Source organism: Apium graveolens, chromosome 6 (genome assembly GCF_009905375.1).
Source record: "Apium graveolens cultivar Ventura chromosome 6, ASM990537v1, whole genome shotgun sequence".
NCBI classification, from domain to species: domain Eukaryota; kingdom Viridiplantae; phylum Streptophyta; class Magnoliopsida; order Apiales; family Apiaceae; genus Apium; species Apium graveolens.
The window spans coordinates 272531626-272603714 of NC_133652.1; the positions used below are offsets into that span (position 1 = coordinate 272531626).

Consider the following 72089-nt stretch of genomic DNA (forward strand, 5'->3'; position numbering starts at 1 on the left):
ACTTACTTTTTGCGTATTTTGGATTTCAGATTAATAGTAGAGTTAACTTTATGATTTTCATTTTACATATATATACCAGTTTACCTACATATAATTTCGTTAAATTGTAAAAAAAAAAAATTGACTCCAGCCCCTGTAGATTTATAATTCTGGGTCCGCCCCTGATGGGTCTTCAATTGTAATAGAGTGACATTTGATGGATTGTCTAAATGAAAATATGACATTTCAATTAAAAGAAAAAAAGAAAAGTAGAATTTGAATCGATTAAAATTGAAAAAGGTACAAAAAATCTTAAAACCTAATAAAGGTGGATCGAATCTTACATGAAATGCAGACATCGCAAAACTAATTATTATAATATTGGATCAACTTTTTTCCGTCTATCACTATTAAAATATGAAATGGAGTGTTGCATTTTATCTAGTGAGTGATTCAATAGAAACCAAAAAAATTTCGATGATCCGTTTGATATATTAAAGTGAAATAAGTGATCTTTTTTATAATTATTACCAAAATTTTGGTTGTCATGTTAGATTAAATAAGAAGTAGAAGAAACTTTTGTTACTTTCAACAAGTTGTTCATAAACCTCATTTATGAAAGATAAAAATATTAAAATATCTAGAACCACAAGCAAATGTATCGGGAAGCTTAGAAAAAAAATATAACAAGCTTAGCAAAAGTGCATGGGGAAGAATGTGCACGTATCCCACTGGATGGCTTCAGTTTGATCCGTTGTGCTTCTCACTTATGTTCCTTCAACAAAGCCAAGCTTTCGCTTTGAGAAGGGTTGTATTTCCCTCGAACGCTTTCAAGATCTGTAATCAGTAGCATCTTGTAACTTGGTGACACTAATGGACAATGGATTATCTGATGGATGTAGGAAAAGAGGATTCTGCATATCCGAAAACGAGAACTTGAAGGCCATTGATTAAAAGTAGATCGGGTTACGAGCACTGCTCTTTTAAAATACAATAAGATTGAAAAAGAGTTGAGCTTCAGAACAAAATTGAGACAAACTATTATAAATCTTTGACACTCACTCTATCAAATCAATTTTTTTACAAAAATTCTCACAAGCGGCTTTAATACTATGATACTTTTAGGGTTTTGACAGCTAAGTAAGTCGAGAGCACTGAAATGATAGAGGATAAAACTGATTCATAAATCTCATCAAAAAACAATCTGAAAGTTGTCCCTTGCAAGTTTGTCCACCAAACTATATAGTACCATAACATAAAAGATTTTATCTCACTAAGATAAAATTATCCTGCTACATAAATGACTCACTACATGACATGTATCATACATAACAATGTTATGTGATTTATTGAAATAAAACACAAACTTGGGAGAGTAGACACATGGTCTCATTAAACTTCAGTATATATCACATATAATCTACTAAGAATAATTACTCATTTTATAATTGCATGAAGTTATCTATTTATATTTCAATCCCTTTATATGAAGTTAGTTACAAAGTATTTATAGGGGAGATCTAATGTACCTCTTCTATTTAGTGCTGTATTTTGGGCCTGATGGGCCTTTCCGTTATCGTTTCTAAAAGTCTAATCCTAATCTTTGACGGGCCTTCATCCTCAATCTTTAGTTGGCCTTCATCTCTTTTATAGCTGGATCCAACACCACACTATGCTTGCTATGCCCTTTCTTCATGCTATTTCAATGTCTGATATCTAGCTAGGTGGTGTGTTCACCAAATGTGCAAGTCATCTTCCACTTGATTCAAATTAATAACGTTTACATTATCATTTCTTATTGACAATCCAAATTCTCCACGTCAAATGAACAAATTAGATTTTTAATTTTAAAGATAGAAATTTAACTTTACGAAAATTACTTCAAACTCATAATTTGAAATATAAATTATGAGTTGAAGAAGATGAAAATCCAAGCGAAACCATTTTCCGATCTGTTAGGGGCTTGGTCCAAGCCTGAAATAGTGTCCTCCGGTCTGACATAAAGATATGGGCTAGCTCTAATGGAAGTGGTTTTTGTATGGGCTAGGCCCAATTGACGTGGGTTATGACTTATGAGTTATGGTTACGGTAATCGATACTAATCGGTTTAGCAACCGATTTGGGATTTATCGGCAAATCGGGGATTAATCGGATAGATTAATCAAAACAAAAATCGGATATATTTAAACTTTTTAATAATACTTAATATATTTATCTTATTTATTATGAAATATATAATTTAAAATAATTTATAAATATTAATCGGATTTCAAAAATTAAATCGATCAAATATTTATTAAGAATTAATTGAAGATTTTTTAAAAATCGGGGATTTTTAGAAGACCAGTCTATTATCAAATACAAAATCTTTTGTTTATCCGAAAAAAAAAAGTCTTCTTATTTTGTTAAGATAATCAGAGCGTGTCTAATCTTTGCCACGAGTCCGATTGTATTATGTATACTATTATACTCCCTCAATTTTTTTAATATATTTTTTGTGCACAAATTCCCGTTTCAATTGACCACATAGTTAAAATAATAATTTTTAAAATTTTCTTTTTCTGAATTAAAATTTTAATTATATATTTTTATTCACAAAAAAAAAATTAATAATTATTATTTTAACTACGTGATCAAAGGAATTATAAGTGTGTGCACAAAAGTTAAACGTCGTATAAAAAAAACAGAGGGAGTACTGTACTAGTCTGACTAATGTAGCCTACAATCTATCTAAATTTTACGTTCGTATAAGGTCCTATTCAACAGCTTTGTTGCAGTACTTCTTAACGTAAGTAATATTTATATACAAAGTAAAATTTTAGATGCAAAAATATATAAGATCCATATTTACCACCGTCCATTTTTTCACTATAATGGAAGTTGGTCTGCGCCAAGTTAAGCAGGCTGATAAAGTTTTCGCGGATTGGTGAAAATTCTAGTCTGATTAATTAAGCGCCGATAAATAACATGAACTTTTAAATTCAAAAAAAATAGTGTTAAGACTGTTCATAAAAAAATACAGCAAATTAGTGATCACATTTATCTATTTTCGCGATGCTATGATATGATACATTACAAAAATCATTCTCATAAATATTAATTACGATCAAGTATGTGACATTAAAAATTTGAATTTTTATACATGAAGTATGGATTTAGTTATTGTGGGACAACGAGCCAGAGCTATAATTTCACATTAATTTAGCATGTTCGTTTTGGATATCACTTATTAAGTTTTGCCAGACAGGTCTGACTTCACCTTAATAATAATGTTGTCTCTTTCCATATTGAATCCACACAGATTTATTTTTGAATAATTTCAAATAGGGTTGAGTTATCTTATTATGTATTAATGATCTGCCCAGAAATGATTTGGGACAAATCTTTACTTATTAGTGCACCCACAACGTTATGGGTCATTTTCTTATCTTTTTGACCCCACCCACATTCCCCCTAAGCAAAAGTGGGATAGAAAACAAAGTGGTCAAAGTAGCTGCATCATGCGACCCACTTCCCAGTTTTCAATATATTTGTTTAATATCTTGTACATACTCTTGATAGTAAGCTTCAACTGTGTAAAATTTTGACAACATAAATTAACGTTATTTATTCTATTTATTAATAAAATGATTTTACTTTGAATTTTTAAAACAAATTTAAATCTATAATAATCAAAATGAAGTGATTAAAATTCTACAAATATTACTAAATAAAAAATCACGTAATTAAAATGCACCATATTATTTAAAACATTAAATAAAAAACATCACATGAGAAAACATTGAATTTAAGCATTACAATATAAAATAAATTAACGATTGTTATGAAACTGGAAAATATGCTCAACCAAGTCATTTTGTAGCTGACGGTGTATCCGTTTATCACGCATCTGCATACTGTTTTGAATATATGTTTCATACGGGATAAAAGGTTCTTCACCTAAATTTGGTTCCGGTAAACCATTTTTTGCATCATCATAAGTTGGTAGTGGACCAAATTGAGTGGCATATGTGTCTCTCTCGTCTTCAACAATCATATTATGCATTATGATGCACGCTCTCACGATTCTCCCAATATCTGCTCTATCCCAAAAACGTGTCGGACCACGTACAATTGCGAAGCGGGACTGTAACACACCAAACGCTCGTTCAACGTCTTTTCGTTGGCTTTCTTGATATTTTGAAAATAATTTCCTTTTCTCACTTTGTGGACATTGTATTGTTTTAACGAATGTTGACCATTCAGGATATATTCCATCTGTTAAGTAATATCCCATATTATAATTGTTTCCATTGATTGTGAAATTTACCTCTGGAGCACGACCTTGTAGTAAATCATCAAATACTGGTGACTGATCTAAAACATTGATGTCATTATTTGATCCAGCAACTCCAACAAATGCATGCCATATCCATAGATCAGATGAAGCAACTGCTTCCAATATAATTGTTGCAACTCCTTTGTGACCACTCATGAACATTCTCTTCCATGCTTTTGGACAATTTTTCCATTGCCAGTGCATGCAATCAATACTTCCCATCATACCAGGAAAACCACGAGCCTCACCCATCTGTAATAGGCGTTGCACGTCATTTGAGTTCGGCTTTCGTAAGTATTCACCCTCAAATATTGTAATTATATTGGAGACAAATTTTTTCAAGCATTCAACCGTTGTACTCTCTCCAATACGAACATAGTCATCAACAACGTCAGCAGATACACCGTATGACAACATACGCATTGCCGCAGTGCATTTTTGTAAGGATGCTAAACCTTTTCTTCCCACTGCATCAATTCTTTGTTGTAAGTATGGATCAAAATTTGAAACAACATCCACAATACGAAGAAAGACATGTCTTCCCATACGGAATCTTCATCGGAATATATTTTCTGGATATACAGGATTAGGTGAAAAATAATCATTCTCCAGAAGTTGATGTCCTGCTTCACGATCTCTGTAAATACACTTTCAAGGCGTAGATGTTGAACTCTGTCCATATATTTTATGAAAGAGCTCGACTCGACGATTGTCTTCAGTGTGATTACAAAACTCTTCAATGAATTCTTCCATGAATTCTTTAGTGAAGCTTTCTGGTGTAGGTGTTTGATTCATTTTGATGTGAATTGAAAGAATTGATACATCTTGTTTATATAGAAAGTAAAAAATGAATATATTCCAACGGATAGCTTACAAACAAATAAAAACAAATACTAGTTTCCAACGGCTAGCTTACAAACAAATACAAACAAATACTAGCTTCCAACGGCTAGTTTACAAACAAATACGAACAAACAAGAAAAGACAAATTCTAGTTTCTTGCCATGATTTTCTCAAGCAACTTTGCATGAGCCTTCCGCTGAGTGTCATTCATTTTAGTAGTATCTGCCATAATGACCTGTAAATCCATCTCAGATTGCTTCGCCTCAAGCTCCCTTTGCCGAATTTCATTTAATCTATCCATTATGTCCATTTTTCTTTCGTGATTAAGTCGTAAAGATTCCCATTCATCAACTTCTGCAGCTGTGGCATTCCCTTTTCCTTTCCTTTTAGTTGCAGCTTTTGTACCTTTAGGACGAACCGGTTCAAATTCATCAGATGTTGGTGTATCGTTATTTCCTTCTGATGAATAAGCTCCAGAACTACTTAATTTAGTTCTTTTAGAAGTTGCACTAGTTGGAGGAGCTCTCCACTTGGGATGTCGACGAATCTCACGCCAATGAAGCTCAAAGTTAGACTTCTTCTTGTAATTAGTTAAATGCTCTTGATGAGCTTTCTCAATTATTTTGTCCAAGTTTGAACCGCTCCCGATTTTTCGTTGAGCCTCGTCATAACACGTACCAAATTTTTGAGCACCTTCATTTATTATTTGCCACCTTTTTTTCATTGCCACAACTCCTCTTTTAATGACACCGGGATTATCTTCTTCACAATATTGATGAATTCAATCCCAAAATGCTTCGGTTTTTTGATCCGTACCGATTAGTGGATCAATTGACACATTCAACCATGCACTTATTAAGAGTTTATCTTCAACCCACTTCCACTGAACGGTAATTTCTCGTAAATCTTCAATTTCTTCGCAATCATCATTTAGATCAATAATATTTTCGTGACCAAAAGTCGGTACTTGCGCTTCCGGAGAATTTTGGATATTGATTGGTGTTTGTTGGGTTTCAAATTGTGGATTTGAAAATGGAGAAAATGGAAATTGATATGGAGAATTTTGAGGATATGAAAATGGAAATTGAGAGTTTTGAGAATTTGAAAATTGATATTGAAAATTTGGATTTTGAGAATTAGTAAAATTTTGTGGATTTGGAAAATAGGGACTTGGATATGGATATGGAAATTGAGGGTTTGGACTTTGAGAATTTGAATTTTGATGATTTGAAGATGGGAGATTATTTGGATTCATATTTTTTTTGGTAGAATTTTTTTGTTGAATAAAAAGTGTGAATAAGAAGAAGAGAGAGTGAGTATTTATATAGAAAAAATCTAACCGTTAAATATTTACGTTGAAATGTAACGTATAAAAAATAAAAGCAAGCTGATACAATACCGTTGTTTTGTCCAGTTTTGTCCAGTTTTTACATTTAAGCAATAAAAAAATCAAAATGGGACGGGACCTCCATAGAGGGACTGCCCACTTTGGCTGTATTCACTCCAACGACAGGGGGTCACTTTTTTCTGTTTGGAGACCACTTCACGCGGCCCAATGCACAAATTGGGTCCGCGTTGTGGATGCTCTTAAGACCACGCAACGACATAAGACTTTCTTGCACGACCAGTATATCGCTGTATTGTTATTGAAAGGAATTATATCCTATATATAATTGGAGTAAGGGGGTTTTGATGGTACGGTTTAGTCATCACAGGATGAAATTGCACGTGCATGTGCTAAAGTGTAGGTATAATAGTTTATTGTTTTATATTAATAACCTTTATTAATAAGCGAAACCCCTTTTTAAATGGTACTATTATTTTTAGTTTCACCAATTTTTGGTACCACCAACTTTTGGTTTCACTTATTTATTCATGTATATCTTATAATTCTACTTTTGTATGTCTTTTAATTTTATTAAACTTTTGATTACACCATTTATTCGTGTTATACTTCTACATGTGTTATAACTTCTACATGTATTATGATTCTATTAAATTTGGTTTTATTTTTGTTATCTTATATTTCTACATGTCGTATGATTATATTAAGTTTAGTTTTATTTTTGTTTCTTTATACTTCTACCTATTAAGTTTGGTTTTATTTTTGTTTCACCCTTTTGGCTTTAACTTTTGTGTTCTTTATTCCCTTATGTATTGCTAATTCAATATATTATACGTGTTTGGTTTCATCAACTTTTGATTTATCCTTTTTGAATTTCATTATAACTCTAAATGTATAATTTTTATTTCTTTTTTTACTTCTATATGACTTATAATATTATATGTATTATTTAACCCATTTTTTAGTTACAATTCTTATATTCATTTCAACTTAGTAATCATATTTTCCATATGACTCAATAGTATATTTTAATGAAATAATAAAAAAATTGAAATCGTATAATAATTATAATCTTTTTATTGTAATCATATCACAAATATCGTACTCAATAGTTAGTGTTGGATTTTCTGAGCAAAAATTAAAAAATTTTGACATGACAATTATATTATTACATTTTTTAATAATTATTTAAAAAAATTAACTAAGCTCGTGCTTCGCACGGGTTATCAACTAGTATAATTATATGCTATTAAAAGCAATTTAATGGTTTCGCATGATATGTGTGCGAAAAATGTGAAATTGACAATCTTTTGTGTTCTGTACACACATGTTCATGAACACAATTTTAAGTTAATTTTTTTTTTGCTAAGCGCAATTACAAGTTAGTTGGAGCTCCTACTAAAATTGTTTATGTTGTTAATATACATATATGATATATTTATATTATGTTACGATTCACTAAGATTTTATTCTTCGCATATTTCTAGGTTAAGAAGAAAAATAGGATTGACTAAAATTGGTTTTTTAACATTATCATGAAATAGACAGGCCGTAATGTATAAAAAAAGCTCTCCCTCTCGGTTGAGGAGGAGGATCTTCTGTTAAGTTTAATAGCTTTATTTTTTAATCTATATAAAGAAAATCTCGCGTGACTAATGTGACTCCTCCAAAATTCTCTATTAGGTGTGTCTATTTTCTCCTTGCTTCATATAATTTCATAATTCACAGACACAAACTGAATGGTCTTCGAGAAGTTGAAGGGTTCTAATATTAATTACTTTAGTTCAATTATGGATCTATAAAGACTAAAGGGCTTGGATCAATATTTGGATGTGTTATTTATACAACGCGTGTATAATATCGTGCTCCAGTGTGTATATATGTGTCCTATTGTGATGCATCTGTTATGCTATCTGATTTTGATCTTTTACATATTGATTCATTTTTCCTTTTTCAGACATATTTTATAAGGGCATTATGCAGGATCTTGCAGTTCTCAAGAGATGGGCAGATGTGATTTTCAAGCTATTATGATAATTACTATATGTTTTTCTTTGATCTTCTTTGTCCACATATAGATGATCTGAAATTTCATTTTTTGTTTTCGCAATATTGAATTTCAGACCTAATTTTGGAATATTTTTATATTGAATCCATTTTCCAACCCAATGTAGGTATGTAGTAGAAACATGAGTGAATGCCTCCAAAAAAATTTCTATATTTTGAAGTTCCAAAAATTTAATTTGTAAAATTATGAAATCTTGTGTATATTAGACATCCCTTATTAGTTAGCACTAATTTTTTTTAGCCTATATACCTGAATGCATTTTATTTTTTCACATAAATTTTTCCCAAAATTCACAATGTGTTTTTTACAGATTTTTTGGTAATATATTGCTGCAAAAAAAGATGGACACAAGCCATTTATCTGATAGTTTATAAGCTCGAATATGGAACAAAACCATTTTAAACCATTAATTTTATTGATTACCAGCCTTTGGTCTGAAATGTGCATAATAGACTCATTTTCTAATGTTGAATTGTGATTAAATAAACAACATTTCTGATAGGTAAAAGTACGAAAGCTCAATACCAAAATACAAGTAATTATGATGACAATTACTTATTAGATCTCGAGACACAATATATTTTGCAGAAGAATCCGCCTTATTGCTTAAATAAGCTAAAATTGGTTTCATAATCAGCTCTTTTAAATTTTATAGGAATACGTTGTGATTGCTACATTCTCAAAAAAGGTTGTGATTAATTTTCAAGGAGCACTGATACCTTAATAATTTGAGCACTTTTTTAGATGTCGATGGACACGATATGATAAAATTAAAATCACACTATTTTATTTTTATCATATTTTATTGAGCATTTTAAGTTCTCAATTGCTTGAGATTCTTTTATTTTACCAGTAATTTGTATTTGTTTAGTTATATGAGTGAATGCTTTATATATTTTTTAATTTTTGTTTATTATCGAACTTTCAAGCTTTTGTTTTGAAATGTGATTAGTTCTGGTGCAGAACTTATGACTCGTCACTCGTGGCACCTTTAGAAAACTATTGGCTGATTGCGAAAGTGAGTGCATGGTTCTGGTAAATGTGATCCATTGTTGTCTTGATTTTATCTGACAAGTAAGTAGTATTATCTATTTTCGTGGAAGGTTAAATAATATGAAATTTGTTATATGGGATCTTTTTGTTAATAAGTGATTGTGAAGTAGTATAATTTGATCTATGTGATTACGGAATTAACAGTGTGATATCCTGAAATGTGGAATATTGGCATTGCCTAAAATTATTATCGCCATTGTTCATATATCGGAAGATATAAAAATAAGCTGAAATGAGGTTCACAATTAACTCTTCTAAAATTTTTAGGGACACGTGATTGTTGCATTCTCAAAAAAGGTTGTGATTAGTTAATTTTCATTTATAAATGAAAGGTATAAGTTAGGGGTGATAAAACTTCCGATCGATACAGTCAAGAATAACATTGAACTTGAGAAATTAGTATTAGTTTTTCCTGCCAGCTCTAATTTAAAAATCTGGTTGATTTTGATAGGTAATCACTTATAATTTCCAAGTCATTTTGTGAAAACCTTAAGTGAAAGTATTAAGTAGAGTTTGGCTGATATGCAATGAATATGTATGGTTTTGTTTTAGTGTTTGTTTTAGCTTTGTGTCATTATAGTTTAATTTAAGATTTTGAGTTGATCAATAGACTTGACAACGTATATGATGGTATCCAAAAGTCGTATTGTGTAGGATCACCCGTACCTTAATAATTTGTGCATTTTTTTAGACGTTGATGGTTAGGTATATAGTGGCGCTACAATCAAATGATTATCAGCAAAATAGCTTTCTATATGTTTTTTTGGTTTCTATATGATGTAGGCAGAATAACCATCTTGGTTTTTTTATAGATCTTTGTGGACGTGTTGTCCTATACTCTAATGTTTTCATCCCGTATGTGCTAAGTTAGATAATGTTAACTTTGTAGTAAATTGGTTGGATTATTATCAGACTCTACTAATTACAATCTACAACTATATTTATAATTTTGAAGTAACTTTAATGATCATTCAGGGATATATTGCTGCATTCTTTTTGTTTGTGTACAATGGGATGGCCACATCACTGATCAAGGCCCTAAAGATTGACATGCTCCTGCGAGAATGAGTGTGAGGGGGCAATTGCATGGTTCTGAACATTGGAGAGTAGATTAAAGAAAACTAGGCAAGAGGTATAGGAGGTATAGGATGCTAAAGATAATATGAATATTGAGACATTGAATGCATCTAAATTTTAAGAAGTTAATGATTGATTATATTTAATATCTATATCCATTTTCAGTATGCTAGAAATAGGAACATTGCAAGGCTCCATTGATTTGAGTTGGTGTTGCTTAACAACAAATATTTTAATATGCTAAAAAGAGTAAATTGCAAAATGTTCAAGTAAATATTTTACTATAAATGTGATATTATGCTACTTAATATCTTAGTAAATACAAAATATTTTGACAAAATTGATTTTCAGGTGCCTTATAATATACCTTAAAATATTTTTTAACAGCCGCGCGAAACGCGGTTATTTCACCTAGTTTTTTATAATTAGTAATGTCATGCATTAACCGGATAGAATAAGCCCGATTTTTTATGATTAGTAACAAAGTAATGGCATGAACTGTTGAAAATGAATCCGGATTTGACCCGTTTTATGTAACTTGATTTTTATACCTGTTTTGGATTCTTTGATAAGTTTATCATGAGCAAATCAAAAGATTTGGTCCAAATTTGCATCAATAAATTCATCTCTAATTCTAATAATTTGGTCTAAATTTTGATCCAAATGTGTTTCTTTTAAGTTTTCATAATGATAAATATTTTATTTTTATATTATATAAGATATTATCTTAATATATTATTATAATTATTTAATTATACTATTTTAAAAATATTGTTAATAATGAATAATAGTAATTTTTTTAATAAAAGCATTAATATTAAATTTTACATTTAAAAAAGAAAACTACAAGTATTGATTAAACATTAATACATAATTAAATACTAATTCTCAGAATTAGTATATTCCTGCCACAAATGTTCATTTAGTACATCTCGAAGCGCAATGTGAGCGTCCTTTTTTTCTATTTTTTTGTAACGGCCAAGAAATTGTTGAAAAAGAGTATCCTCGTCAATTTGAGCACTCTCAACTTCTGGATTTTGCACTTCAAACTGGTGTTGAATTGGTGCACTTAAATCACGTTCATCGTCAATTATCATATTGTGTAAAATATTGCATGCAATCATTATATCTTTTATTACACTTTTACTCTAAAATCGGCTCGGTCCTGCATAGAGATGTTCAAAAATTTCAAAACCCGAAATCTGATCCGATCAGATCCAGAAAAAAGTCAAAAAACCCAAAAAACCCAAAAAACCCAAAAAGCCCAAAAAGCTCGATTCCGGAAAAAGCCCGGCCCGGTTCGACCCGACCCGCGGGCTTAAATGAGCCTCCTTTTTTCTCGAAAATCTGGCTCGACCCGAAACCCGAAAAGCCCTGATTTAAAAAATCCTGGATCTAAGAAAACTCGGATAAAAGTCCGGTTCGGCCCGGATAAAAGTCCGGTTCGGCCCGGATAAAATCCCGGGCATTTTGAAAAGCCTGATTAAAAAATCAAATTTTTATATAAAATTTGAAAATATACAATATTTTTTAGGATTTTTAAAATATTATATTATAATATTAGAATCAATTAAGGTATATATGATTATTTATATATTATATTAAAATAATTATTTATTTCGATGTTTAAACTATTCTATCTGATATATCAAGATATTATTATCTCCGATATTTAAACTACTCATAATCGAGTTATAAAATATTAAAATATTTTTTTAATATATAAATAAAGCCCGGATAAAACCCGGTTTGGCCCGATCCGGCCCGGCCCGACCCGCGGGCCTAAAACGGGCCTTATATTTTTTAGGAAGCCCGACCCGGCCCGATCCGTTTTCAAAAAAACCGGGTTTTTAAAACTCGGATAAAGCCCGACCCGACAGGGTTTTTGTGCATGCAACAATTACAAAAAGAGATTTGAGTACTTTAAATGCACGTTCAACGTCTTTTCAACATGCTTCTTGTTTCATTGCAAATAATTTTTTTCTTTAGAACATGTGAATCATGAATAGTTTACACCAAGGTTGAACATTTTGGATATATACCGTCAGTTAGGTAATATTTGGTGTCATACTCTTTTTCTTGAATGACATATGTAGCGGAGGAGCAACTGCTTTGGCAAGATTGGCAAAAAGATATGATCAATCTAACACATTCATATCATTATTTGATCGTGGCAGGCCGAAATATGTCATTCTTTAAGATTGCGAGAAATTCGCCAATCTTGATTCAACACCAATTGTCCACCTTCCAATTTTAACCGAGAAAAATATTGGTGCGAACTTGTCTGCATTTGACATTAACTCAATTGATGAAGAAACCAGGACAACATCAACTTGTCACCCAATTGGAATGAAAAAAGAAAAATAATAACGCCACTATGATGAAAAAATTGCTAAAATTATTCAACAAAATAATCAACTCGTGGAACTAATAAGAATCAAGATTACAAAAAAAATATCATTTGCTGAATACAAAGAGGATAATAAGATTTTATTAAAAGATTTAATTTCTATATCCGATCCAAACTTACATGAATTTGTTCGGGATGAGCATATTAGAATTATGCCGAAAAGATCAGAGTAGCAATGTTCATCATCCCAAAGTCCAGGATCTGAAGATGAAGGTGAAGGATCTCAAAACAACCTAAATGGTTGCACGTAATATTTTGACTATCTCGGAGGAAATCAATATAATTTGTTGGACAAGTTCACATTTCATTTTCATAATTTATTTTCAAATTAAGTTTCATGTGTTGTAATCCTTATTTAATGTTTGAATGTATTTATAATTTGAATTTAAAAAATGCAAGCATTTTTATTTAATTATGTTTTAATTTTTTTTATTTAAATTATAAATAAATGATTAATAATATCCTAATATTAGTTAATTATATTTATAAATATTGGAAATCAAAATTTCATCTAATAACCTAAAGTAAATAAATTAAAAAACTATTATTTTAATGTCAATCCAAATTTAGACCGAGATTTTGGACACTGTTAAATAAATTTGAATCGAAATCGGTCCAAATTTAAATTTTTAGGTCACTCTTGTAGTTAGCTCTAAAATCTACTGGCAGGATGTTGATGTTGACTATCTCATGCTATACCCAATATTTATGTTTTAAATCATACAAATATATCTTGTCAATATAATTCTTTCTGCTCTGCATCTGCTATGCTCCTCCTAGTCTCTTCATAAAACCTTGATGGTAGATTTTTATTTTAAATTACAAACATACAAAATTAACTAAATTATCAAATTGCATCATCTTATACCAAATTAAGCCATGTTTACTGCTTTACGTCAATTATATTACTTTTGTGAAATTATGATATTAGCCCTTACAATTAAACCACCTTTAAATCAACTATATATAGAACTGTGGCGGGCAATCTTAAGGAAATGTGGCATTATTTTATGCCAATTATTCCTTCAATTTTATTCTTTTTGAGCTGTACTTTTGTCCTATCAACATTTCTTCAAGTTCCAACAAAAATACTATACTTCTACACAATCATAACTAGAAAGAATGGAATCCTTTGAATCCATTTTAGAATCAGAATGGAGTGCTTTAAATGCCATGTACTCCACTGAAGAATCCGGTTTCATGGCGCAATTACTGAATTACTACTGTTCTATTCCAAATGACTTGCATTCTGGATCAAACCTCACACTTTCCTCTAACAAAATTAATGTTGATCATGTTTTACTAGGTTCCAGTTTTTTACAGCCAACTTCAAACCATGTCAGCTACTATGCAGGCGATTTTGATCGCATTTTGGCAACAAACGATGCTTTCAGTGTTCTGCAATGTGGGAGCTAAAGAAGAAAACAAATCATTTGGTCAGCTCTTGTCTAATTCTGATATGCACAAAAATATGGTTATGGAACTTGAACAAGAAGATCAGGTGCTGGAACCTCAATTACGCGAGGAAGATGTAAATAGAAATCCAGTGTAAAATTCTAAGAAGAGATGTAAAAACTCGGTAGATGTAAGTGTAGATAGTAGAATGTTGGCCTTTTTATTTTTTACCTTCATAATTTCCTTCTGTAGTTTTCTTACATGGCCTTTCTAATATGTAGGTTCAGAGGAGATAAGCTGAGTCCATATTTATGTACTGATATTGATTACATTCTGCAGAAGCGACGAGAGAGAATAAATGAGAGATTAAGGACGTTGCAGAACCTTGTGCCTAACGGAACTAAGGTTGATATTAGTACAATGCTTGAAGATGATGTTGAGTATGTGAAGTTCTTGCAACTCCAAATCAAAGTAAGTTGATAAAAATTAAAAAAAAAAACAAACTAAAGCAGTTTAGTTTTACTGGAAGAAAACAGAAGATATCTTCGGATATGATCATCGAACTCATCATACTGTATCTATTTGTGTTTGCAGCTCTTGAGCTCTGATGACAAGTGGATCTACGCACCCATTGCCTACAATGGAACTGATGTCAGGACTTGATACAGACATAATGCTTGAGCACATCTTGTAAAGTACAATTAGTTATCAAGAATGATCTTGGATTTCGTAAAGCTTTGTTATCAGGCAAAAGACGAGCGAATGTATTTCATCTTGTCATTGGTGAGGCTGTTATTGTTATTATGGATGTGTATGTGACTCTGACAATAGCATAAACCTGATATAGCACCTGAACTCTGTAAGTTCTGTTCCAAAACCAGCATAGAATGTAAGATCTGTTTCCTTGCATGTTTTTGTTTTAGCTAAAGGAAATTAATCTCAGACAATATACGAAACTCTGTTAGGTTAGGTGCCAAGAATGCAGCAAAATAAGAGGATTTAGCAAACTAAAATAAAACCCAGTCAACAAGTTGATAGTAGTTCAAAACCCAGTCAGGCTGGCCAAAATAAAAGGTCATCTTGGGTTGCTTCTGTTCAGTTCTATATCATATACTGGATTCATACACCTATAAAGGATTTCCCAAAATCATGAAAGAAACAAATGATAACAGATGATGTACTTCATGATTTTGCTTATAAATTATTATTATTAAGAAGTGCCATATGCTGATACAATCGCGAGCTCACAGCAAGAAACTCAGCCTAAACTAGAATCAACAAGGAAAAGAGAAGTACAACTGTGGTAAGAGTACAACCAGAAGTGTACAAGAATATTACATCTGAAACCATCCAATAGTTTTTTAATCTACCTTTACTTGGCTCGGTTCCTACTAATTCTACACAGATTTTGGGACAATTCCTTCTTTGCATCTTTCTTTTTTATTGTCCAAAATATACTGAAAAAGGTGACAGTTTATATTCCTATCTGAATATAAATAGCTTGTGTACTCCTTGCTTCAAACAAAGTTCTGATGAATAAAATGATCAGACTTCCACTTGGTCTACGATTTCCTTCAAGCTCGGTCATCGCTGACATGATTTGGAATTTCACTTTGGCTGTCTAGCGGCATGTATTGTGCCATTATGGCTCTGATCTCCGAGTCCATGTATGACTGGGAACACATTCCAATGAGTGATTTAAGTATAAATTAAAATAAGATTTAAAGTTATTTTTTGAGTTTCAAAGCAGGTATTAAAGCTTTAAATATGTCTCTTCACTTTATAGTAGTACAAATAACTTATCAATATTAACAGTAAAAAGACCAAACATACCCTCAATCTATATTTGTAAACCATATATGCTCCACCAGCGGCCATAGCCAAACCTATCAGAATGACCCAAACAGCAGTCCATGCAGATTTTCCTTCAGTTGCAGTCGTACCTGCAGATCAATGGAATAAAATCCGAAAGGAACCTTGCCTCAGATAAACCCCAAGAAATTGCATTCCAAATAAGGGTTTATGAAGAAGATGAATGTTACATTAGCTGACTAATAACTTACTTATGCAGGTATCATGCTCCCTCATGTAAAGATTATCCCCAGAACATGTGCACTCATAGCTGCCCCACGTATTCTTGCAGCTGCATTCAGGGCACTGACACGCTTTCTTGTCTTTGCATTCGTCAACATCTGGATGGTGAGCAGATTAAGACTTAGAAGATTCCAAAGAAGATACATTAGAGAGCCTATGTTGTATCAAGTCGCTACTTGACAATCATAAAGCTAATGTTCACAACCCTAATCCCCTCTAAAGATGGCTTACTACAAGAAATTGAAAAAGTGATACATGCCTCACAGCCATCAGATTATGAAAAATCACGGGGTAATATGGAATTTGCAAAAGAGATACTTCTCATTTACTTGAAATATCTTGTAGTTCACAAAATCTATTCATCTTTATGCTAATGGGAATTCAATGGATTTTGTTTCAAGAAATCCAGCGCAAGTACAAAGATTAAATGGGCCAATGGCTCTTGCTTACGTAACACAAGGCCTTTCTCTAAAATCAATGACAAATCAAAAAATGTTCCTCTGCAGCGCGAAAGCCAAGTTATGCTTCTCTTACCTACACAACTTTTAACACCATCGCCTTTAAATCCTGGAGGACACACACATTTGCCATTCTCTTTATCCTGTTCCCATTAGAACCATATTATGACATTAAGTTTAATTTCAAAATGAGGATTATAAAATACAGTCAAATTTTTGTCACCAACCGAACAAGCAGAGAAGGCATGGCCATCCCGGGTTTCATGCCAACAACCTCCATTATTAACCTTACAGCGACCAGGTCCACTTGCTGCAAATGGAGATATGAGATGTACCAGAGTTCCACAACATTTAAGAATCATATTCTAGTTACGATTTTATCCTTAAAACAAGATAAAAAACTAAGAACTGAAAAAACAAGAAAGTACATAAATTGCCTATTCCATCTGTTCAGCGGATATAAAGATGGAACAAAGAACTAAGATTATTTGATAAGCACATATAAAATTTTGAGAATGAATTGAACATATGCTTCAAGACTTCAGCAGATGGATAATAATCAATCAATATATCCCAATCTAGGATCTTTGAGTTAACATCAGCTTTGGGTTAACCAAGTTAATTGGCTTTAGTGGACTGTAAACAAGTTTTCCGAAGAATTCCTTGTCTGTTCTTCTCATTGGAATTTAGTTTTTAATTGGTATATGTAATGTTTTTCTTAAGAGGAAGCAAATTAAAAAAAAATATTCTCTGATTGTTGTTATTTGAATATCTCTACTGCTATATGACAGCGTCCTAAGTTGAGAATTATATGCAAGAACATAACTGATTTACAGGTTTTTGAACAGCAAAGATATGACACTGTTAGTATTGGAACTCCGTCATTTTGGGCACTTATTTTGAACTTCATTATAAACAATAGTGATAGTAAACTCATACATATTCAACCAGATACAGAATAATTAGTTCTTTGATAGATTGGAAGTGAAAAAGAGAAAATCTAGCTACATTATGTCAAGTATTTATGCAATGACAAGGAGACCAAAATAGGAAAATCAAGCACCATAGGGCATGATCAGTATAGATATATTTTACATATCACACTGCCTTTGGACTAAATTTAAACTACAGATAATAGAATACATACAGCTTCTAATATTATCTCCAAAAATTACCTTTAATTCATTTCCTTAAGCCATAAGCAATTGAGAACAATAGTAGGAATACAAAAAAAAAGTTCTTCTTTACTAGTTCAGATGGATGTATCACCAAAAACACAAATCAAACTCCCTATGAAGGACGACGGTGTTGTTGTTGCATATGTGAAAAGTTATTTGGGATGGCAGTGCCAGACACTGAAATTCTCGCAGTTGCACAATAGCCTAGCTGAGCAAAATTATATTTATAAACCTAAAATTTTATTATATATTTTTCAACTTTAACTATTAGTTTCTTATAAACTTATCTTAGAGCATGTCCAATGGTGTGCTATATCTTGTGCTATAGCTATAATATAGAACAAAAAGTAAAAAATCTCAATCCAATGGTGTGCTAAAATAGCACAATGAAAAAAGAGGAGAAATGGATGAAGTAGGAAATTAAAAGTGTGGGGTACTTGGAAGGTAGTTAAATTTGTAATCAAAAGTGTAGTATATTTTGGAAGTTATTTAAATTTGAACAAGATTTAGAACAAACCATTGGAAACATGGTGCTATTTTAGCACCAAAAAGTACACCATTGGCTTTGCTCTTAGTAATCAACATTGAATTATAGACACACTGCTTACATTTGACAAGTAACTAACTTTTTGTGCATTATGGTCACCAAAAAATAATGTAACTACTTCCTTGCAGATTGTTTTCAAAAAAGTGAGTACCTTACCTTCACAAGAGCTATAACCGTCACCCTTAAACTGCACGCCGTCAACTACAGGGCACTCACATACCCTCCCACGAAATGTATCCTGGGTCCATGAATATATTAGATAATAAAAACAGCAACAACACTTCCACAATTAGAAATAGGTACCTTGCAGGCAGTGATGTTGCTGGATTTATCTTCCCAGCAGCCTCCATTTTTGTCCATGCACTCATTTGTCTCAACATCTGAGTAAAGAGTTACCCACTCAAAATCATTTAAAGGTCATATATCCACAGAATGTTTCATGCTAAAAAATAGTTCCAAACCAAAAAATAAAAAAATTGCACCCACCACCACTCAAACATACAGCTGGTTCAGTTGTTTCCTCAAAACCAGAACATAAGGCCTTTAGAACAGCCCCTTTAGCCAACTTTCCTGCAAGAACACAGTAATATCAGAGAGAATAATTGCTGAAATGATTGAAAGGATATAGAGAATCACACAACTGACCTCTGTACTGCCGATTATTGACAACAAGGGTTGGCAATATGGTTACATCACCTCTTGTCCCTTTCCCAACCTACATGGTATATAATTGTCTATTAGTTATACTTTTAAATTTAGATTTAGTTCCAAATTATTAATATCAAAGAATTCATTCAATACAACATATAAATCAAACACATACTTGAGCATCTTGCTCTTCTTTCAAAACAGGGTTGTCCGAATCAGCATTAGGATCCCCCATACACTTCTCGATCTTTTTGGAATCAAGCCCTGTGAAAGAAGAATATTAATACGCCATCAAAAGATACTGGCGCCCTTACCATAAAGCATAAAATGCATCACCTAATGATTTGATAACACTGTCAGCACATTCCTTGTTGTACTTTTTCTCCTTCATAGGACATCTAATTTGGAAATCCGTAACGTAGTCCCACCAGACCCAAGGTTTTTGGCTCTCATTCGCCACTTTGAACACACATAACTGTCTTAAATTTTCAATAACCACATCTTTTCCATCATAACCTGAACTGAAATCCTGTTCCGGATCAGGAGCACAATATCTACCGTGATTAATGCACTGGGATTTGCACTGCTTGCTTATTGTGAATGCCATAGGACAATACCATGTTATGTAATGAGGAGTGAACTGAGTATAACCGCCTTTTTCAAGCAGTTGGGCCGCACCCTTGAAATCTTTTACAAAGTCCATCAGCATATCGCATTTAATACCACATTCGTCATTACTGTTCGTCCAAAGCTCATATTCCACACGATCATCTGGGTGAGGAACAGATTCTCTCCAATCAAGATTCACATTGACCATATCCCCATTACTAATTGCTTTCTTCAATTTTTCACCAAATGATTTGTCAAGTAGTGCAGAAGGTATTGTAATGTTCTGAATATATTTTGCAGCTTTAACATCCTCTTCAGGTGTGTCCATGGTTATTAATGGTTCCTCAATGTCATCCGCTACAAGAACAGCAGAAGCACCGGCATTTTGGACATTCCACACTTTCAGGGCAAAAAAGCAATCTGCAAACATATGAATACCATCATAACTTCTAATACTACAAAATATATTCTTGTAGTTTATACCAAACATAATATGTAATTGACAAATTTTTCCCTATTTGTCATTAAAGATCTTTATTGACACTTTTGGTTCTGAACCTGTCTCAGAATATTTTGCATTATCCACTGTATGTACATGTTTGTCTCTGCTTCCTAAGGATGGGAAATAAATGTGCAGTACTCACTTTTACAAGTTCGTTTTCTAATAACTAAAACAACAAACCATCCAATCAGTCAAGACTCCAATTTCAGGCTTACAAAGAATTACATAATACAGAACCTGACATGCTAGTTTCGTTTAAATTTCTCACTTTTAAAAACTTAGATATGTGTTCCAAAATATAGATGTTGCATATATATATATATATATATATATATATATATATAACTCGATGCAAAATCTAAATGGTTACAGGAAAAATCACAGATAGTTTATACCAAAACACAACATAATTATTGAAGACAATAAAGCTTATGGTAAAAACATATCTTAATACAAGCAAATATAACAATTCAACCATAAGCTAAAACAAGATCTAAAAGTAGAAAACTCAGACACTATAACAATGTCGCAAAATTACCACACAACCTGAAAATTGAGCTAAACTTACTAAAAAAACAAAAAGCATATTGTCTGAAATGGACCAAGTGACGATATATTAAAAGGACTACCTTCTAAGATGGACAAACTAACTAGTAATCAGAAAGAGTACCTCATAAGAGGGAGAAACTAGACCAGTAATGAACAAGGGTGCCTCCTAAAAATGGACAAACTAACCGGTAATTAAAAAAAAGGTACCTCCTAAGAGATACAAACTAACCAGTAATCAACAAGGGTGCCCCCTAAGATGGAAAAACTAACCAGTAATCAGAAAGGGTACCCTCTAAAATCAACAAACACCTTAAAACTCAAACCAAACAAGATAATAACAAAGCTGCCAACTTTAATTTCTTCCAACAACAAACCACAAAACTAAACTCATACACGATCCTAACCAACAAAATTAACAAATTTTTAATCAAGATAGAAAAAAGGGTACCTTTTAAATCCGCAAACACCTTAAAACTCAAACCAAACTAACCAAACAAGACAATTTACAAAGCTACTAACTTCAATTACTTCAAAAACACCAAACTAACCTCACAAACAATCCAAACCATCTAAATTAACAAAACTTTTAATCAAGATTACAAAAGGGTACCTTTTAAAACCGACAAACACCTTAAAACTCAAACCAAACTAACCAAACAATATAATTTACAAAGCTCCTAACTTTAATTACTTCAAAAACAAAAACCACCAAACCAACCTCACAAACAATCCAAACCATCTAAATTAACAAACTTTAATCAAGAATCCTCAAAACTCAAAACAAACTAACCAAACAAGAAAATTAACAAAGCTACCAACTTCAATTACTTCAAACCTCACAAACAATCCAAACCATTTAAATTAACAAACTTTAATCAAGAATCGAAAAAGGGTATTCGAAAAATCTACCTCCACGATCAACCAACACAAAAGTAGGCAAAGACCCAGGCTTGGACTTGAAGGAAATCCCAAAATCATCAAAACTCTTACACCCTTTCTTATTATCTTTAGGATAAACAACAGTACCAGCCATACTTCCACCATATTGAGGTATCCCAAAGTTCCCAATTGCACTATCATGAGTCCCCTTTAAATTATCTGGAGATGTAACTCTAAAGCTGTTTTTCTCCACTACAAACTTACCCATCACTAATTCACATAAACTAACGACCATAAACCCAAAAAACACTAATTTTTTCAGACCCATCTCAGCAAAATAGATACAAAGATGGGATTTTTATGAAAAATCTTGGGGTAGTTGATTTGGGTTTGTTGTGTGAAATCAAGAAACAAGAATCTTATGAGTGATGGGGTTGAAAGTGACTGTGAATCTGAGATTTATTTACCAAACCATTAAAAATAGAGCAATCAATTTGTTGGGTATTACGATAAGCTAAGTATTAACCCTCGTTTTATATAAAGTAGAGATTTATGTGTAGATAGATTTAACTTTTAAGTACATTTAATACTAGTAGTTGCAGACATAGGACTATTGGAGTAGTTGACTTGCTTTGCATTGTTCTCTCAGGTAAGTATTTTTTTTTTATAAATATGATTTTGTTATAAAATATTGGCTATAGTAACAATAAAAGAGTTAGTAAAATAATTACTATGTTTTATCGGTGAGAGATGAAGAGGAGAAAGAGCACAGAAGACAGGTACATTTTGCTTCTTACTAAATGTGGCTATATATAGCTAAAGAAGGGGACAAGTACATTAAATGAATTGCAAGTTTTCTCCTCTTACATGTAGCTTTACTATTTATGTCCCAACTTCACATAGGCCTGTCAATGGATCGGGTTTGGACCGGATCGACCTAAATCCATATCCATGTCTATTTATTTTTTCGGAATCGGATCGGATCGGCTTCGGAATTTTTATAGGTCGATCCATATCCGGATCCGTTCGGATGACGGATTTCGGATCGAATATCCGCTCCATTTATGTATATTTATTTTTTTAACTTAAATTATTACAATATGTATCTAAAATTGACAATTCCGAAAAATATTAAAATACAAATAGAATACAACGAAGTCCAAAGATAAATTACGAACTCAAATTCGTTTTTCGAAACAAACATACTATTGGGTTGTACAATATTTTAATTTTATCAATGAAAAAATTGATGTTGCAAAATGAAAGTATTACATGAATTGAGATTTGGGTTATACGGCTCTAAAAGGTAAAAGAACCAGGGTTATAAATATGGACCGAACTATAGAGACTAAACCAAACGAAATATAAATATGGGACTTGACTCTAGGATAATACGTTTAATATTAAAATTATTAAAAAATATTTTTAGTACATTATATATATATATATATAAACCGGATCGGGTTATTAACGGATCGGATCGGCTTAAATCCATATCCGCTCCATTTATAATCGGATTTTTCTTATCGGATCGGATCTCGGATCTGATTTTTAATAGGTCGATCCATATCCACTAAAATGACCTCGGATCGGATCGGGTCGGATCGGATTTTCGCTCCATTGACAGGTCACAAATGTTGAATTTGGTAATGATTTCGTGAATAAATTAATAAGGTTGTCACATGATCCAATTTGTTGTACATCAATTTCACCATTCTTTTGAAACTCATGAGTATAGAAGAATTTTGGTGAAATGTGTTTCGTCATGTCTCCTTTAACATATCCTTCCTTGAGTTGATCAATGCATGAAGTGTTGTCCTCAAACATGACAATAGGACTTTTTGTGATGTCTGGTAATCTACATGATTCTTGAATATTCTTGATGATAAATCGCAACCAAACACATTCTCTACTAGTTTCATGAATTGCAATAAGTTCAGAGTGATTTGTTGAGGTCGCAACTGTAGTTTGCTTCGTAGATTTCCATGAAATGGTTGTGCCGCAATATGTAAACACATATCTAGTTTGTGATTTACCAAAATGAAGAATTGACAAATATCCAACGTCTGCATATCCAATCAATTGAGAAGTCGAGTTTTTCGGGAAGAATAATCCAAAGTCTGTTGTTCCACGAAGATAACGGAATATATATTTGATCCCATTCCAATGTTTGTCCATCGGAGCAGCGCTAAATCTAGCCAATAAATTCACAACAAATGCAATATATGGCCTTGTATTATTTGCACGATACATAAGTGCACCAATTACACCTAGATAAAGGATTTCAGGACCAAGAACATCTTCATCATCTTCTCGTGGTAGAAATGGATCTTTATCAGGCTCTAAAGATCTAACCACCATTGGAGTAGTCAATGGATGAGATTTATCCATGTAAAATCTGTTCAAAAAATTTTCTATATATGTAGATTGGTGGAGGAAAATTCCTGATGATAAGTGCTCGACTTGTATACCAAGGCAATATTTTGTCCTTCCAAGATCTTTCATTTCAAACTCTATCTTTAGATATTTGACAGCTTCATCAACCTTTGTAGTTGTTCCTACAAGGTTTAAATGTTAGGTCACACAACACTATAGAAGGAGGTTGAATATAGTGTTTATACAATCAAATCGATTTAGAACACAAGTATGTAACAGTAATCAAGTATATTCAATATAATAAACTTTGTTATAATAGAACAATTGTTCTCTCTCGGTGATGAACAATATCACTAAGAGCTGCTAGGTTACAATGTATAATCTTTCTAATGAATGATAACACATATAGTGTAAATCCTAAGCTGTGTTTATATAGTACACAGTTACAATATATCTTCTAATTGATATGGAATATAATTCTATCTCCTAAAATATATCAATCAGATATTATCTTCTACAAATCTTCTAGTCTTCTAACTCTTCACGCATATCTTCTATCGTTTTAGTCATGATTCTTTCCTGTAAACCAGCTGTTTTCCTTATCTGAAGTATCTGCACTTAAGACCTGATATAAATCCTGACGACCTTAAGTTCTGATATAAGTTTTTACTTCAGTAAGTTCTGATTTCCAGTAAGTCCTGATATTAAGTTCTGAAAACTAAACACAACAGATTAGACATGACATCAGAAATATATCTAACAATCTCCCCCAACTTGTAAATTATGAAAAATATACAAGTTAATAGATTTGATGATGTCAAAAACATTTAAGTACAAATGCAATGAGAGTTTAATTAGACAACTAACTATAACTTACATTCCTTGTAGCTTTTACTCAATTTACTGAGTCAATCTGAATCCAAAGTGATTCTTGACAAAGTTTGATATCAGCTTTTCTTCTGCATTTCTCAGGACTTGAGCTAGTGTAGCTTTGACTTGCTTCAATTATTCACCCTGACTTCCAATCTGGTAGATTGCAGTCCTAAGTGCTGAGATATGATTTCTTTCCAAACCATCACCAAGTCTGATTACTCTTGGATGGGATGAGTCTTCATTATAGCACATACATTTCTCTTTCAGAATGACTTCAAGTTTAGCAGAATCCTTCTTCATTGGAATTTCACTTCCATCATCTTCAACTATATTTGGAATGAATTCTGTAACCCTTGATCCAGAAATTCTTGCTTTATCCCTTATGGTCTTCATGATGAAATTTGACCATCTCCTAGTAATCTCAGACTTTATCTCCAAAAGATAATGAAAGAATTGAAGTTCTTTTAGAAATTTGTTCAGCACATCTGATTCTGACATTCTGTATGTTCTTCCATCTTCAAGAAACATAATTAGTTTTTCTTTGACATTACTTTTATCGTGAGCATCCAGTACCACTTGAATAGATATAACCTTATCAAGGTGTTTCTGTGTAACTTCTTCAAGAGGTTTATCAGTTAGTAAGAATGGATCTCTTGTAAGTACTTCAACTCCTGTCTTGATCTTGGCTTCTTCAGAACCTAATCCAGCTCTATCTCTTGCTTCTCTGGATTTCAATCCAACAGTCATGAGATCAGATAGCAGCTGGCTTTTCTTAGGATCTAATGGATTAACATTCTTCCATAGGAGTTTTCTCTTATCAGTAACTGTCAATTTGTTCAAATCAACTTGAGCTTTGTCAGAGGTTGATGTCTTGATGACTTGATCAGAATTCGTTGTTTCTTCTGTAGCTTGCTGTTCTTCATTCTGAACAACTTGAGTTGTGTCAGAGGTTGTTTTAGATTCTTCAGTTATCTTCCTTCTCTTCAGAGTTTGAACAGTTTCATCTACTACATCAGCATCATCAAATACTTGAACCAGTTTGCATACATGTTTTATCAGGATTTGAGGAATCTTCATCTCCTGTGTCTTTGTTGGTTCATCAATCTTTCCTTTCCCTTTATCATTGAGATCAATTTCAACTTGTGATCTTGTCTTGGGCTTTGAAGCCTCAGAGCTTTCCTTGATCACAATGCCTTTTACCTTAGGCCTTGGAGGTTTCTTAGCATTAGAAGCTTTAGACTTGAGATTTATCTTCTCAGCTGCAAATCTAGCTTCTTCCTCCTTTAAAGTCTCTAAATCCATTCCAGGATTATGCTTGAGAAATAGTCTTCTAGTAATTTCTTCATTAAGTGTCTGAATCTTGGGATCTTTATAATAGACTGTAGTGTCCCTTCCCTTGAGCTTCGGAGTTTGCAAAAACTTCTGAGAGTCTTGACTATCACCTTGAATGAGAAGATCAGAACTTGATATCGGATTTTAATTATCAGAACTTGCTATCAGAGCTTGAGCATCTACAGCTTCAGAACTTGTCTTCTTCTGTGTAGAAGTAGAAGAATTGCTAACATCAGTAATTAGTTTCCTTGAAGAAACTTTGTTGCTTTGCCCTTGACCTTGACCCTTTCCCTTGCTAGGGTTTCCCTGGTCATCATCTTCGTCATCCTTCTTCTTCAGTACTTGACTAGTTGAGCATTTGGACTTCACTACCTTCTCCCCCTTTTTGGCATCATCTGGTAGGAGTAAAGATAATACTTGGGAACCCAGCTTTTCCACCATCATCATAAACACCAGACCGCCAAAACTCCAGAATCTGCTTGCCTGAGAAAACCTGGGGTTGGGTCAGTGCATAGCCTATTTCACTTCGAGCAACTTGGACAAAATGAAGTTCTGAAGGAGCCTCGTCCTTCGAAAGAATAGCCATATAGTTATTAGGAACAAACTTGGCCCCATCATAGATTAGATCTTTGGGTGCCATTTCTGTAAAGAAATAAGTGAGAAAATGGGTGTTCACAAGGTGTTTGTTAAAATGCCTGTAAGAAAGTTCGTCAGAGAATATTAGAGAGTGAGAGAGAGAATAAGAGAGATTAGAAAGTAAAAATAGTAGGTAAAAGATTGTAAAATCTTTTAACTCTCTTATTTATACACTCCACGTGACAACGGTCAATTTTGTGAAGCAAAACAGTCTTTTTACACCTGGCAGCATGGAAATAGTCAAAAAGTAATGTGTGGGCACGGTAAACGTGCAGTAATTATTGCACACATGTTGTTACCAAAATAAACACGCAACCCATAAACCAAATAATTATCACTGTTTTTATCTCAATTAATTATTTCCTGATAAAATATAACCGTTACAGTAAATACTCAAAAATAAGCCAAGCAATAAAATAATGCCACGTAAGCATCAGAGTTTCCATCAGGATTTGCATCAGATTTTGACTATTATCAAAATTTAACGGTCATCAGAACATGGCTTCTGTACTCAAAAAGTGAATGTCTGTTTCTGTGATTCTTCACATAAATACTGACTGGTTACTTCAGAGTTTAATCATCAGAACTTTCATCAGAACTTGTTCTCAGAATTTATGCAAATAATACTTAACTGTTTGTCAAAAACAACTTAATCATCACAGTAATTTTCATCATTTATATGGAGTGAGAGTGTGTACATTTGCAAATGAATAGATAATGATTAAAGTCTGATAAGCTTCAGTATATCTTAGAAATAAGGCATAACTAAGAAAAGTGCTTAAAAACTATTTTTAATTTTGAAGTCTACTATAGAATAAATGTATGCAAGAGTCCACCTCAACTATTTGTGCTCATTTTATGCATCTTTTGACATTCTTTTTACAGTGGCTTCTCAGTGTAAATGAGTCACAACTGCTATCGGAATTTATGCTATTATCAGAGTATTTCTCCAGTAATCAGAGAATGTGAAAAGTCACCAAGAAAAAATTATTTGCTTTTCTAATGCATATAACTTAATACCAGCAATGCACTTGGGTCTTCCCTTTCACATATTTAGTCTAGATCTCAAAGGAGTACCTGACTTCAATTTTTCTTTTCCTTTATTTTCTTCAGATAAGTGAGGCTTATCAAGCATTTAGTTCATACTTAAGATTTACTGACATCAGAATTTGACAGATAAAAAGCAATAATCTAGTATTTAACATGGGATACACAGTTTGTTAAAGACTACTAAGTCATCATCTAACAAATAATCCTCATTTGATTGAATAGTCACGCATTCAAAACACTATTAGAGTATTTAGAATCAGGTATTTAGAATCACATCAGATAACAATCAGTATTTAATATATTATATTTTAAGCACAGATCACATGGAGATAAGACAATCTGTAAACACTGATCATAAAGTCTGATGCATGAGAACAAAAACTAAGCAGATTTTGAGAAAGAACCTGAAACCATTCCAAGTTCATTTACCAGTCTTGTAAAAGTAGATTCACATAGTGGTTTTGTGAAGATATCTGCTAGTTGTTGATCTGTTGGAACAAAATGCAATTCCACTGTACCTTTCATCACATGTTCCCTTATGAAATGGTACCTAATGCTGATGTACTTTGTCATTGAGTGTTGAACTGGATTACCTGTCATAGCAATAACACTTTGGTTATCACAGTAAATGGGTATTTTAGAATATTCTAACCCATAGTCCAGTAGCTGATTCTTCATCCAAAGAATCTGTGCACAATAGCTTCCTGCAACAATATATTCTGCTACTGCAGTTGATGTGGAAATTGATTTTTGTTTCTTGCTAAACCAGGAAACCAATCTGCCTCCAAGAAATTGGCAGCTTCCACTAGTGCTTTTCCTGTCTATTTTGCACCCTGCAAAATTTGCATCTGAGTAACCAATTAGCTTAAAATATGATTCTCTAGGATACCACAATCCTAGATCAGCTGTACCCTTGAGGTACTTGAATATTCTTTTCACAGCTATTAGATGAGGTTCTCTTGGATCAGCCTGAAATCTTGCACAAAGACAGGTAGCATACATGATATCAGGTCTACTTGCAGTTAAATAAAGTAAAGAGCCAATCATACCTCTGTAGTTAGTAATATTTACTGATGCTCCAATATCTTCATCTAACTTGGTTGTAGTGGCCATGAGAGTGAATGCAGTTGAACAGTCTTGCATTCCAAATTTCTTCAATAAATTTCTGGTGTACTTGGATTGATTTATGAAAGTACCTTCTTCATTTTGCTTGACTTGAAGTCCCAGAAAATAGCTAAGTTTTCCCATCATACTCATTTGATATCTTGACTACATTAGTTTTGCAAACCTTTCACAGAGTTTGGTATTTGTAGAACCAAAGATGATATCATCAACATATATATGTACCAAAAGTAAGTCCTTTCCATGGTTGAGATAGAACAGAGTTTTATCAATTGTGCCTCTGGTAAATCCACTTTCCAGAAGGAATTGAGCTAAAGTCTCATACCATGCTCTTGGAGCTTGCTTAAGGCCATAAAGTGCTTTGTCAAGCCAATATACATGATTTGGAAATTTTGGATCTACAAATCCTGGAGGTTGTTCAACATATACCTCTTCTTCCAATTCTCCATTGAGAAAAACACTTTTCACATCCATTTGAAAGACTTTAAACTTTTTGTCAGCAGCATAAGCCAAAAAGAGCAACATAAGCCAAAAAGATTCTTATTGCTTCCAATCTAGCAACTGGAGCAAATGTTTTATCATAGTCAATACCCTCTTGTTGAGAGTAACCTTTAGCAACCAGCCTTGCTTTGTTTCTTGTAATTATGCCATCACTGTCAGTTTTGTTTCTGAATACCCATTTTGTGCCAATAATGGATCTGTTTTTTGGTCTTGGCACTAGTGTCCAGACTTTATTTCTTTCAAATTCATTTAACTCTTCCCGCATTGCTTGCACCCAATCAACATCTTGAAGAGCTTCTTCCACTTTCTTTGGCTCAGTCTGAGATAGAAAGGAATGATATAGACATTCATTTGATGTTGTTGTTCTAGTTTTGACACCTGCTTCAGGATCTCCAATTAATAAGTCAGGTGTGTGTGATTTAGTCCATTTCCTTGCAGATGGAAGTTGCTCTCTAGAACTGGATTCTCCCCCATGATCCATGTTGTCTCCATCAGCATTTTCTGATGCTTCCCTGAAGTTATGCTCTCTGAAATTTCAGAATTTGAGTTGGATCCTTCAGGAATTGAAGAATCAGAGTTTCCAGAATTATCAGAATTTGGCTCATCAGAACTTGAAGAATCAGTGACAGGTTCTGATGCTTCTTGAGAGTCTTGAGTTGTGGTAGGATCATTATCTTGCTCCACCTGAACAGGTGCATTTTCCCTTGGAGTAGTTACTGTTAGGCAAAAAGCAAGCGCTAAATATTCACACAAGTATACGCGTTCGCAAGTAGTATAAGATATAAATCATATTCGTTCCCACAGAGACTGGTTTATGTTAAGTTCAATTTATGCACCTATGCAACAATGTATGGTTATTATTCAATGCTCAGACAAATAATAAATTGGATTTTGATTAAACTAAGAGATTATACTAAATAACATTAACTAAGAGAATTGAGGTTGAATTACTTATATGAGACAAACATGGGATTCTAACTTCATTACTACTTCATTCAAAGTCATTGTTCTTAACCTTAGCATGTGATGGTGATGACATTAATCAAATAACACGAAACTAGTAAACGCCAACTTTCGTTGTACGAATACCCTACTACCAAGCATCCACAAAAGAGATAAAAGTTGAATAGACACCAATTATGCTTAGTCCTTATATGTCTATAAGAATTGAAAACATAACGGTTTATGCGCAAGTTATCTATCGTGATTACATAGGGCAAGTAAGATGGTTAAAATTACCTACGAATCATGCATAATAAATACATGAACCTATGCTAGCATGGCAAGTTCTAAACCTCTATATTCACTGTCGCTTCAATAGAGATTAACACGTTATCTTATATGTTAGCTATGCACATAAATTGAATAAGCACAACCAATATCAGGATATCAATCAATCACCACACACTAAGGTATTAAACAATTAACTAAAGAATTCCATAGTAAATCCGCTAAAATTCCACGATAACGATTAGTTCATAATCGAACTCATCATCACAATGGGTGTAAGAACCCAAATTTTTGACATCGGTAAAAGACCTTTATAAATGGTAATATAATAACTTGAATTTTTGAGACCTTGTAAAACGTTTAATGAATAGTAACCCTGACGGACGGGGAAAAACTTTTGAGCCCACACTATGTAGTGCACGAGAAAATGAGTTTCAGAGTTGATATTACAATTATACGTACCAAATGAGTGTATGTAAACGCTATTAGTTTTCGAAGAAAACGAACTTTGAAAAATGACCGTATTTATGACTTATCGAGGATTACGGGAATCACAATATAATTATGAGATTAAAACCCTACGAATTTATATTCATATATAATAATTAAAAATATAAGGAATAAATACGAAATGAATTACGTCGCGAACCATTTTACGAACAAGTATTACGAAAACGTTTAAGCGACCGAGCGAACACGTAAATGATTAAATAAACATAACGCACTAACTAAACCATGGTAAGAGAGTAACCATGGTTATTTTATCAAATAGTAAGCTAACCTTAGGATTATCAAGCAAGCTATCCAAATAATGTGCTAAGGAAGCTAACATAAGTAGTTTCTAGGAAGCTAACAAAGATATGTCCATGGATTTGGAGACAAGGAATAAACCTAAGGCTATCCTATGAAGAATAAAGATCAACTTGCAAAGATATCAAGTCACCTTCCAAGAAGCAACTCAGAAATCATCCAAGAGAAGCAACCAAGTGCTATAAATACCCCCCATCTCACAAAGCTCCCATTCGGCAATTTGTAGAAAAAAGGGGAAATAGGAATTCAAAACTCCAAGCTCTAGTTCTTGTAAAATCACACAATTATTTCCCAAGCCTTCTAGCAACTAAACTAAGGTAAGAAAAATCTTTCATCTCTTTTTATCAAGGTTTGATGGGTGAAATAAATTCAAGAAACTCACTAGTGAATAGTATGAATAGTAACCTCTCCTTGGTTTCTTAATTTCAATGGTGGTTCTAGGCTCCAAAAATCATACCAAGCACTTCTAAGCCTCCACCATACTCAATAACACATCTCAAACTTTCAATAAAGGTGAAAATCTTTGGCCCAACTTTATTTAAGATTCATTTTTAAGATCCATTTAGTATGTGGTAGAAAACTTAGTTTAAGAAGTGGTATTGTTGAGATCTTGAAGTTTAAAGTTGAGTAGATTTAAGGTTGATTGTTGTTGCCTCAAGAGCATGATGTTCTTGAGAGTAGTTTGTATGATGATGATGAAATGATGATTGTTGATGGTTGTGTTAAGAGTTAGGGCGTAAACGAAACCCCGATCGTAAGCGTAACTCCGTTAAAACCAACGAATCGTAACTTTAAGTTTCTGCAGAAAGTCCCAGAGTTTTAAACTGTATTTTATTGAAAAATAACCCTCTATTATGATATTAAATGTTATAAGGATTGTTTAGGCGCTTGAATTGCTTGATTCCGATTTACGGATCAAAAGTTATGGTCGTTTTAGTAAAAGTGATTTACGCGACAAAAACTGCTACAAATCACGAACTTTGAAAATATAAAGGATTGACTTAAAGGTGCTCATAAATCATGAAATTTCTACAGAGAGTAAAATATTGAGTTTCCTAACTTCCATAAAAATTTCAAGTAAAAATAATTATTTCTCAATTTTATAAAAATATCGGAGTCGAGACCGCACGAGTAGAAACCGTAAGAATCCATAAGTGGAGCCGACAACGATAAAGAGAATGAACCTAAGATACTTAGAAAAATGAAGCGATCATGATGTGAATAAGGACTTAAATGAATAATAAGGGTAGTATAAGTAAAGAGGGTGCATAATAAATAGCGCATGAGTGCGAGTCGCCGTAAATTAGAACGGGACCTAACGAGATGAATTGTGTTTGTGGTCAAAGATGTCCGAGCGAAACCTAGAGCATCCTCCACCTCGAGATACCTAGGCAAGTTTTCAAACCCTACCTTTTAAGAAATGTTGTGTTGTGAATATTTTACAAAACCGTGATATATGCATGAGATTGCTTTAAACTGTTTTACGAAGTTTTGAGATGTATTACATTACTCAATTATTGTTAATTTCTAGTATATGTTCATACCAAGTTCAAAATATTATATTTAGACCGCGAGCCGGTCGATGTAAGCTTATAAAAACCCGGAAGTATCCCGGAGGAGTTTATAATTGAGAATGTTGACGCCAGCGAGTAGTGTGGCGTGTATATATTTAGACCGAGGATCAGTCAGTAAAAGTTGATGAAAACCCGGAGGTATTCCGGAGGTGTTTTAATTAAGAATATTAACGCTACAGTAGAGCGTGTTGTATAAGTCGTAAGACCAAGAGTCGGTCAGTTTTATTTTATAAAGATAAAACTCCGGAATCATTTCGGAGATATTATAGGATGGATATAAGTCCATATTAGTACGTTTTAAAAGGGACTCATCGTCCACTTACGAAACATTAAAACACCTCGAACTTTTAAAACGATTTCCCAACGAGCATATTCCCTCAACTATATTTTATTGATTCAGATATTAAATATTATATACGTATTCCTTTATTATAGGAATAGTATACTTCAATTTTTATTTATTTCAAACCCGATTAATCATTATAGATTATTAATTATTTAAACACAAACTAGTTGAGGAATATTATTTAAATAAATCTTTTAGAGAATAATTCGTTCGAGGTATGATTAATATTAATTATCATTTAATTATTTATAGACTACTATTTAATTAATGATTATTTATTTAAGGATTGTTATTGATTTAAAGATCATATATCCTGATATACTTTTTGATTCAGAAATATCATTCGAATAATTTCAGATCGTCGGTGAATATTATCCCGACTTATTGTTATATTGAATATAGTTTCGAGAAGAAACTTTTCCCCTTATTAATTATCCGTTGACAACGGTCAATTTACATCCCTAGTACTTCCTCCGAAATTCTCGGAAGTACGTATATACATATATATACACTTATATTTTAAAAAGATAAACTATCTCTATCAACAAGCAAAACGCTTGGGGAACTTCGATGTGGTTCAAGTTCCCGAGATTGATAGAATTCTGTTGAAGGACAATGGAGGGGTAGACTCTGGTACTACGTGTGCTGGATGGGCTACCAAAGGTACCGCAGGCGAAGGTACTCTGTGTACTCAGAAACTTGTGAAGTATGTGTATACTTGAAAATGGGACACGTAGCCCGAATGCGGCCAGGGTGATACCCGAGAGATGACGGTATTCATCCTTTTACTAGTAAAGAAGGTTACTTCCGTAGTACGACTGATCATCATATGCGGTGGCTCCTGTGAGATGTCCAAACTCTTCCAATTGGAATTAATATGCAATACCGTAACCCAAGCCTAGGTGCTAGGATTACTATTAAGGTATTCGCAGGTTATAAAAACCCCCTTAAAGAATTGTTTTCGTAAGAAGGTGTGGGACACCAAGGAAAACTATTTTTCAATAAAACATATATATAATATATGATGTTATTATACGAACATGTTCATACTGTACATTATTTATGCTGAGCATTATAGCTCACACTTGCTTTCTTTTAAATGACACAACACAACAGATAACCAGTATGCCGGTGTGGGACTTAGTCGCTTGCAGTCATGGGGAGGATCCTTGGCAGCTTTGTCTCAGGTGTGCTAGAGTATCAGCTAGGTATAAGATATCAGTCGTAATTATTGTAACTTCATGTAGAGGTTATAAATAATTGTTTGAGATCCTGTAAAGTACATTGGAGTGTAATAAAAGAAGATTACATTTTGTACGTCGTTTCTAAGGCTATAACTTGTGTGTGTGAGTATGAGATTGAGGTCTATTGGATTATTGAATCAATACCAGGTTACACATGAGTGAAGGATGGCGTGACGACCCAGATTCCTGACCCCGAATTTGGGGGCGTTACAGAAATGGTATCAGAGCATTAAGTTATAGTACTCAGAAATGAGAGTGTTAGGAGTCTGTCTAGACGCGAGATTTCGTAAGAGCTCATATAGAGTTCATCATTGGACTACCGGATATAGCCTCAATATGTAGGTTATGATAAGTGTATATTTGAGGAATTAAGGTATGACTAACGAGACCATTGGAGATTATCAGAACGATGAGGAGAAAAATTAGAATCATATTTGATTTGGCAAAAATATGGATGTAGAACTTGGAGCTGAGTCTCCATAGCATTTGGGGTAAAGACGATATTACCAACACCATATGTAAATTTTGATAACACGAGCCTTGATACTCATAGTTCTTTATAGGTTTCTCGTGAAGGGGTATCACATGTGAGGATCATGAAGTCTAATTATTAGCATACAGTTGAGGTTATTGGCCCAAACTACAGTTAAACCTCGATTAAGTAATATCCGATAAAGTAATAACCTCGCTTAAGTAATAATTTTCATCGGTCCCAACTTGGGCCAATGTTGTAAAGTAATATTCTCGCTAAAAGCATAAGATAATAAAAAATTCGAAAGTCATTAAGGGCCCAAGTAATATGTAAAGTAATAATTCCATAATTATATATATATATATATATATACTGTATAATGTATATGATTACAAAATTTAATTCTTATTAAAATATGAATCTATTGTAGCTTGTTTCTTCTTTCCACCAAAGCCAAAATTAATCTCGTCCTTGACTTTATGTAAAGCAAAAATAACTCCTGGTATGTTTTGCTCGTGTTGTAACAAGTAATTGTTCAAAGTGGTGAGTGCTTGAAATGCTTCCTTTGATGACACGCTTGGGATGACATTGCTATCGTCGGGTTCAGGATCAGTCCCTTCATCAGTGCTTATTACCGACTCAATGATTTCTTCATCCGTAGGTGATTCTATAACCGCATCATTCTCGTTTGGATAGTTTAAGAGATGCTCGACATCCATCACATTCCTATATCGTAAATTAGAGATAACTTCATTTAATCCTTCGACACCTTCATTTATTTCTCCAAGTTCTTGTTCATCATTTTCTTCTGAACGAATCTTGCAATGCCGAAAACAATTTGCAATTGTGGTTGTTTTCACATCAATATTCCAAGCCATGTTAGCAAAACTAATAGCATTCAAGATATTAACTTTTTCAGGATTTGTTGCATTAACTTCAAGACTTTACAACATGCTAGAATATAGACGACGCCGATAGTGAACTTTAAATGCTCGAATAATTCCAGCATCGCATGGTTGAATCTTAGATGTTGTGTTAGGAGGTAGAAAGAACAACTCTGTATTTCTCAAGCCTTCAACTATTTTTGGATGAGCAGGACAATTGTCAACAATCAAAAGTACCTTCCTGCCATTCATTTTACTATCAAACCAAGTAACAAATTCTTGAAAAAGCAAGCCAGTCATCCAAGCCTTCTTGTTAAAACGATACACACAATTAAGATTGTTTATATTCACATTTTTAAAGCACCTAGGATTGACGTACTTACCAATGATCCAAAGTAGAACTTTGTCAGACCCATCACCGTTGCAACACACAACTACAGTGATTCTCTCTTTATCTTTTTTGCGGCCCTCTAGCTGTTTGGTAGCTAGTGAATGGTCAGCTTCAAGTCGATAGAATAATCCCGTTTCATCCATGTTATAAATATCTTTCAACTGAAATTGATCCAATTTTGATCGGATGCCTGGCAATGCATTTTCAATGTTCTCCATCATCACTGAACCACTTTCACCAAAACGCCGATAAGATTTGATTCCATATCTTGCCTTGAAACGTTCTAACCATCCACTGGAAAAGCTAAAATCGGAATTACTTTCCCCATACATTTTCTTCATTAGCTCCTTTCCTTTTTCTTGAATGATTTCTCCAGACATATTAACTTTATCTTGCCTTTGAAGAAACCACTCAAACAAAACTTTCTCTAACTCTGGATATTTTGCTGATTTGTGTTTTTTGACATCACTTTGTTTCCTCTCGTCGAACAAGTATTCCGAGGCTCTCTTGAGTGTGTTTGATATAGTTGACTGACTGATATCTAAGTCATATTTTTGATGTACCCATGCTTGTAAATCTTTCTGGCTTACACCTGGATTCTCCTTTTTATATTCACAAATAGCACTCCTTATCTTATCTGTGATTGCTGATTTTTTCACTCCTTTTAGATGATGCGAAGACATTGGTGTATACTGTAAAACAAAGTTGATATTGTATGTGTCTGTAGTGTACCATTCTATCATTTTATATAGTTAATCACAAAGTCTTATCATTAATATTATGGTGTCTCTTCATGTATTTTTATTTAAGAATTACAATAAATATTAGATGGTTGAGTTTCAATACAACGTACACAACACATGTTACCTTTATGTACTGATCTGATGCAATTTTAATATGCATGCATCTAGTTTTTGGATATAAGTAATCATAATAAAAGTAATTTTAGATCAAATACATTGCATGTGATTAATTCTAGTTTTTATACGTACATTATATATTATACTGTACCACGTAAACATAAAAATTCGGTAAAGTAATAAAATATTACTTTATCGATAAAGTAATAAAATATTATTATATCGATAAAGTAATAAATTCGGTAAAGTAATATTTTTTCCCGGTCCCAAGGGTATTACTTTAAAGAGGTTTAACTGTTGACAGTGTCATTTTACCAAGGAGTATGGGAATGCCGTATTAATCACAAACTCACCAGAGATAGTGTCCAATATACCCTTGAGGATTCTTATTCTATTACGGAATATGTGAATGTAATATAAGAATGTCATCATAGGACGAGTACACTATGTGATATTATTAGTGCACTTAACATGTAAGGTTATAATGGTTTAGCTCAGAGATCGAGAGCATCGAGAATTGATGGCATGACTACAATTTGATGGCATAAGATTACAATGAGCGATAGTTCGATCTTATAACCTCTTAAAAAGGATAGACCAGTGAGTCTAATGCGGAATTCTTCGGTAGAAATGATGTCAGAGGCAACGTATATATACACTTAGACCTCTAATATATTCGGTAACGTATGTTCAATTACACACATGCCACTGAACTTATGGACTGCATTGAGATCCCTAAGAGATCTCTTTAATCTGTTCCCAGGGGGAACTGGCCACTTATAGTTAGTAACGGATGCGTGTAGCAGGCAACTATCGGCTTAACGGATGTTTTGGGATATTTCTGAGTAAGGTCTTCGAGGTAAAACACTGGAATGACAGATATACGTGCGAAAGTCTAGTTAGTAAGCGATTTTAAAATGATGTTGAAAGAGAAACTATTGAAACATGGAATTACAAAGACGAAGAGGTGGTATCATCCTCAGGAGGGTAATAAGGAGAGTTAGGATAATCAATGAGATATTTTGGCACCTACTCACCGTCATGTTACTCCCTCCAAATTGTTGATCATTCGTATTGCCTTGATAAGTTATATCAAGACAATCCTTTTCGTTCCCTACTTGAACTTCTGATATGACCATATTGGATAGTCTTTCTCCGCATCAGGACTTGTTCAATTCTTTCCGTTAATCCATGAACTTTCATTCATAGATTATGATCTTCTTGATCAACTCAGAGATATTTATACTTCATTTCAATTATCCAATAGATTTGTATATATATAAATTTTCCCTCAATTCATCGATGAATATTCATAATGAGTATCTTCATTAGATTCTTCTTTCATACTTACTCTTCTCAGTCGAGATTGTAAATATCTAACAAATTGTTATGATCTAATATCCATATTCCTCAGGAATCCTTTTCCTCTAATCGAGATGAAATTTTATATTGAACTTTGAAATCATAGTAAGGGTATCAAATTGATATTGGTATTCCGATTCAATTCTATTTAAAGATCTGATAAAGTATGTGAACCAGGGCACCTATGAGTGTACCCTTTATTTGGAAAGAAATATTTGATAAGAGGTTATCGATTGTTCTGATGCCAAGACCACTCGGTTTAAATTTATAATTGTCTTTCTCGGCCCAAATTTAAAAACTCTTTATTTCAAAATCGTCATCCCGGTAGCCACAATTTCTTCAGTGGTTATGATGTTGATGTTTTGCAAACAATCTGAAATATGCCTAGTTGCATATGTTCTCAGGAATGACTAGTTAATTGTCCTAACTAGTCAAAATTTTAATTAATACGACAAAAGCCTAGTTAATCGTCCTAGCTAGTTGCTATGGGCCAAACCAATTGTGCTGGCCATTTTCTTAGCCGGTTAATAATATTGCTTGATATGGACTAGTTATTATTTTGCTAGTTCCACTTCCAATAAAATTTTGATTATTCCATAATGCATTATACATGCCAGATTTAATTGTTGATGAAATTTTCAAAGAATGATTTACTTGAGACCTAACTAGGTCGCCCACTCAAACGAGAATTCATATTCAGTTTTATGAAATATTTTGTTCATGAAATATTTTATTCTTTCGTTGTATAACGAATATCCAATTAAAATTTTAAAGTGATGGAAGAACAATATACTTCCTTATTTATTAATCATTGGATCGAATTCCTTCTTTCAAAATAGCACCTCTTTGAGACCTCAATGGTTAACCTTTGGTTGAGGATGTTATTCAATATTTCTTTCATTTTTCGGGAAGAAAAGTATTCTTTCAATGGGAAAATCTTACAAATATCATTCGTATGATGTTATTATTCAGCAATCATTGCCTTCAAAAGATATCCTCCATAAATATCACAATATAAAATTTTAAGGACATAGAAGGATAATCTTTGTTATATTCTTCCTTCCAAGTTATAAATCTTCTGAGTGTTGCGACTCTTTTATTCAGAGCTCATTATTTGTTCAGATGTTAGATTTTGAAACCTTGTTAAGACTGTCTAAATTTCATCGATATCGTGAAAATCTTTTTCCAAGGTTAATTGCCTTCCCAATAAAGAGAGGTATAGTTGAGAACTGATTGTGGTAATATGAGACTGAAAGCCCAGTGCTATTATGGTGTAATCGGAGTATCGTGAGGAGTAAGTTGATTTAAAAAGAAGAACACCATGTTTAGTTATTATCGTAAGTATCTTTAAAATAGTTATAGAAGAGCGACAATAGGGATACAACGTGATTAGTGAGGTATACTTCTATGAAACATTATCGAGATAGGTGCTAATAAATTCGGGAAAGACCAAGCATGTATGAATTTGAGGAATAAGATTTTCAAAAGATAAAGGTAAGGTTAGTAGCAATTCCATGCTAGAAATACTCGACGATAAAAATAGGATGTTGCGTGAAGTCTAAATGATATGTCTACGCAGCTTAAGGACCGTGACATAAGGCTTTCTAATAATAATCTAGAATAATTGTGATAAGGTTCAGACTGAAAGGGACGAGGAGTTTATTTATGAGGAAATTTGGAATTTTTTTTTTACACTAAACACGAGATAGAGGATATAGTCAAGATGATCAAAGGCCATGATTGAGGAATTTATTATCATCAAGGAAAGGCCAATGTGGTGGCCGATACTTTAAGCAGGAAAGGATATATGGGGGATGACAAATCTCAGAATAACTGATGAGAAGGATCGCCTGAAAGGAACACTTTATTACTTAACAAGAAGACTTAAAGATGCCTAAAAACGTAAACGGATATTAGTCGTGACCGGATATGAAAAGGGATGTCATCGAGTAGGTAAGTAAGTATTCGACATAGTTGGAAAATGAAAACGGAAAGGCGAGGGTTAAAATTTTGGCGATTTCGACTTGTAGATGACCCAAATAGGGTTAAGAGTTAATTATAATAAATTTTGAAGGAGGATTATCAAAAACCAAGTTAGCTGTCATGCTATTTGAGGATGTTGAGTGATAGATTAAATAAGACCGCTTACTTTATTATGTAAACGATAGATGTCCACTCTACAAAATTGATATGAACGCGGAGGAGATAATTAGGACAGAGAGACCCCGTGACGACTGCGCCACACAAGAACCCAAGATTTAATTTCACAACGGGACTATTTCCCAAGATATTTTATGAAAAAAAAAGACGGACAGAGGCACGACTTAGAGTTCTCAAATAGACAAGTAGAACGAGAGGACTATCCTGATCATTGAAGATACATCTAGCGGCTTACCTTTTATTTGGAAATGTTTGGAGAATCGTCTATTGTTGACGGATAATTCGTGTAGATGTACTTACCACGCTAGCATATGAAAAATAGTAGCCAATATCCCTCGCGAAGGGCAACGTGAAAATAATGAAGGATGTCATTGGAAGAACTGATAGAAGGCAAATAAGATCGTACACGCCCTATAAAGGCCACTAGTAGCAGGTACCAATAAAGGTGAATACGTCTAAGGCGCTAGCAAGAATAACAAGTACGACCCAGAAGGTGTCATAGTACTACAGATATTCTACGGGGAATGATTAAAGAAGTCCGACCGATGACGGAAGCTGAACGTTGCACGATCCTAAAATGTGTCAATAAATTACGTATGAAATGGTGCTTCCTTAAGACGGCGACAGGACGATGACGTGCTTTACGTTACTACGGGAAGAAGTGTTAAATCCGGCGTTAAACGTGTAGTAGGAGACGAGCGTGTAGAAATGCGACGAGAACTTCTTACATAGAATAATCAACAGAGATGATGCGCCGAAAATGGAAAAACGTTAAGGAATGAAACTCTAGCACTAGTAGGAGCGATGTAGGGAGAAACGAATAAGCTGAAGGATGATTCCAAGCACTTGAAGATGCGCTAATCGTCCATGTTATCAATTTTAAGGGAAATGAAGTGGCCATTAACGTTAATCGAATTATCGACAATAACGAGTTATCATGCGTGCATTGGAACGGATACAAAGTTTGTACAGAAGAAAGAATCGTTCTCTCTTAGGTTGGAAATAAATTGGTAAACGGAGGATACTGTACCATAGTTGAGTCAACAGACCAAGTATTGTTGAGAGTACCTCCCGAGAAGGGTGTGATGAGATTCAAAAGGGAAAAGAATATTGAACCCAAGATTTATTGGACCAGTTGAGGAATTAAAGGACTAAGAAAGTTGACTTATAAATTAGCACCATCGTCGAACGGTCACCAAGTTTATAACGAGTACCACGAATCGAGGATTGGAAGTTTAACCGTAAGAACTAAACATATGATTGAAAATGAGCTAATAAACTCGTAGCCAGACTTAGCGTATATCGAGGAACGTGTAGAGGTCATAAGACTACAAGAACGAGTACCCGAAAATATATTGGATGGATGAGTGAAAATTTTACGAAGAGATCAAATACTGCAAGGTCAACATGAAAACTCGAGGTTGTCATGCGAGAAGCATATCCCTACCTGTTTCTGAACTGATTCCGGGACGGAATCCTTTTAAGGGGGAAGACTGTAAGAACCCAAATTTTTGACATCGGTAAAAGACCTTTATAAATGGTAATATAATAACTTGAATTTTTGAGACCTTGTAAAACGTTTAATTAGTAACCCTGACGGACGGGGAAAAACTTTTGAGCCCACACTATGTAGTGCACGAGAAAATGAATTTCGGAGTTGATATTACGATTATACGTACCAAATGAGTGTATGTAAACGCTATTAGTTTTCGAAGAAAACGAACTTTGAAAAACGACCGTATTTACGACTTATCGAGGATTACAGGAATCACAATATAATTACGAGATTAAAACCCTACGAATTTATATTCATATACAATAATTAAAAATATAAGGAATAAATACGAAAGGAATTACGTCGCGAACCATTTTACGAACAAGTATTACGAAAACGTTTAAGCGACCGAGCGAACACGTAAATGATTAAATAAACATAACGCACTAACTAAACCATGGTAAGAGAGTAACCATGGTTATTTTATCAAATAGTAAGCTAACCTTAGGATTATTAAGCAAGCTATCCAAATAATGTGCTAAAGAAGCTAACATAAGTAGTTTCTAGGAAGCTAACAAAGATATGTCCATGGATTTGGAGACAAGGAATAAACCTAAGGCTATCCTAGGAAGAATAAAGATCAACTTGCAAAGATATCAAGTCACCTTCCAAGAAGCAACCTATAAATCATCCAATAGAAGCAACCAAGTGCTATAAATACCCCCCCTCTCACAAAGCTCCCATTCGGCAATTTGAAGAAAAAAGGGGAAATAGGAATTCAAAACTCCAAGCTCTAGTTCTTGTAAAATCACACAATTATTTCCCAAGACTCCTAGCAAATAAAATAAGGTAAGAAAAATCTTTCATCTCTTTTTATCAAGGTTTGATGGGTGAAATAGTATGAATAGTAACCTCTCCTTGGTTTCTTAATTTCAATGGTGGTTCTAGGCTCCAAAAATCATACGAAGCAATTCCAAGCCTCCACCATACTCAAGAACACATCTCAATCTTTCAATAAAGGTAAAAATCTTTGGCCCAACTTTATTTAAGATTCATTTTTAAGATCCATTTAGTATGTGGTAGAAAACTTAGTTTAAGAAGTGGTATTGTTGAGATCTTGAAGTTTAAAGTTGAGTAGATTTAAGGTTGATTGTTGTTGCCTCAAGAACATGATGTTCTTGAGAGGAGTTTGTATGATGATGGTGAAATGATGATTGTTGATGGTTGTGTTAAGAGTTAGGGCATAAACGAAACCCCGATCGTAAGCGTAACTCCGTTAAAACCAACGAATCGTAACTTTAAGTTTCTGCAGAAAGTCCCAGAGTTTTAACTGTATTTTATTGAAAAATAACCCTTGATTATGATATTAAATGTTTTAAGGATTGTTTAAATGCTTGAATCGCTTGATTCCGATTTACGGATCAAAAGTTATGGTCGTTTTAGTAAAAGTGATTTACGCGACAAAAACTGCTACAAATCACGAACTTTGAAAATATAAAGGATTGACTTAAAAGTGCTCCTAAATCATGAAATTTCTACAGAGAGTAAAATATTGAGTTTTCTAACTGCCATAAAAATTTCAAGTAAAAATAATGATTTCTCAATTTTATAAAAATATCGGAGTCGAGACCGCACGAGTAGAAACCGTAAGAATCCATAAGTGGAGCCGACAACGATAAAGAGAATGAACCTAAGATACTTAGAAAAATGAAGCGATCATGATGTGAATAAGGACTTAAAGGAATAATAAGGGTAGTATAAGTAAAGAGGGTGCATAATAAATAGCGCATGAGTGCGAGTCACCGTAAATTAGAACGAGACCTAACGAGATGAATTGTGTTTGTGGTCATAGATTTCCGAGCGGAACCTAGAGCATCCTCCACCTCGAGATACCCAGGCAAGTTTTCAAACCCTACCTTTTAAGAAATATTGTGTTGTGAATATTTTACAAAATCGTGATATATGCATGAGATTGCTTTAAACTGTTTTACGAAGTTTTGAGATGTATTACATTACTCAATTGTTGATAATTTTTAGTATATGTTCATACCAAGTTCAAAATATTATATTTAGACCGAGAGTCGGTCGATGTAAGCTTATAAAAACCCGGAAGTATCCCAGAGGAGTTTATAATTGAGAATGTTGACGCCAGCGAGTAGTGTGGCGTGTATATATTTAGACCGAGGATCAGTCAGTAAAAGTTGATGAAAACCCGGAGGTATTCCGGCGGTGTTTTAATTAAGAATATTAACGCTACAGTAGAGCGTAATGTATAAGTCGTAAGACCGAGAGTCAGTCAGTTTTATTTTATAAAGATAAAACTCCGGAATCATTTCGGAGATATTATAGGATGGATATAAGTCCATATTAGTACGTTTTAAAAGGGACTCATCGTCCACTTACGAAACATTAAAACACCTCGAACTTTTAAAACGATTTCCCAACGAGCATATTCCCTCAACTATATTTTATTGATGCGGATATTAAATATTATATATGTATTCCTTTATTATAGGAATAGTATACTTCAATGTTTATTTATTTCAAACCCGATTAATCATTATAGATTATTAATTATGTAAACACAAACTAGTTGAGGAATATTATTTAAATAAATCTTTTAGAGAATAATTCGTTCGAGGTATGATTAATATCAATTATCATTTAATTATTTATAGACTACTATTTAATTAATGATTATTTATTTAAGGATTGTTATTGATTTAAAGATCATATATCCTGATATACTTTTTGATTCAGAAATATCATTCGAATAATTTCAGATCGTCGGTGAATATTATCCCGACTTATTGTTATATTGAATATAGTTTCGAGATGAAACTTTTCCCCTTATTAATTATCTGTTGACAACGGTCAACTTACATCCCTAGTACTTCCTCCGAAATTCTCGGAAGTACGTATATACATATATATACACTTATATTTTAAAAAGATAAACTATCTCTATCAACAAGCAAAACGCTTGGGGAACTTCGATGTGGTTCAAGTTCCCGAGATTTATAGAATTCTGTTGAAGGACAATGGAGGGGTAGACTCTGGTACTACGTGTGCTGGATGGGCTACTAAAGGTACCGCAGGCGAAGGTACTCTGTGTACTCAGGAACTTGTGAAGTATGTGTATACCCGAAAATGGGACACGTAGCCCGAATGCGGCCAGGGTGATACCCGAGAGATGACGGTATTCGTCCTTTTACTAGTAAAGAAGGTTACTTCCGTAATACGATTGATCATCGTATGCAGTGGCTCCTGTGAGATGTCCAAACTCTTCCAAATGGAATTGATATGCAATACCGTAACCCAAGCCTAGGTGCTGGGATTACTATTAAGGTATTCGCAGGTTATAAAAACCCCCTTAAAGAATTGTTTTCGTCAGAAGGTGTGGGACACCAAGGAAAACTATTTTTGAATAAAACATATATATAATATATGATGTTATTATACGAACATGTTCATACTGTACATTATTTATGCTGAGCATTATAGCTCACACTTGCTTTCTTTTAAATGACACAACACAACAGATAACCAGTATGCCGGTGTGGGACTTAGTCTCTTGCAGTCATGGGGAGGATCCTTGGCAGCTTTGTCTCAGGTGTGCTAGAGTATCAGCTAGGTATAAGATATCAGTCGTAATTATTGTAACTTCACGTAGAGGTTATAAATAATTGTTTGAGATCCTATAAAGTACATTGGAGTATAATAAAAGAAGATTACATTTTGTACGTCGTTTCTAACGCTATAACTTGTGTGTGTGAGTATGAGATTGGGGTCTGTTGGATTATTGAATCAATACCAGGTTACACATGAGTGAAGGATGGCGTGATGACCCAGATTCCTGACCCCGAATTTGGGGGCGTTACAATGGGTTCCAATGAAAGCATGATAATAACAATATAAAAGTGCTATGGTTCAAGAACAAATAAAAAACGAGCATCCAAGTATCAACTATTTCAAAGAATCACAAGTAGAAAATAAGATCTTCTTTTTCAGAGCTGTTTTGTGCTTCTAGGTCTTCTCCTTGATCTCCCAATCTTCCCGAATGATGAAAACCCTTTTTTTAAGTATATATAAGCCCCTAGTGGACCTGTACCCTTAAAATTATCAAATTCCCCTCAAAAAAAGCATTTTCAGCGAAATCAGCGAAATCAGCCGCGCATCAGCATAGGTCGCGTGCGGGTCTGACGCGACCGCGTGTCGGCACGCGGTCGCGTGCAATTCTTACGCGGCCGCGTGGGCGGCTTCTGGAAAATTCTGATGAATCTTATTTTGGCCATAACTTGAGTTCTACTCGTCAGAATTAGACCTTGGCTTCCAAATCTGATTACTTTTCATCATATTTCCTTTAAAAGCTCCTTTCTTTATTTAACTGATACATGAAATGCAATAATACAAAAACACGTCAAAATACCAACAACTTGAGTCCAAAACACCAATTTAAGCTTGTAATAAAGCGTTCCAAGTGGATATAACATCCACTTATCACACCCCCAAACTTGAATTGATGTTTGTCCTCAAGCATAAATAGACTCCAAAATGAAAAAAAAAAAACAAAAATGCATGAATGCAACTAATATGAAAATGCAACGATCCCCTCGCGATGACTAAACCAACCAACACATGACATATCAACAAATGCAATTAGGCGACTATAGATCAATTAAATTACGCAAGCTAACATACAACTAGAAACGTGGTGTGTGCGAATGCTTAACAGATATGCTCCGAAACTAGATCAATCATCATAACTTAATTATCCTTAAGGAAATCACACGCTTATACGAAGAATATATTCTAGACACAAAATGACTTATAACACTACAAGATTATTGGAGTTTATTACGGATTCATGCTTTTATTCAACACATAAAACAAATGCTTATTTGATCGTGCAATGAGTGAGGTCCACAAAAGACTTATGTAATGGTACCCATTTAACGAACGTTAGGTTAGCGGATCCCAGACTATAAAAGCCTTAGGTCACTAGGCACAAAATCTCCTAAGAACTTAATAACCCGAATACCAAAGAGCCCACTCGTGGTCAATTATGCATTAAACCATATTTTTTTCTTCTATCTCTTTTTTTGCTTTTTTTTTCTTTTTCACAATTTTTTTTTCCAATTTCCGAGCAAGTGTATTTCGCTCCATCTGACTCAACCCTAGACTACTCGTATACAATACGAGCCGGCTACTAGCCAATTGACGCCTAGCCACAACTAGCAATGAATTCCAATTTTTTATCTCCAATTTTTATCTTTTCATGTCTTTTATCATTAAGAGCCTATCATGCATTCTAAGTATAAGCAATAGATTAACCTCAAAAACCATAAAACCATGACAACGATCTAGTCCTTAAGCATACTCTAAGACTTAGTGAAATTACAAGTGTTTCTAGCATTCATATCAACCTAACAAGATTCAACATCACTCTAACACTATCACTATACTCGCATCAATATCAAATATTAATCGGTAAAGCAACACAAAGGGATCATGGTATATGCATGAGTTATATGACATGATAAATAAAGTTATAAATAAAAAAAACTATATGGCAAAAATATGCAACTATATGAACTAAACTCTCATGAATATGCAACTACATGACACACACAAATATGTTCCTTAACTACTACTCCCAAACTTAAAATTTTCAATGTCCTCATTGAAGGTAATAATAAGGATTTCAGGCATACCTAATTAGCTGGAGAATCACCTTCATCGGGTGGAGGATCAGGTGGCCAATCAACCTCGCCACCAGTGTCTCGAACAACAGTACCGAAAGCGTGTGTCAAATCTTCAGCAAAATATCGGTGGATGACATGCATGGCCTCCATACGCCTAGTAAATCTTCTATACTGTGCATCACCAACACCAGTCCCATCAACTACCTGTTGCACATGAGAAGAACCCTCTGTAGGCACGGGAAGATCCGTCCAGCCACTCTCTACATCATCAAAAATATATCTCAACCCCTTATCATGGGGTGCACCTAAAAATGAATAACTCAAGTGATCTGGCATTCGGTTGAGCTCAAGTGTGGGAGCTTCTTGAATAAATGGTTCAAAACGCTCCTGAGAAATTTTCAGCTCTGCTAACCCAAGAGAATTGAATGGCATATCCAACTTCCTCATCCACGGAGGTGCATTCAAATCCTGCAATTGCTCTGCTCCTTCTTTATCTTCAATAACTGATTCCCCTATTAAGGATATCTCTAAGGTATCTGACTTTGGAAATTGTTCAGGCTCTGAATTTACTACATAGTTGACCCACTCTACTTTAAAGCACTCCTCTTTAGCTTTGGGTAACTTTATTTCCTTGAACAGATTAAAAGTGACCTTTTGATCGTAAACCTTCATCGAAAGCTCTCCTTTTTGCACATCGATCATAGTTCGGCCTGTAGCCAAAAATGCTCTTCCCAAGATAATGGGAATCTTCTTATCTTCCTCGAAATCAAGAATTACAAAGTCAGCAGGGAAGATGAGTTTATCCACCTTGACCAAGACATCCTCCACTATACCTCATGGATAAGCGATGGAACGGTCAGCTAGTTGCAATGACATGTATGTTGGTTTCGGATCAAGCAAACCAAGCTTCTTGAAGATAGATAAGGGCATCAGATTGATGCTAGCTCCTAAATCACATAAACACTTGTCGAACGATAAGTTTTCGATGGTGCAAGGAATAGTGAAGCTTCCAGGATCTTTAAGCTTCGGAGGCAACTTTTGTTGCAGCACAGCACTGCATTCCTCCGTAAGAGCAATGGTCTCTAAGTCACCGAGCTTCACATTCTGAGAGAGAATACCTTTCATAAACCTCGCATAGCTAGGCATCTGTTCAAGAGCTTCAGCGAAAGGTATGTTGATATGAAGTTTCTTGAACACCTCCAGAAATTTAGCAAATTCCTTATCCAACTTCTGCTTCCGCATCCTTTTAGGAAAATGAGGTGGAAGATAGACCTGTTTTTCCCCTGTATTACCCTCAGGAGGAGTGTGTTCCACAGTTTTCTTCCTTGGTTCCACCTCTGCTTCCTTCTTCACTTCTTCTTCAACCACAACTGCATTTTCTGAAACTTGAGATTTTTTAGGCTTTTCATCTTGATGAATTAGGAGGCTTGCGACCTTTCCAGATCTCAAGGTGATGGCGTTCACCTGTTCTTCGACTTCCCTCTTGCCTGCATTGGCTTCTATAGCACTAGGAAGCGTTCCTAGTGGTCGATTCAATAAGGCGTTAGCAATTTGCCCTATTTGGTTCTCCAGAGTCTTGATAGAAATAGCCTGGCTTTGGCATATAAGAGCCTGGTTTTTGCACATAAGCCTCAACTCCTCCAATTCAGATTTTTCATTCGAAGATAGACCTGCATCATGAGTTTGTTGTTGGAGTTGTTATCTTGTTGCAAATTACTGGTGAAAACCCGGAGAATTAAATTGCTTGTTTCCCAACTCCTGGAATGGTTGTTGCATCATATTCTGATTGTTGCTCCAACTGACATTAGGATGATTCCAGTTGTTAGGATGATAAGTGGCAGGAACCGGCTGCTGCGATCTCTGAAAGTTGCTCACAAACTGAGCTGAGTCACTAGATATAGCGCATTGCTCCGTCGCATACGGACCTGCACACAGCTCACAAACACTGGTTATCTTCTTAACACCATAGTTAGCCAGAGAATCGATCTTCATAGACAACGCCTTTAGTTGAGCAGTGATAGCCATAGTTGTATCTACTTCAAGAACTCCTGCTACCTTGCCTTGTGGACATCTCTGGGTTGGATACTGATATTCATTAGCAGCCATCAGTTCAATTAGATCATAAGCTTCCTCATAGCTCTTTGCCCATAATGCTCCACCTGATGCTGCATCGAGCATGGGTCTGGACTGTGCTCCCAACCCATTATAGAAGTAATTGATGATCATCCAATCAGGCATGCCATGATGAGGACACTTCCTAAGCATCTCCTTGTAGCGCTCCCAAGCTTCACATAGCGATTCTCCCGTTTGCTGCGTAAATTGAGTAATAGCATTCCTGAGTGCAGTTGTCTTCGCCAGAGGGAAGAATTTAGTAAGAAATTTATGAGCAAGATCTTCCAAAGTAGTAATCGAACCAGCTGGTAGAGAGTGTAACCAGCTCTTAGCCTTGTCCCTCAGAGAGAATGGGAACAGTCTCAGCTTCACAGCATCTTCAGAAACAATGTTGAACTTGAAGGTGTCGCAGATCTCAATGAAATCCTTAATATGCATATTGGGATCTTCCGTTGGAGAACCCCTAAACTGGATTGAATTCTGTACCCATTGAATTATGCCCGGCTTGACCTCAAAGGTATTAGCTGTGATAGCTGGCTGGACAATGCTAGATTGAATATCATTGATCTTGGGTTAAGAAAAATCCATCAAGGCTTTCGTTCGTGCTGCTGGATCTCCCATTGTAATGAGTACCTGAAACACAAACAAATAAATCGTGAGAGTAAAAGAGTCCGAGTCAGTGAACTTTAACGACCACTGATGACAATCACATAAACCGAAAATTAACACCGAGTCCCTGGCAGCGGTGCCAAAAACTTGTTAGGCAAAAAGCATGCGCTAAATATTCACGCAAGTATACGCGTTCGCAAGTAGTATAAGATATAAATCAGATTTGTTCCCACAGAGACTGGTTTAGGTTAAGTTCAATTTATGTACCTATGCAACAATGTATGGTTATTATTCAATGCTCAGACAAATAATAAATTGGGTTTTGATTAAACTAAGAGATTATACTAAATAACATTAACTAAGAGAATTGAGGTTGAATTACTTATATGAGACAAACATGGGATTCTAACTTCATTACTACTTTATTCAAAGTCATTGTTCTTAACCTTAGCATGTGATGGTGATAACATTAATCAGACAACACGAAACTAGTAAACGCCAACTTTCGTTGTAAAAATACCCTACTACCAAGCATCCACAAAAGAGATCGAAGTTGAATAGACACCAATTATGCTTAGTCCTTATATGTCTATAAGAATTGAAAACATAACGGTTTATGCGCAAGTTATCTATCGTGATTATATAGGGCAAGTAAGATGGTTAAAATTACCTACGAATCATGCATAACAAATACATGAACCTATGCTAGCATGGCAAGTTCTAAACCTCTATATTCATTGTCGCTTTAATAGAGATTAACACGATATCTTATATGTTAGCTACACACATAAGACGAATAAGCATAACCAAGACCAGAATATCAATCAATCACCTCACACTAAGGTATTAAACAATTAACTAAAGAATTCCATAGTAAATCCGCTAGAATCCCACGATAATGATTATTTCATAATCGAACTCATCATCACCATGGGTTCCAATGAAAGCATGATAATAACAATGTAAGAGTGCTAGGGTTCAAGAACAAATCAAAAATGAGCATCCAAGTATCAACTATTTCAAAGAATCACAAGTAGAAAACAAGATCTTCTTTTTTGGAGTTGTTTTTGAAAGAGATATGTCCTAAGTCCAATCATGTATGAGGATTTAGGAATAACTTTTATGTAATCTGTTTTGATTTCATTGATATTAATAAAAGAATTGTTTTATTTTTATTGCGGGCTCTATCTATTTAAATATTTAAATAAGATATACCACAGTTTAGAGTAAAGCTTTTTATGGATTGTGATGAGATCATAATAATGAGACCTAAAAGATGATAACTCTAAACTTAAATAGTTCCTAGTCGTAGGATTACTAACTGGTAATTAATAATCCGCAAAGATCGGTACATACTATGCTTGCGATTGCTGCTTACTACGACTATGAGATCTGGCAAATGGACGTGAAAACGGCCTTCCTCAATGGGGAACTTGAGGAGGAAGTGTATATGACACAGCCAGAGGGTTTTCTTTCCAAGGGAAATGAACACCTAGTGTGTAAGCTGCTGCGAACCATATATGGTTTAAGGCAAGCTTCTCATAGATGGAACATCCGTTTTGATGAGACAATCAAAGAGTTTGGTTTTATCAAAAACATAGATGAACCATGTGTCTACAAGAAGGTTAGTGGGAGTGCGGTAACATTTATTGTATTGTATGTGGATGACATACTTCTTATAGGAAATGATATATCGATGCTACAATCAGTCAAAGTATGGCTATCAAAGAACTTCACCATGAAGGACTTGGGAGAAGCATCCTACATTCTCGGTATGAAGATCTATAGAGATAGATCTAGAAGAATGATAGGTCTAACCCAGGGTATATACATCCAGAAAGTGCTTAAAAGGTTTAGCATGGAAAACTCCAAAAGAGGTCTCATACCGATGAGCCATGGAGTGTCCCTTTCCGAAAAAATGTCTCCTAAGACACCTGAGGAAAGAGAGCGTATGAGTAAGATTCCTTATGCTTCAGCAATAGGATCTATCATGTACGCGATATTGTGTACAAGGCCTGATGTTACTTATTCAATTAGTGTGACGAGCAGATATCAGTCCAATCCAGGTGAAGACCACTGGAAAGCAGTGAAAAACATCTTTAAGTACTTGCAAAGGACTCAGGACATTTTTCTTGTTTTTGGTGGTGAATCTGAGTAGAAAATAGAGGGTTATACTGACTTTAGTTTTCAATCAGAAAGTGATAGCAAATCCATGTCAGGGTACGTGTTTACTCTGAATGGTGGTGCGATTAGTTGGAAGAGTTCCAAACAGTCTACAACGGCTGACTCCACAACGAAAGCAGAATATATAGCTGCAAGTGAGGCTGCAAAAGAAGCCGTTTGGATGAGGAAATTTGTTTCTGAGTTGGGAGTTGTTCCTAGCATTGAAGAGCCTATTGTGTTGTATTGTGATAACAACGCAGCAATAGCACAAGCCAAGGAACCTAGGTCTCATAGAAATTCCAAACATGTCCTACGGCGCTTTCATCTAATTAGGGAGATTGTAGGAAGAGAATGTTCAATACTGATCCACTTATGTTAGTTCAGGAATCTCTTGCCAGAGTGAATGAAATTAGAAAGGAGTTTTTAATTTACATTAAATAGAACTAAGCATAGTGAATGGGAAAGTAAGTGATTAAATAAGATAGGCTTGACACAAGTTCCATGCCTTGTATTTAATCGTGACATTGCAGGGTAGAAGAAATTAATTGTACGGTAACTACTCACTGAATATGTTCTTGGTATTCTAAGCAGTGAATTCGTATTATCCGGATAGTCGCTATATGCTGAGAAGTATCCCTCACGATGTAGAATAAATATAATTAATTAATTAATCATATTTAATGAATTAGAGAATTTATATAAATAATGATAAAATAGTTTTATTATTTTTTTATTACTACTACCGGCTTAATATTGAACCTACAGGGTCACACCATAAAAGAGAATGATTTAATGGTGGAGGAATTAATTAATAATGGCTGATAATTATTTACTTATGAAATAAATAATTAATTGGCAAATTTAATAATTGATTAAATGAGATTTAATTGATTATAAATTAATTAAGAAAAGGTTCTTAATATTATTAATTAAGAATTTAATTTTTGGAAATTAAATCAAGTGAGAGAATTATTTCTAAAGAGTTTAGAAAAAGGATTAATAATTAAAAGGTGTTTTAATTATTAGTGAGAATAAAAGGGTTAATAATAATAATATTTATGGGAAAATTTTCAGCTGAAAATTTTGCCTATAAATATACTCTTATATACCCTATTTTTGCCTCAACCAAAAAGATTTACAAAACCCTAATTCTCTCCTCCTCCTTCATTACATTATTTTCTTGGTGGATACCGGTGGAGTGCTTCATACTTGAGGAGCAGCTGCTAAGGATCTCCGTTCATCTTTTTGGATCGCCATTAAAGACCTCCATCTTTCCATTAACGTAAAGCTTCTTAAGGTAAACATATTGAACTACGAATTAAATATTATTTTTCGCATGGATCCTGCGGAGGGTTTCATTTTTTTTTTAAGATTTAAATTTATGTTTTAGCTGCGTTTATGTGCTAAAAACCCTTCAATGGCATCAGAGCTACTTGCGAAAAGTTTTTAATTCGTTTATGTGTTTAACTGTTTTGGATATATGAGCATGTACGTGATTCGCCATGATTTGATGTTGATATAATATGCTTATATATGTAGGGTTTTGAATATATGATATTCATGTGAGTTGTATAATCATAAGATGATTATGTAATCTGTATATATACTGATATATACATGATTTATGTTTGTTCTAATTATGAGAATCATATTAGATACGGATTCTAAATTGACTGCTGCAGATTTGCTGAAATCTGGGTCTGATGTCCGATTTACGCAAAGGAACACCTTATTCCATAGGTAAACGAGCGTCTGAACAAAATTGATAGCAAAAGCTATCAACGACTCGTCTGTAAGGTGTTTGACATCGTTTACTGCCCGTAAACAGCGATTATTGTTTTTCTGATTTGATTCTGATTTTTCTGATTTTTGTCATATTTTCTTTTTATGATTAGATCATGGATAATATGATATGTTAAGATCAGATTATGTGTTTTAACATGCTTTTATGTGTTGTATGAGCATGGTGGATGGTTATGGCCTTTCGACCTTAGTGTAATGGTTTTGGTTTTGGTTTTAAATACGACTTGCATGTCGTCAATCTTTGTAATCATAAATCTCGAATGTTACTCGAGTTATTCTTGTAAGTTCACTAGATTAGTTTTACTTTCAATCATGTAATGTAATTGAAGACTCAAGAAGGCTATCCAATGGAGGTGATACAAAGAAGAAGACGAGGCATACAAGAAGTCTAAACAAAGAAGAAGACTTATGTAATTAGTAGTTGTATTTATTTCCATCACCATATTAGATTGACCATGATTTTTATCATGAGCTTGATAGAGATCACATAGGATAGGGCCATAACTAAAAACATTTACTTTATTGCACTTTATATTTACTTGTTTATTTAATTTTATATATGAGATATATGCCTATGTTTACCATGCGATGATAGATTTAGGTGAACTTAAATCAATATATGGCTTGCTCTAGAAAATCTAGAATATGAATCATTTCTTGTCTTAACAATAAATATTATGAATACGATCATGAGATTCTTGTGTTTATGAAACACGTAATTGAATATGAATTTTCAATATTGAGAGAAAGGATGATTCTGTCAACAACAGATTTCTATCTGTAAGAAAGGGTTATTAAGTGACGCCTCTTGACAATGCTCCACCCGATCTGGGAATCATCTGATTATCGATTATTGATTTGAAATATTTAATTTAAAAGGAAGAATCTCTTTATAATATGATTATGATTGTAACGTAATATAATCCCTCTAAAATTTGTTACGACCGGCATTTTATGTAATATTATCTGTGGATTTTATGTGATATTAAAGCCGAAAGTAAATATACTTAATGGTTGTACCTTGTGTGAATGAAAATTTCTGCATTTTAAATTTGCTTTATGTAGTATATGATTTTTCAAAGCCAGAGTTTATTTATTTCCCTTATTTTTGATTTATAAGGAATATTCTAAACCTTGGAGAAATTTTCTTTTAAAAATTTTTTTGTTCACAAATTTCGAAAGTGATTTTATAAAATTTCTAAAAATCCAAGTTATTTTATGGTATAAATTTTATAATTTTTGAACTTGTATTTTATTTTATAAAAAAATAAATCTTTACAAATTTTATTTGTTATAATTAGCAAATTACATAAAATACCTTGCATGCAAATCACCCTTCTATTCTCTCAAAAGGGCAAAGAAGACCTTTCCAACCCCACTAACTCATTTGTTGATTACTAAATTACCACATTAGCCTTGCATGCAAAATGGCTTAACTTTAGCTAGAGGACATTTTTGTATATTCTCACTTCCACTCATTATGTTGTCAACCAAAAAGCATAAAACTAAAATCGAAGTGGGAGAAGTCATTCCACTCACTCCACACTCTAACACACCACAATTTTTCTCTCATCCCCCCCCCACCATTGCTCTCGGCCGAAGCATCATTCCCCTACCCCCTTCCATTTTTCATTTCATTCTTCATCTTCCCAAGTGTAAATCTTCTACCTACATTCATCTTATATACTTTCCAAGAGTTTTGTGACTTGGAAGTTGAAGTTCCATGGATGCATGTGTAGTTCTTATGTGATCTCCAAAGGGAAACTCTTGATTCTTGTGAATTCAAGAGCTCTCAATGAGATATATTTTATATATGTGCTAACTAAGTGTTTTATGGAGATATCATGCTTTAAAATCCTTTGCATGCTACTGAAATTTCATTATATATTTATGTTTAGCCATGCATGCTAGTTTTAAGACATTAAAATGATGATCAACCATGCTTTTCATGCTACTCTTTTCGAAATCATGTTGCTATGTCTAAAAATCTATAAATTCGAAATATGTGTGTTTACAATAGATTGTTTCCATGATAAATTTCTTATTACTAGTTAAAAGAAGATATATTTCATGATTATTAAGGATAAGTAATAGGTACAAGCCGAATTTGCAAGCATTTAAACTCTATGCCTAGCCGAAATCTTGTTATGTGTTTTCCATGAGTTGCATGTTATATTTTTAGTTGCATGTTGTTGTTCTTGGGCATGGATGATCTCCCCTCCTGTTGAGGCACTATTTTAGGACATTAATGCACTAGTTTTTCTTTGGTAAGGGTTGGATGCTTAGTTTTTAAGCGGGGGTTAAGGTGGAAAGGGATTAGTTAGTATTTTCATTTTTCCAGATTTGATGCACTAGTTTATGGGGACGTTTTGAATGAGCATTTGTTGTGCACTTTGAGGCCCAAGCCACCAGAAGCTAGAATTAGGAGTATATAAAAGGTTTTAGGTGTTTGTTAAAGGTTTATAAGTCGTTTGGTTAGGTGCACAAGTGAAATCACAAAATCTGTCCAGCAGGGGACAGTTCTGTTGCAACTTAGAAATAGGAAGTTTTGACCATGTCATGGGTACCCTCATTAGGCCCTGTTGGGCCTTAGTTATAGGGAGTGTCAGAGGAGTTTTTCCAACCATAGTTCATAAAATTTGAGTTAGAACCATGTGTCACAAGTTAATTCAAGTCAAGAGTGTCTAATGCACTCAAGAAACCATAGATGTCATTCTAAAATTTTCCTTAGTGAGCACTTTCACTTATCATATAGTTTTAGAGAACTTATGAGTGAGACCTAGGTTGACCACTATGGTTTCAAGATAGTATAAAGCCAGTAGAGTAAAAGGCCCAAGTGAGGGTCAATAGGTTTTGGATATTTTAGTAAAGGCACATCGAGTTAGGAGGCCAAATTTGGAGACTTTGTCTAGTTTAGCGACCAAGTGACTTAAGTTGTAGGTCGAGATCATCCAAGACTAGTGTTGTATTATGGTGTGTGTGATATTATTTGGTATTAAAATATGATATGTGAGTATATGTGGCTCTGTGTACTATTGTATATATAAGGTGAATATAAATTGCGTGCATATAGGCCTAAGTGCCATTTGTGTTGTAAATAGGTTAAGTTGGTGATATTATATTATAATGAGGATTATTATTATTTATTTAGGATCTCGAGACGAGGGTAAACTTGCCATAAAGGTCGAGTGAAGCTTCCAGTTGCTCCTACCAGCCAGACCAGACTAGCCTTTCTCAAGGCAAGTGATTCAACCTGTCTTTTGTACTCACTGCAAATGTATAACAATTAGTTCATATATATATTGATGCGATTATCTAGAGTCACTTTGTTATACTTGAACCAAGCGATTCTTAAGTCTATCTTTGTATTATATAGAAATGCCATGAACCCTCAAGTACATATTGCAAGTAGATTAAAAGTCATATCACGCTAGTATATCAAAGTAATAGGAATGCCATGATAAAATAAAGATTTGATATAATACTTGATTGATCCTCTTGATTATCATGCTATTGATTCCTAAAATATTGACATCTCACCCTGATGTTTGAACCCCAATAGAAACTTTACCTTGATACCTAAAAGCCAGATATTCTTTAAAGTTGTTCTTAATTGATTGATAACCCTTTTTCTTACCCTAAAGTTCGACAATCCTGATATACCTTGAGCTAAAGATCATTTTCTTCATACCTTAACACCCCTAGTATTCATGAAGCTTACCTTCTTGATGTTCTAGTACTTGTACCTTGTTGAAAACCATTTCTTTAAGCCTAGTTTGGCATTACTCTTTCATATTATCCAATAGCCTTGCTAAATCTCCTTGTCAAAGTTCTTGTATATGGAAAACCTTTCAATTACCCTAATATAGTAAAGTCTAGTGGATCATGGCCCTGAAATTTGGTGACATATTTCCAGTGTTTCAAAGTTGATCTATAATCCCTTGATAAAAATGTTTACTACTAAAGAGATTTTATTATAAATCGGCATCAGTTTTTGAAATGATTAAAATGTGGATTTTCAGTCTCAAAGGGGGATAAATGTTTTCTTTGAATAGTGGATCTGGACTGAGACGCGAGTCCTTTCCACACTTATATTGTAGGCTTAAAAGTTGCCTAGGGATCCCATTAATGTTTTAGAACCCAACGAGGTTCGGGATTACTTCGCGGCTGATCACCGGATGTAATCCGTATCGTCATAAAATGATTTTGATTAAGTTATGATTTTGAAAATGTTTTGATTCAAGCAAATGATGCCATCACCCAAAATTTCATCTCTTGTTATTATTAGTTATATCTTCGCAATGTCATTCTTTAATATATATATCTCGATTTATGTTTCGTATCGTACTGTTTAGCACTTGTTGAGTATTTGGCTCACTCCTTGCTTTAACCCTGATATTACAGCTAGCAGCTATGGTTAGATTCAAGCAGACATCACGTAAGACCTGTGACGCTGATGCGTATGTCCGAGCTCAGGTAGAATAAGAGATAGTTTTGTGTGAGGACTCGATATTAAAATCAGTTGTAATAGATGGTAGTGTTGGGCTGTTCCAAACCCTAAACTGTAAGATATTGGATTCGGTTATGTTTACTTTCTTCTAAATATTGTAATAATTATACTTATTTTGTTTGTTTAGTCAGGGGTGTGATAGGTTTTGGTATCAGAGCTACGGTTTAGAGTCCCTGGACAGCCCAAATAGGTTATAAGATCTATGTATAGGGTATAGATAATATGCGAGAGAGTAGGTTAAGTAAATTTATTATTAATACTCATCTTATTGGGTTGTCAGCAAAGGGCGCATTCCTCGTCATCCTCTGGGTCGGACGACACTATTGCTTTCTCCGTGTATGCTGAGTTGAGGCGCGAGTTTGACATGCTTCTAGCAAGTACGACCGACTGATAGACCGACTGAAGAACGTCTATCCGGACAGCCGAAACTATGAAGGGAAGCCTAAGGAGCAGATGACTACGAGACTTGAGACTTTGGTTCAGTACGTCAACACTAAACTTGAGGAAATACCATCATACCGAGACCGTACCAGTCAGTATATCATCCAGATGGTGGCAGATGAGCTCCAGAGCATTGTTAAGACGCTTCGAGAGGAAAAGACTACCAAGCCCCGTTCCGAAGGAGTAGAGCCTTAGTTCTTTCCATTATCTACCTTCCATGTTGTAGTACTATCAGACTTCGTAGAAATTCCCAGTTGTTTCCTTTAAATAAGCATGTTATTCCTAGAATCAGACTTTATCCTGATCTTGATGTAATGAGACCTTTAGATTTTCAATATTATGCACTATCGTTCCATTTGCTCTCAACTGTTATTTTACGCCTTTATATGCATCACCATATCTTTTTAATTTGAAAGTTGACCTCGTATGTAAATAAGAATGCCATGCGATACCCTCAAATTATTCCATTATTCATACCTATTTTGACATAACTCTTATTTCAGGATCATGCCACCCAAAAAGAAGAACCCAACAACCACATCCACCACAGATCCAAATATTCTTCGATTACTGGAAACTTTGCAACAGCAAACCAACGCTATAGCTCAACAACAACTAACTCTTCAACAACAATTTGAAAACCAAGATAACCGTGAACCACACCAACCACCTGATCCACCAGTACCACCTCTACAAGTTGTCACTTTCAAGGCTTTTCAGAATGTGAATCCACCTGCATTTCATGATACCACTGATCCAATAATAGCTGTTAGGTCCCAATGAGTTTGTAGAAGGGGGGGTTGAATACAAACAGCACCAAATAATCGAATAAATGCGGAATAAAAAATGTGAAACAAAATTCAAGTTAAATAAGAATATTATTAAACTTGAAACGTGTTACAACAACTGTATCGATTACAAGGAATTAATCTCAAATTAATTATCACAAATCTAGAATAAATTCGACATGAACTTTTTCTATTTTTGTAATAATTAGAATCAAATGCTAAACGCAATTTGAGATTAAGTTCTAGGGATTTTGATCCGCTAGATTGTTACACAAGAACAAGATAAAGATTTCTAGTTGATTGGATTTAACTTTACAATCTAGAAATTTATCTTGAATAAAGCAGATGAAAATGAAATATTTGTTGCGGCTGCTGTGTTCTTGTTTTTGACTTGTGTATTGGATGGATGATTGAACTGCTGCTTGTCTGCTTCTTTTTAATCAACATAATAGAATTGAACTGGCAAGACAATCCTGAGCTCAGCAAGACAATCGGTAGGACTATCCTTAGAACTAGCAAGACAATCAGAATGAACTAGCAAGACTTTCGGTATGACAATCAATTGTCATACCGATTGTCATAGTAGTTCAAACAGATTGTTTTTGCTGAATTAATAAGTGATTTTATTCTAATAATAATTCTGGTAAGACAATCAACTGAATTAGCATGACTTTCGGTATGACTATTGATTGTCATACCGATTGTCATACTAATACAATCAGTTGTCTTTTTGGAATTAAAACAGATTTTAACCAATTAAAAATTCTGAAAAATCTTAATATTAATTCCGAGTTAATTAATCAATTAATTTAATTAATCAAATAAATTAATCTTTGCAGATTTAATTTATTTTCTTAATTAAATTATATGACTTAATTAATTAATGGAGAATTAATACTAACCCTGAGCAGCAACCAATCTTCTGAATATCTTCTGAAAATCACTGAGAATTATGAATCAATTCCACCACTTCAACGTTGACACTCGATGTACTGTCTGGTTCATGAGTGACTAACTTCCGTGACATTTCTTCATGTCTTGACTTTGATATTCTTGATTTTCTTCAGACTAAATCCTTGTAATTAATTATACTCTGATGAGATCTCTGTCACTTGATTAAATCCACACTCTTGATTTATATCACTGAGGCATGATCAATTTCTTGAACTTCTTCCAGTGAATTAATTCCTCAAGTCTGTAGATGAACCTTGTTTCTGAATCCTTTGACAGATATTACTCTGTGAGATCTCTTTTGACGGTAGATCCACTATTTACTTATTACATTCTTATTTGAGTTGAGTTGAATCCTCGAATATACAAATAGGCCTATGACATATGACTTACAATCTCCCCCTATTTGTTTGTTAGACAATAACACACAAATACCTATAGGATAACTCAACTAACAAATAAGAAAAAGATATAAAAAGAAATGCAAAGTAAATAGTAGAAAAGTTCTGGACTAGATTTAACATTTTCCAGATTCCAAGTAGATGTTCCTCTAGACTGAACATATCTTCAAGTAGTTCCATCTTCATTTGTACAACCACATTTTCTGTTGAGAAGCCCATATCTCTCTTGCTTCTCCCCCTATGAGAATCAACTGATTAAAGAAGATCACCTTCGTTTACCACCTCTCCCGTACAATAGGATCCGTAAATAAAAGCCAATGGTACTCCCCTTTTGAAAACAGCTTCTTCCCTTACTAGAAAATCACCTTGTGTTTACCACCTGTCCCGTACAATTGGATCCGTAGTTACAAACAACAATGGTGTGGTGTAGTGTACATATGATCTTTTTCTTCCTCCCTGCTATTTCTCCCCCTTAGTTGAGGAATCCTCCAAACTATTACTTAAGCTTTTATCTCCCCCTTAAAGAAGGAATGTATGCCGTCGTCTGAAGAAGTTCTCATATTCACTTGGTTGGAAAAGAAATAACAAGTAGTTTCTCTTTCTTCCTCACTGTGAGTGTGTGATTCTGTTTAGTGTACCTCACATGTGTTTCACTCTTCTCTCCACTCGTGTTTACACTCTTTCTCACAAGTGTATCACTCCTCTCATAGCTCCATATTCCAGCTGTACCTGCAAGGAAAATCACCTTAGCCATCCTTAAGGAGGTCACAGGTGGTGCAATGGGAGTTCGCAAATCCCCATCCTTGTTAAACTCGTCAGATGAATCTGAGTCATAATTTACAAGTTGCTAGTTTCCCTTTTAGGGTTCCAGATTTGAATTCTGGAAAGGTATACAATGATCCAAAGAATTTAGCATAAAGATCAAGGTTCCCTTCTGATGTCTGTGAAGACATTTCCTTGTGACTCATCAGGTAATATCTGAATCATTATCAACAAGTTGCCGATCTGCGCCTATGTCAGATCCACTATCCGCGGATGCATCCAGGGGATTTAAGCCTGGGGAGGTAGACACTGACCACTGACATATGGCTTTTGGATCAGTATCCTCTCCTAACACCTGTAAAGGCAATTGGTCCATTAACAAACCTTGAACAATCGAATCTGACCTTAAAATGGTCGAAACTCTTGTTTCCGTCAACTCATCCTTTGTGTGTATAACCTCTCCTTGTGCATCAAGAATTGTTTATGTTTGAAGTGGTGACACTACATCGGATACCTTGGCCGACAGGCAAAATTCAATAGACGCACCCTGTTGAGAGAATGAATCTAGTAACTATTTTTGTGCCTTTTCAGCCATTACATCTTTTTGAGAAGATGTATGGGGGCTAGCAGTTGTCTCGGTTTAAATACTACTCATCTATGTAGGAGACAGAGCTACTGGGTTGACTACAGAACCTTCCTTATGTGGTGCACTAAGGCACTATCTCCCTCACGCTCATTCATACTACATTTAGTGGTAAGAGAGTGTTGGTTGGTTCTGTTTTTGTGATTGTCTTTACAGTCTGGGATAGACGTTGTGGGTTTTCAACCTCATGACTGTCAATGAAAGAAAGTCAATGGAGACTGAACCTGTAACACAGAACATATGGTAATAGAGAGAAAATGATTTACAATAGTGATTTCAAAAGATTTTACATGAAATAAGAAATCACTAATATAGAAAGAAGTTTGATTTTTTTTTTCAATATGAATGAGTTTTTGATAAAACATTGATCACTTAGAGTAAAGTCTAAGTAATTCTCATTCATGTCAAAAGCTTCCAAATATCTGCAACATAATGTTAACAACATATCATTGACCGATACTTGTCAAGTACTTTAGATACTAATTGTTATGTTGCATAAACAATATATCACTGCACATATAAAACAATATGATTGTGCCTAATGATAAGAGAGTTAAAAATATGACGACTCTACTAGTTCATATTAAACAATAACTTCAGTTAGAGTGCCATACCATGTTCTTGACGATTGCTTGAGTAGTACACTAGTTCATACCAACCTGAAGTGAGATTGTGAAGAAGAGATTGCATAGTCCAATAGATCTGCAGCTGCAAAGTCCATGAACTGTGGTGCATTGACTTCCTCTTTTGACTCACTAACCAGGAGTACACTTGTACACATCTTACTATAGTCCAATTCCAAGTGTAATGTGCAGCAGGTGCCTGATATGTCGTAATATTCTCAAGTCTCGTCACTGGTGCTATATGTTAGATGATGCTTCCTGATAATAACCTAGCACACTATACAAAATTTTCAATGATAACATTCCCAGCTTGCAAACAGCCATATCCCTCGGATAAACCTTTGCTGTTATCTCCAAAGGTAACCATGGGGCCAGCTTTCTCAACCACATTTGATAGCAGGGCTCTATCTCTGGTCATATGTCTTGATGATCCACTGTCAAGAATCCACACTACCGGTTACACTTGTTTAATGCCCTGCACTACAAATGGATTAGACCTTCTTCGGAACCCAAATTTGGTTGGGCCCGGCATACTTGTAGAACTGTCCTTTGTCAGGCAAAACAACATTTTTAATTTTAATTGCCTCAACTTTCTCAATGACTGAACATTTGACCTTGTAAACAGCCTTAACAAATTTCTGTTTAAGCTTAGGCACAAATGTCTCCTTTCTAGCTTTAGAAGGACTAGCAGTCTTAGACCTATCATGCTTCTTGTTATTCACATGCTGACGAGGAGTAGTCTTATCATTATAAATATACTTACCATTAAAATAAGCATACATCATATTAAAAGCACAAGGCATACAATTAGAAACACCATATGCTTTATGAGAGTGATTAATAGTAGGCAATTTATGCATGGCAGACATGGCATTTTTGTTATCCAACTCATGTGTGTCTGAGTTAGTCTCAGTTGCTTTCACAACTTTGACTGGAACTTTCGACACACTTGACTTGGAAACAACCTTCTCATTAGCATGATCTTCAGCAAGTATTTCTTCCTGAATAACAGAAGAGGTCGCATCAAATGGTTCAGCAATTGATGGTTTATAGAGGGGTTCATCAACACCCTTAAGCACATGTGGTACTTCCCTTCTTTTAGCACAGACACGAGGAGGGGAGTTTATGCCTAATTCTCCAATAGCAACATTGTAATCATAACCTATTCCAGATGTTTGATTAACAGATTGCTTACTGTAGAACTCTTTAGCCTTCGAACAAGAATTGAAGTAGGCTCTAACCTTAGTCTCAAGACCGGTGATCTTGTCTTTGAGAATAGTTTCGAGTTTTCTATAACAGTCAACTCTATTCTCTAGAAAAGATACTTGTTCTTTTAATTTGTCTTGATTAATGTGCACAAGTCTTAATTCATTGTCCTCTTTCTCAAGGTCTGTGATCTGTAAACTTAACAGTTCATTATCACGACGTGCACAATCTAAGTTACCTCTTAGATGATAAACCATTTCAGCATCAGAAAGTTTTACCTCTATTCTTGACGATGAAACTTTTCCATCAATAGCCATAAGAGCAAGATTTCCTTCATCTTCATCTTCACTGTCAGTATCATCCCAGCTTCTTCCCTTTGCCAGATAAGCCCTTTCAGAGTTCTTTCTTACTTGCTTTGGCTTCCTACATTCTGTGGCAAAGTGTCCCAACTCATTACAGTTATAGCATCTGATGGTGCTCCGATCAACCATCCCTGTTTTGTATCCACCACTGCTGGTGTTAGAGGATGAAGATCCACCTTTCTGGAATTTGTTGTAGTTGGACTTGTACTTAAGCTTGGGATTCCTCTTGAATCTGACATGGGAGAATCTCTTGACAATTTGGGTCATTGACTCGTCTTTCAATTGCTCCAGCTCTTCCAAGGAATAAAAATCATCACTTGATTGATTTGTAGTAGGAGGATCATATTCTGCTACTAACATATTTTCCTCAACCTTGGAACACTGTACCATTCTCTCCAATTGTTGAGATTGTTGTTATTGTTGACCTTCAGCTACAAGTACAGTAGATGTGCTGACCATTCTATCCTTCCCGTAGACTTCCTTCTGTTGAATCTGCTCCAACTCATAGGTTTTTAACACTCCATAGAGCCTGTCCAAAGAAATCTCACTCAGATCTCTAGCTTCTCTAATGGCAGTGATTCTATGTTCAAGATGAGTTGGCAGTGTTAAAAGGAACTTTTTGTTGACCTCCCTGATTGAATAATATTTCCCATTTATGTTCAGGTTGTTGATCAATGCATTGTACCTCTCAAACACTTCAGTAATTCCTTCTCCTGGATTTGATTTAAAATATTCATACTCAGAGGTTAGGATCTCCAACTTGTTCTCCCTAACTTCCTCTGTGCCTTCATTAATCACCTCAATAGTTTCCCACATGTGTTTGGAATTTTTACAGTTCATCACATGTCTGTTCATCAAGGGATCAATGGAATCAATTAATATTAATTGAAGGCTGGCATCCAAGGAGGCTTCTTCCTTCTCAGCAGGAGTAAAATCTTCAGGCTCTTTTGGATATGTTCTAGCTTTGGTAATCACAACATCATCTACTATCACCTCTGGTTCAATAACCATCGGAGTTTTTATCCCCTTCTTTAACAAGTTTGAATATTTGGGATTTGCCACTTGTAAAAATAAGAGCATCTTCTTCTTCCACATAATATAATTCTCTTTATCAAATTGTGGAATTTTAACGGTTCCAACTTTTTGTGAAGTCATTATGAATTTTTGAATGAATAAAAATTCAAGGAGTTGAAAAATCACAAAAGTCTAGGATCTTGATTTGTTCGTTAATCAGAAGGCTCTGATACCAATTGTTAGGTCCCAATGAGTTTGTAGAAGGGGGGTTGAATACAAACAGCACCAAATAATCGAATAAATGCGGAATAAAAAATGTGAAACAAAATTCAAGTTAAATAAGAATATTATTAAACTTGAAAGGTGTTACAACAACTGTATCGATTACAAGGAATTAATCTCAAATTAATTATCACAAATCTAGAATAAATTCGACATGAACTTTTTCTATTTTTGTAATAATTAGAATCAAATGCTAAACGCAATTTGAGATTAAGTTCTAGGGATTTTGATCCGCTAGATTGTTACACAAGAACAAGATAAAGATTTCTAGTTGATTGGATTTAACTTTACAATCTAGAAATTGATCTTGAATAAAGCAGATGAAAATGAAATATTTGTTGCAGCTGCTGTGTTCTTGTTTTTGACTTGTGTATTGGATGGATGATTGAACTGCTGCTTGTCTGCTTCTTTTTAATCAACAGAATAGAATTGAACTGGCAAGACAATCCTGAGCTCAGCAAGACAATCGGTAGGACTATCCTTAGAACTAGCAAGACAATCAGAATGAACTAGCAAGACTTTCAGTATGACAATCAATTGTCATACCGATTGTCATAGTAGTTCAAACAGATTGTTTTTGCTGAATTAATAATTGATTTTATTCTAATAATAATTCTGGTAAGACAATCAACTGAATTAGCATGACTTTCGGTATGACTATTGATTGTCATACTGATTGTCATACTAATACAATCAGTTGTCTTTTTGGAATTAAAACAGATTTTAACCAATTAAAAATTCTGAAAAATCTTAATATTAATTCTGAGTTAATTAATCAATTAATTTAATTAATCAAATAAATTAATCTTTGCAGATTTAATTTATTTTCTTAATTAAATTATATGACTTAATTAATTAATAGAGAATTAATACTAACCTTGAGCAGCAACCAATCTTCTGAATATCTTCTGAAAATCACTGAGAATTATGAATCAATTCCACCACTTCAACGTTGACACTCGATGTACTGTCTGGTTCATGAGTGACTAACTTCCGTGACGTTTCTTCATGTCTTGACTTTGATACTCTTGATTTTCTTCAGACTAAATCCTTGTAATTAATTATACTCTGACGAGATCTCTGTCACTTGATTAAATCCACACTCTTGATTTATATCACTGAGGCATGATCAATTTCTTGAACTTCTTCCAGTGAATTAATTCCTCAAGTCTGTAGATGAACCTTGTTTCTGAATCCTTTGACAGATATTACTCTGTGAGATCTCTTTTGACGGTAGATCCACTATTTACTTATTACATTCTTATTTGAGTTGAATTGAATCCTCGAATATACAAATAGGCCTATGACATATGACTTACAATAGCTAACACATGGATTAAGGAAATGGAAAGGGCTTTTGAGTTGGTATAGTTAGGGGACGATCAGAAGACACCATATGCTACTTCTTGAAGGGCGAAGTCATCTATTGGTGGGAATCAGTAAAAGCTATGGAAGCAACTCAACAAGTTTCTTGGGAAAGATTTAAGAAGTTATTTCTGGAAAAGTATTACCCTAAGTACATGCAGAATCAGATGGAGCTTAAATTTCTTGAATTGAAGCAAGAGAACATGACTGTACTGGAATATGAGAAGAAATTCACAGAGTTGTCAAGGTTTGTGACAAAGTATACCAGCAGTGAGGAGGAAAAAGCAAAGAGATTTCAACAAGGATTAGAGCCTTGGATCAGAGATAGAGTGGCTATGTTTGAGCTTGATACTTATGCGGGAGTAGTACAGAAAGCTGCTCTGATTGAAAATAATAAGATGCAGTCAATAAAGGAAAGGGATTACAAGAAGAGAAAGGTTCCATTTTATGGAGAAAAGTCTGAAGCCGGAAATTCACAAGATCGGAATGTAAAGAGGTTTGGATTCCATAAAGGCGGAAATTTTCAAAAGAAAGGGAATTTGGGCAAAAGACAAGAATCGAAAGGGGACAACCAGACAAGTCAAGGGCAAGTTGGAGAAAACAGATTCCAGAGACCGGAATGCAAGCATTGTGGAAGAAGGCACCCCGGAGTGTGTAATAAGCTGAGCATGACATGCTATAGGTGCAACCAGAAGGGACATTTGGCAAACGAGTGTAAGATGCCGAAGCCAGGAGTTACATGTTACAAGTGTGGAAAGACTAAACACATAGCTAGGGAGTGCAAGACAACCAGACCAGTCAAAGCTCTAATGAATGTGGCAAGTACCAGTGCAAGCATGCCAGCCGAGGTATTGGCATTACCTCCACCACCTACAACAACTCCGCAAGCAACAACAAGGACATTCGATTTGAAAATGAAGGACGCTGTTTAGAACTCTGAGGTGATAGCAGGTACACTTTTACTAAATAATGTCAAAGCTAAAGTATTGATTGATTCGGGAGCAACGAGATCTTTCATATCAGAAACTTTTGTTGATAAACTTCAATGTGATAAAATGATTATGAGCGAGGTAGTAAATGTGGTAATTGCGAACCAAGAGAAGATTCCTGTGAATCAATTCTGTTCGAAGTGTGAGATTGATATTTCGGGGCATAAGTTTTCAGCCGACTTGATACTCTTCAAGTTGGGAGAGTTCGATATAATTTTAGGTATGGATTGGTTAGGGAAGAATAACGCCCAGATTAATTGTAAGACCAAGAAAGTGTATTTAAAGATGAAGAGTGGAGAGAAGGTAGTATTTAAGGGACAGAGGCAAGAGCAACTGTTTCTTACAATCGTTCAGGCTAATAAGCTACTTAGAAAAGGTTGTGAGTCATTCCTAGCTTATGTAGTGGATTCAGAAAAGGGAAACCCCAGCATAGAAGATATCCCCCTAGTTAACGAGTTCCCAGATGTGTTTCCAGACGAACTACCGGGCTTACCACCAGATCGACAAATCGAGTTTGAGATCAACCTTGCTCCGGGCACAGATCAGTTTCAAAGGCCCCATATAGGATGGCACCGGCAGAAATGAAAGAGTTGGTGAGCCAGCTACAAGAATTGTTGGAAAAAGGAGTGATACGGCCAAATACGTCGCCATGGGGAGCACCGGTTCTGTTTGTAAAGAAGAAAGATGGAAGTATGCGGCTATGTATAGATTATCGGGAGTTGAATAAGGTAACGATCAAGAACCGCTACCCGCTACCAAGAATAGATGACCTATTTGATCAGCTGAAGGGAGCAAAGTGCTTTTCAAAGATTGACTTGAGATCAGGATACCATCAATTAAAGATCAAGGAAGAAGATATTCCCAAGACAACATTTAGGACCAGATATGGACATTATGAATTCTTAGTAATGCCGTTTGGATTGACTAATGCCCAGGCCGTATTTATGGATCTGATGAATCGGGTATTTGGACAAGTTCGTAGTAGTATTAATTGATGACATCCTTATTTATTCTAAGTCGGAAGAAGAACATAAGCAGCACCTCTGGATAGCATTGGAGATACTTCGGCAAGAGAAGTTGTATGCCAAGTTTTCTAAATGTGAGTTTTGGTTAAAGGAAGTTCAATTTTTGGGGCATGTCATTGGAAATGAAGGAGTTAAAGTAGATCCGGCAAAGATTGAGGCGATTATGAGTTGGGAGAGGCTGAAGACACCTACGAAAGTGTGAAGTTTTCTAGGATTGGCAGGGTACTATAGAAGGTTTGTCAAGGATTTTTCAAAAATCACCACGCCATTGACTAAGTTAACCAGGAAGAATCAGAAGTTCGAATGGAGTGCAGAATGTGAGTATAATTTTCAAGAGTTGAAACAGAGATTGGTAGCAGCTCCGGTGTTAGTACTACCGGATGACCAAGGAAACTTTGTGATTTTCAGCGACGCTTCACATAAAGGATTGGGCTGTGTGCTAATGCAATACAATAAGGTGATCGTGTATGCGTCAAGACAGTTAAAACCGCATGAATTAAAGTACCCGATGCATGATTTGGAACTAGCCGCCATAGTGTTTGCACTTAAGATTTGGAGACATTACCTCTACGGGGAAAAGTGTGAAATCTATACGGATCACAAGAGTTTAAAGTACATTTTCACTCAGAAGGAGCTCAATATGAGGCAAAGGAGATGGTTGGAATTGATCAAGGACTACGATTGTTCGATAAATTATCATCCTGGAAAGGCGAATGTTGTAGTCGATGCTTTAAGTAGGAAGGAGAGGTTGAATATGATGGCAACACCAAAGGAACTGTCTGAAGAGATTAAGAAATTTGGATTAGAACTTTGTGATTGTGGAATAGTTGAAGAAGTTTGTCGTGCAATGACTTTTCAGCCAACACTAGTGGAAAGGATAAGGAAATGTCAGGAAGAAGTAATGGAGAGAGAAAAAAATCAGCTAACTGGAGAAGAGATTGGCACTCAAAGGGATGAGCAAGATATACTAAGGTTTTCCTCAAGAATTTGGATTCCTCATGTACCTGAATTGAAGAATGAGATCCTACAAGAAGCCCACAATTCAAGATTTTCAATCCACCCGGGGAGCACCAAGATGTATCGGGACTTAAAGCAGAACTTTTGGTGGCCAAATATGAAGCGAGACGTGGCGGAATGGGCTGCGAAGTGTTATACTTGTCAGAAAGTGAAGGCAGAACATCAACGACCAAGCGAATTAATTTAGCCCCTAAAGATTCCAGAATGGAAATGGGAAAATATTGCTATGGACTTAAGGTAAACATATTGAACTACGAATTAAATATTATTTTTCGCATAGATCCTGCGGAGGGTTTCGGTTTTTTTTAAGATTTAAATTTATATTTTCGCTGCGTTTATGTGCTAAAAACCCTTCAGTTTTGTGCTTCTAGGTCTTCTCCTTGATCTCCCAATCTTCCCGAATGATGAAAACCCTTTTTTTAAGTATATATAAGCCCCTAGTGGACCTGTACCCTTAAAATTATCAAATTCCACTCAAAAAAGGCCTTTTCAGTGAAATCAGCGAAATCAGCCGTGCATCAGCATGCAGTCACGTACGGGTCTGACGCGGCCGCGTGTCGGCACGCGGTCGCGTGCACTTCTGACGCGGCCGCGTGGGCGGCTTCTGGAAAATTTTGATGAATCTTATTTTGGCCATAACTTGAGTTC

At 34.6% G+C, this 72089-nt stretch overlaps 5 protein-coding genes and 1 non-coding gene across 6 annotated transcripts; 1 reads left to right on the forward strand and 5 right to left on the reverse strand.

Moving 5' to 3' along the window:
- Nucleotides 1-5288: 5288 nt before the first annotated feature.
- Nucleotides 5289-5864, reverse strand: LOC141666049 (glutathione S-transferase T2-like). The gene has a single exon (XM_074472032.1). The coding sequence runs from the start codon at nt 5862-5864 to the stop codon at nt 5289-5291; it is 576 nt and encodes a 191-aa protein (XP_074328133.1).
- A 9802-nt stretch (nt 5865-15666) lies between these two features.
- Nucleotides 15667-22518, reverse strand: LOC141667605 (vacuolar-sorting receptor 3-like). The gene is made up of 12 exons (XM_074474154.1): nt 21983-22518; nt 19750-20442; nt 19589-19677; nt 19411-19480; nt 19252-19335; nt 19069-19145; nt 18922-19003; nt 17268-17350; nt 17117-17183; nt 16552-16680; nt 16322-16431; nt 15667-16161 (listed from the first exon to the last, which is right to left on the reverse strand). The coding sequence occupies exons 1-12, from the start codon at nt 22278-22280 to the stop codon at nt 16063-16065; spliced, it is 1881 nt and encodes a 626-aa protein (XP_074330255.1). The 5' UTR covers nt 22281-22518; the 3' UTR covers nt 15667-16062.
- Nucleotides 22519-23503: 985 nt separating this feature from the next.
- On the reverse strand, nt 23504-24205 carry LOC141666050 (secreted RxLR effector protein 161-like). Its single transcript, XM_074472033.1, has one exon. It carries the CDS (start codon nt 24203-24205, stop codon nt 23504-23506), a length of 702 nt encoding a protein of 233 aa, XP_074328134.1.
- An 11711-nt stretch (nt 24206-35916) lies between these two features.
- On the reverse strand, nt 35917-36396 carry LOC141666051 (uncharacterized). Its single transcript, XM_074472034.1, has one exon. The coding sequence runs from the start codon at nt 36394-36396 to the stop codon at nt 35917-35919; it is 480 nt and encodes a 159-aa protein (XP_074328135.1).
- Nucleotides 36397-36462: 66 nt separating this feature from the next.
- Nucleotides 36463-37536, reverse strand: LOC141666052 (CENP-B homolog protein 2-like). The gene has a single exon (XM_074472035.1). The coding sequence runs from the start codon at nt 37534-37536 to the stop codon at nt 36463-36465; it is 1074 nt and encodes a 357-aa protein (XP_074328136.1).
- A 13075-nt stretch (nt 37537-50611) lies between these two features.
- On the forward strand, nt 50612-50718 carry LOC141669875 (small nucleolar RNA R71). The gene has a single exon (XR_012554122.1). It is a non-coding gene; the product is annotated as a small nucleolar RNA R71 (small nucleolar RNA).
- The last annotated feature ends 21371 nt before the right edge of the window (nt 50719-72089 follow it).

Bases quoted from the DNA above. Each gene is read 5' to 3' on its own strand.
- LOC141666049 (XM_074472032.1), bottom strand. From the start codon at position 5,864: ATGAAAAAAAGGTGGCAAATAATAAATGAAGGTGCTCAAAAATTTGGT.
- LOC141667605 (XM_074474154.1), bottom strand. From the start codon at position 22,280: ATGGGTCTGAAAAAATTAGTGTTTTTTGGGTTTATGGTCGTTAGTTTA. The intron at 19,481-19,588 runs GTATGTGTTTGA...TATACCATGTAG, and splicing joins AAGAAGAGCAAGATGCTCAA to GTTGGGAAAGGGACAAGAGG. The intron at 17,184-17,267 runs GTTGGTGACAAA...TAATGGGAACAG, and splicing joins ATGCCTTCTCTGCTTGTTCG to GATAAAGAGAATGGCAAATG.
- LOC141666050 (XM_074472033.1), bottom strand. From the start codon at position 24,205: ATGTATCGTGCAAATAATACAAGGCCATATATTGCATTTGTTGTGAAT.
- LOC141666051 (XM_074472034.1), bottom strand. From the start codon at position 36,396: ATGGCTTGGAATATTGATGTGAAAACAACCACAATTGCAAATTGTTTT.
- LOC141666052 (XM_074472035.1), bottom strand. From the start codon at position 37,536: ATGATAGAATGGTACACTACAGACACATACAATATCAACTTTGTTTTA.